This window comes from Alexandromys fortis, unplaced genomic scaffold (assembly GCF_014885135.2).
Source record: "Alexandromys fortis isolate MF-2015 unplaced genomic scaffold, M_Fortis_MF-2015_v1.1 scaffold_160, whole genome shotgun sequence".
Classification (NCBI taxonomy): Eukaryota; Metazoa; Chordata; class Mammalia; order Rodentia; family Cricetidae; genus Alexandromys; species Alexandromys fortis.
The window spans coordinates 3,318,589-3,390,677 of record NW_026068035.1 but is presented as its reverse complement, the minus strand read 5'-3'; the positions used below and the strand labels follow the sequence as shown (position 1 = coordinate 3,390,677).

General features: G+C 47.3%; 1 protein-coding gene across 7 annotated transcripts; it reads right to left on the bottom strand.

Moving 5' to 3' along the window:
- Window positions 1–14,753: 14,753 nt before the first annotated feature.
- Ctdp1 (CTD phosphatase subunit 1) lies at window positions 14,754–69,316 on the bottom strand. 7 transcript variants are annotated; one of them, XM_050165011.1, is made up of 13 exons: window positions 68,833–69,309; window positions 60,536–60,619; window positions 59,793–59,886; window positions 59,281–59,409; window positions 56,839–56,989; window positions 53,139–53,229; window positions 51,060–51,226; window positions 48,981–50,024; window positions 47,072–47,213; window positions 45,579–45,788; window positions 35,935–36,097; window positions 26,010–26,197; window positions 14,754–15,539 (listed from the first exon to the last, which is right to left on the bottom strand). In XM_050165011.1, exons 1-13 carry the CDS (start codon window positions 69,144–69,146, stop codon window positions 15,398–15,400), a joined length of 2,919 nt encoding a protein of 972 aa, XP_050020968.1. In that variant the 5' UTR covers window positions 69,147–69,309; the 3' UTR covers window positions 14,754–15,397. The 7 variants fall into 7 exon arrangements, with proteins under 7 accessions (XP_050020968.1, XP_050020969.1, XP_050020970.1 ...); XM_050165012.1 differs by having other exon boundaries at window positions 48,981–50,006; window positions 68,833–69,308; XM_050165013.1 differs by having other exon boundaries at window positions 48,981–50,003; window positions 68,833–69,308.
- Window positions 69,317–72,089: the final 2,773 nt, after the last annotated feature.

Here is a 72,089-nt window from a genome sequence, read left to right as displayed (position 1 = left end):
ACCAAAACTGAAATCCTGAGTGATTAAAGGAGACCAGCGCCTTTCCTTTAGGTGCAACAATCCTCATGGCGACATCCTGGTGGCTGATGGGGAATATAAGTTAAAAAAAAACTGTTGAGCTCTTGTTAAATTATCTGTCATCTTGACCTTTTAAATTATAAATAATTTTTTCACGATAGCCACAAAGAGCATAAAATATCTTGGGGTAACCCTGACCAAGGAAGTGAAAGATCTATTTGACAAGAACTTTAAGACTTTGAAGAACAAAATAGAAGAGGACACCAGAAAATGGAAGGATCTCCCTTGCTCTTGGATTGGGAGGATCAACATAGTAAAAATGGCAATTCTTCCAAAAGCAATATATAGATTCAATGCAATCCCCATCAAAATTCTTCACAGATCTGGAGAAGACAATAATCAACTTTATATGGAAAAACAAAAAACCCAGGATAGCCAAAACAATCTTATACAATAAAGGAACGTCTGGAGGCATTACCATCCCTGACTTCAAACTCTATTACAGAGCTACAGTATTAAAAACAGCTTGGTATTGGCATAAAAACAGAGAAGTCGACCAATGGAACCGTATAGAAGACCCTGACTTTAATCCACAAACCTATGAGCACCTGATTTTCGATAAAGGAGCTAAAAGTATACAATGGAAAAAAGAGAGCATCTTCAACAAATTGTGCTGGCAAAACTGGATTTCAGTCTGTAGAAAAATGAAAATAGATCCATGTCTGTCACCATGCACAAAACTCAAGTCCAAGTGGATTAAAGACCTCAATATCAGTCTGAACACACTGAACCTGGTAAGAGAGAAAGTGGGAAGTACACTACAACAAGTGGGCACAGGAGACCGCTTCCTACGTATAACCCCAGCAGCACAGACAGTAAGGGCCGCATTGAATAAATGGGACCTCATGAGACTGAGAAGCTTCTGTAAAGCAAAGGACACTGTCGCTAAGACAGAAAGGCAACCCACTGACTGGGAGAAGATCTTCACCAACCCCGCAACTGACAAAGGTCTGATCTCCAAAATATATAAAGAACTCAAGAAACTAGACTGTAAAAGGCTAATCAACCCAATTATAAAATGGGGCACTGAGTTGAACAGAGATCTCTCAACAGAAGAAGTTCAAATGGCCAAAAGACACCTAAGGTCATGCTCAACTTCCTTAGCGATCAGGGAAATGCAAATCAAGACAACTTTAAGATACCATCTTACACCTGTCAGAATGGCTAAAATCAAAAACACCAGTGATAGCCTATGCTGGAGAGGTTGTGGAGAAAGGGGTACACTTATCCATTGCTGGTGGGAATGCAAACTTGTACAACCACTCTGGAAAGCAGTGTGGCGGTTTCTCAGGAAATTCGGGATCAACTTACCCATGGACCCAGCAATACCACTCTTGGGAATATACCCAAGAGAGGCCTTATCATGCAACAAAAATATATGCTCTACTATGTTCATAGCAGCATTGTTTGTAATAGCCAGAACCTGGAAACAACCTAGATGCCTTTCAATTGAAGAATGGATGAAGAAAGTATGGAATATATACATATTAGAGTACTACTCAGCAGTAAAAAACAAGAACTTCTTGAAGTTTGCAGGCAAATGGATGGAAATAGAAAATACTATCCTGAGTGAGGTAAGCCAGACCCAAAAAGAGGAACATGGGATGTACTCACTCATATTTGGTTTCTAGCCATAAATAAGCCTATAATTCGGGTTCTTAGAGAAGCTAAATAAGGAGAACCCAAAGAAAATCATATAGGCATCCTCCTGAATATTAATCTTCATCAGGCGATGAAAGAAGACAGAGACAGAGACCCACATTGGAGCACCGGACTGAAATCTCAAGGTCCAAATCAGGAGCAGAAGGAGAGCGAACATGAGCAAGGAACTCAGGACCGCGAGGGGTGCATCCACACACTGAGACAATGGAGATGCTCTATCGGGAACTCACCAAGGCCAGCTGACCTGGGTCTGAAAAAGCCTGGGTTAAAACCGGTCTCACTGAACATAGTGGACAATGAGGACTACTGAGACATCAAGAACAATGGCAATGGGTTTTTGATCCTATTGCATGTATTGGCTTTGTGGGAGCCTAGGCTGTTTGGATGCTCACCTTACGAGACCTGGACGGAGGAGGGTTTTCCTTGGACTTCCCACGGGACGGAGAGCCCTGATTGCTCTTTGGGCTGACGAGGGAGGGGGACTTGATTGGGGGAGGGGGAGAGAAAGGGGAGGCGGAGGTGGGGAAGAGACAGAAATATTTAATAAATAAATAAAAAAAAACAAAAAAAATTATAAATAATTTGACCTTAGGACTCTCACCTGTAATGAATTGGAGTAGGTGCAATAATCATTACTGGCCAGTAGGTGTCACAGTTGTAGCTGCATGGCCAGCTTGAACAGTTTAAATTGTTTTTTATTGAAAAATATGCTCAAATTAAAAGCAGTTATTTAGTGTAAATCACAGACTGTGCACTCTGCAGAGGTCCCTGACTGGTCAGCAGCCGTGCAGGGACAGCAAGGCAGCAACACCAACAGATACTCAGAGAAGCCCATGTCCCACTTGAGCTTCTGGGGTGCGCCAGTAAAGCTGAACCCAGAAGCTGCCCTGCCACAGCCAGCCCCACAGTCTGCTGGTGGCATCCTGAGTGGTTCCAAGGTGCTACCGAGGCTAGTGGCTACTCAGAGCTGCCACGCTGGGATGCTATCCAAATACCCAAATGTACCATGCAGAGCCTGGTAGCAGCTGACTAGAGCTACAGGGGACCCAAACCCCATACTGGGCACCAACTGTTGAATTATCATGGATTGAGAAATACCAGGCTAACTACAAGATAGACCAATTATATTTTTCTTTATTATAAGGGGCAAACTCATGAAACAGGAACGAGAAGTCCAAGCTCAGCTATATAGCAGGGGGACCACAGAGAGAGAGCGCGCGCGCTAACCCTGGGTCACCCAGTGTTTTTCTCTGGGTACAGACCAGAGTCTGAGGAAAGAGAAGGCCGGGATGAGGTAGGGGAGGTCTTGGGCAGGCGAGGTGACATGGAGACCCTGCGTGTGATATTAGTGACAGTAGATGTGATTGAGAGAAGTGGGAGCAGGTAACAGATTTGAACACTCGTGAGAAATCAGTTTTGCCTCATTAGGACCCCAGAGTCATAGCTAGCTGGCCATTGACATGTTCTCACCTTGGTTCCTGTCATGACCCATATGATTTGGGTCTGAGAAGCTAATTGCGACTGTGAGGGAAGGAAGAAAGGACAGACGCCTGCATAGAAAAGCTGGGGTCAGCTGGGTTCTGTTAGAGAGACGCCAAGCCCCACCACAATCCAGAACTTCAGTGTGTTTATTGGAAGCAGCACAAGGGGAGGAGTCACCTGGTCTGTAGGCAAGCAGTCTCGAGCTGTAAGCATCACAGCAGAGGGAGTTGCAGCTGCTAGTACTTAACAAACTGGTCAGTCCTCACGTGGGCCCCAGAGGAAGGCTTGTTATCCTGGAGGCTCCCCTGGGGACGGCTTTGCCATGGGTCTGATGGATTGGAGTCCTCGACATGGTTTTATCATCACTGACTCAGGGCTTCTTCTGCTCCCTACTGGCCGTATGGATGGCCTCATTCCTGAACTTAGTGGACAGACCAACATTGCTGCTATGAGGTCCATTCTGTAGATGGGGAAGCTGCGATGCGCTTACCATCTTTAAGGAACAATTCCTTCCCCCACTGCTCTCACAGGGTGAGTTTCTCTGGGCACACTCCTCCTAGCACTAACCTGGCCTCAAGTGATCGGACTCCCCTCTGTCTTTCCCTGACCCATGGTTCCATCCACAGGGGTCATCTGGACGTTTGGACAAAGAAGACAACAGGAAGAGACTGTACCTTCCTGGATGCACTGTGGTTCAGGATCAGGTGGCTCTCTGTGATGGCGCTTTGTCCATTCGGGAAAGGCAGTTCTGCCATGTGTAGATGTGTCTGCCATAGATCAGCCTCAATGTGAACCTGACTTGCTGGATCAGATGTCCCCTCCCCCATCCCCTCCCACCCAAGAGAGTGGGACTTAGTTAACTGAAAACATCTAGCAGCACCCATAGTAACAAGACTCTGATTGTTACTGTGATTGTTCTGTGCATCTCAGGGAGTGGCGCATGGAGAAGGGGCCAGGGACAAGGTTCCCTGCACAGCAAGGTGCTAGAGGTAGTCACAGTAGTTTCATCAGGCCCCGTGAGAATGGCCAAGAGGGGGCACTGTAGAGGGAATGACATGATGGCTGTTGGTAGGGCCACAGAGCTGTGCTTCATTCAACACTGGGGTAGCATCCACCACACTTCCCCCAGTCTGTAGGACAATGGTCTGTACCCTGTCACTTGTATTATTTTTAATAAAATGCTGATTGGCCAGTATCCAGGCAGGAAGTATAGGTGAAGTGATGACGACCAGGCAGAAAGTAGAGGCAAGGCAATGAGAATTCTGGGAAGAGGAAAGTTTCAGTCTGCAGTTGTCACCCAGAGACAGAGGAAGCCAGACACAGAGCAAGCAAGATGTGACTGCCTCGCCGAAAAAGGTACCAAGTCATGTGACTAACACAGACAAGAATTATGGGCTAATATAAGTTATAAGAGTTAATAAGAAGCCCGAGATACTAGGCCAGTCAGTTTATAATTAATGTAGACTTCTGTGTGATTTCTTTGGGACTTAATGACTGCGGGAACCAGGCAGGACAGAAACATTGGTCAACACCCCAGTAGTTATGAATTAGTGGTACTGAGAATGTTCAGGAAAACTTTGATGTTCTAACATGTCTTTGATGCTCTGCCTGTCTCTATAGCAGGTGCCCATTGGAACTAAGTGCACATGACTCAGGGTGACATCAGCCTGTGAGGATTCTGAGCAGAGGAAGGAGGAAACCTTCACCAGCCTCGGTGTCTCTTGCATCCCTGAGAGCATGCTGATTGTAGAAGGTTGTACCTCTTAATTACTGCCCGTTCACCTTCTGAACACCATGCCACACTTGCCCGGCCTGCCAAGTTCCTAATGACCTGTTTATGCTCTCAAAAACATATGGGTGAACACTGGCTTATTGGTGCAGCTTTTAAATGCCAATGTATTTCACTGTTCTCAGGGGAGTGGGTGGAGGTGAAGTGGAAGAGGCCAGCGATTCTGCCCTGCAGACCAGCCACAGACCTCCACCGGCATGGGAGACTGGGCGTTCAGGCCAGGCCTGAGAGAAGAGTCCAAGGGGGCTGCTCCACTCTTTCTGGTATTGCATATTCCCTCAGGGTGGTGAGAAGGTTGCATGATTTTTTTTTTTTTTTTTGCAAGAAAAGCTGAAAGCTTATATTGAAGAAGTAGATGAAGAACACATGGACATGTCCAGCATGGTGCTGTTCTTCCTATGCCCCAGCCTGAGTCATTCAGCACCCAGTTCCTCCCCAGTACCAGGGGGGACCTTTGGCACAGACCCTGGGAGACGATATCCTTTTAGGACTTCTGGTGTCGAGAGAGATAGAAGCAAAGACTCCATTACCGGGGAGGGGGAAACAAACCAGTTAGGTAGCATAAGGGACGGGGCGGAGGAGCACCTCGTTACCCATGCTATGCTGAGGGAGGAAGCATAGCTTCGCCTCCCACTTGGCCCAGAGATGGAGGTTCCCAGGCTGCGTGGACAACTCTTCCTGCCCCAGAACAAACACTAGTGCTTGGGTACACCCAGGCTCTGGAGATAGCCTAGGAGCCCAGGGCCTAGGAGCATTCCCTGGGGGCCCAGCCTGGGTAGCATGAGCCCTCTGTGGAGGTCTGAGGCTTGTTTGCTGATCTTTACTGAGTATCCACTTGCATGTGTGCTATTGTTCTGGCTCTGGTGAATGCAGAGTGGATTGAGACAGCCTTTCTTTCTGATTAGACAGGCAGCTGAAAAGCCTCAGCTATCTGTGGTGGCTCAAAAGTGACGAGGCGACTGTCACCGGGACAGCAGCTGTGGATGATCAAGGTGTGTCTTCCGGAACCGTTCGCTAGGCGTAGAGACTGAAGCGGCATTCCCGCACCTTCTTCCTGCCTTGGGCTCGGGTTGGGAGTTATCACTTTCCCTTTCAGTGACTTGTAAAACGTCTGACATTCTCCGGAGAATTGAGCCTTTTAAGAAGGTAACTGTGAACAGTTCTTGGCAGACTCTATGGTAACCCTGAGGGTGTTTGCCTTTGCCCACTTTGGTGACACCCCCTCAAGGGAGCCCCTTTCTTCCCTGGGGCTCTGCAGCTCCTGTGAGGCTCCCAGCCATGCTGGCTGCAGACATCCGGGGCCTCCTGATTCAAGTGCCCACTGCCAGCTTTCCTGCTTTCTCCGTGGCAAAACACAAATGCTGCATTTTTAGAAACTAGTAACAACAAAACGGTCTTGGAGCTAAAATGTTGCCAGTGCCTGGTTCACATTACTGCAGAAGATCCTGATGTGGGAGAGCCACCCACGCCTGGGACACAGAGGCTGATAAGACACACCCTCTGCTCTCTGCCATCATTTTTGAAAAAAAAAAAAAAAAGGAACCTCAAGTGCACCATATATAATTTCATTTCTATGACTTTTGGAAAAATCAAAACAATAGAGACAGAAGCAGATGGTTACTGGAAGCTGGAAACTGGAAGAAAAAAAAAGAGTTGTACTTTGAAAAGAATTTTACTTAAATATCATCACTAACAAAACTTTAAAGTCTCTAGAATGAAGCCACCAGGCACGTAACGCTCTAATTAAAATTAAACAAAACAGCCTATTCTATTTCTCTGAAGTACGAGTGACTATTCATTATTCTTATTAGTACAAGTTCATTGTACAGTCATGGTTTCATCATCAATTAAATAGATCATTTACACTGATCAGTTCACCCCTTTCTGGTCCACTCTCCGCACTCCCCCTGGTCTCAGGTACTGTGATGTCATATGTATATGAGGGAAAAAGAGGAGACACTCGTAAGGCTGGTCTGTGTCATCCTACGATGGCTTCTACTTCCATCTGTTTCCAACTTTCGCGGAAACATTAATTCTCCCTTATGGTGAAATGACACACTATTGGGCACAACCACATTTCCTTTACCTGACTGTAGACACGGGGGCCATGGCACATGCTGGGCCTGTGTATCTGTTGACGGATAGCCAGGGTGACTGCCCTGCTCTGGTACTTTAGCGCTGCACTGAGCACGGAGGCGTGCGAGGATCTCCTGTGGTCTGCTTAGATTCCTTAGGGCTTCCGGTCAGGACTGGGAGAGCAGAAGCAGAGGAGAGTTCTACTGTAAGGGTTTCGAGGGACTTCCATGGTGACTGCCACAGCTGCCACACTCGTTCATATTCTCTAGTAATGGATTCTTGTTCCTTTTTCTCCACATGCTTTTCAGCTTTGTTTTTCCTTGGGCAAACAGCCACTGAGGCACAGTCCCAGCCCATATTTGTTCTCTTATCATTAGCCATCCTGATTGGGGTGACATGCAAAGTCTGTTGTTTCATTTGCACCAATCCAGATGCTTGAGACACGGCATGTTTTTCCATATACTTATTGGCCATCTGTACTCCATCTTTTGAGAACTGTCTATTCACTGGTATATATTTCTTTTGAGTTCTTTATATATTGTAGATACCAATTCTGTCAGATGTATGGTGGCCTTTCTTTGTTTCATTTGCGTGAGGGAGGGCTCTTCATTGTTTTCCATGTGTGATTCGATTTTCCCAGGATCATTTGTTAAAGACATTGTTCTTAGTGGTCTTGCTTTGTTGCCCAGGTTTTTCTGGGATTGATTACCCAGCTCAGACTGGCCTGAGTGTTGGGATTAGATGTGTGTCAGCTGCCTGCCACAGCCTGCTTCTGTGAACCTTGCTGAGCTTGCAGCCGACAGCATTGGAAGTTACTCAGGATTTCTCCTATACAGAAGTGTTAGCTGGGGAGGCAGTTTTATATACAGTCTGGAAGACTTTTCCTTCAGCAACTGCCCAGTCCCATCTACAAATGCTCCTTACCCCTCTCTACAACACAGAGAAAGCTGGAGTACCAATGCCAGCCCCTGGCAAGGTCTGAGAGACCCACTTACCTCAGGCTCTTGCTCCTCTGACTCTCACATGGGACAGACAATGGCATCTGCCAAGTGTCACCTTGGCTTGTGACTGGGGATGGAGAAGTAACTCAGAGCCCCAGCGCGAGGTGGGAAGGGAACTGATGGAGCAAGCTGTGGGTACCCGAACCACACCAGGCCACAAGCTTCTACCAGAAATGAGGTGTGTGGTGGGAACAGAAGTTGCAAAGCGACAACAGCCAAATTGCCACCCTTCTGCATGGAGCACAGCATGGGGATGTCAACCAAGAAAAGGGGTGGGGGCAAAGAGCCCAAAACAACCAATTAACAAAGACTAAATGAGGGGCGGAGACAGGTGGTAAGAGAAGCTCTCTTGGGGTGGAGGTGGGGGGAGCTTGGGGGTTGTGCTAAGACTTGGTTATAATAAGTCTTTTTCTTGTTATTGTCAGCTCTCAAATAATAACATGGGGATTTATAATTAATTATAAAAGCTTGGATTTAGCTTGGGCTTGGCCCGCCAGCTGTTATAACTTAATTCATCTCTTTTAATCTATAGTCTGTTGCGAGGCATGTTACCTCACCTCTCCACACTGCTCACCTGCTTTCTCGCATCTGGCTGGTGACCCTGCCTTTTTTCCTCCTAACCTCTCCCTGCTTAGCTTTCGGCCGTGCAGTTTTTTATTAAGGCAGTCACAGTGGCACATCTTCACACAGTGTACAGGGATTCCGCAACCCTTGGGGGACACCGTCTCAGGTGAGTTGTCGTTGCCCAAGAAGGGATCTGAGCAGGAAGCAGCTGCAAAGGCCCCGGCAGGGGAACAGGCCACCCTGTCAGTTAAGAGGCTGACAGAGTGGTTAGGGCTGTGTAAGGAACTGCCCCAGAGATTACAGCTAGGGCTGTGACTCTTTTTACCTACGGTGCGTGCATGTGTGCATGTTGTGGATCAAACACAGGGCCTTTTGCATGTCAGGCAAGTTGTCTACCACGAAGCCACCACTCCAGGTGTCAAAGCTAAGTCCTTGAAGCTGAGTGCACCTCCCTTCCTGAGGTTAAAAAAAAAAATCTAAGTGGAAGCCTTTGAAAACTAAACAAAAAGAAAATCAGATACCTGGGCGGTGGTGGTGCACACCTTTAATCCCAGCACTTGGGAGGAAGGGGCAGGTGGATCTCAGTGAGATCGAGGCCAGCCTGGTCTACAGAGTGAGCTCCAGGACAGCCAGGACTGTTACACAGAGAAACCTGTCTTGAAAAAAAAAAATGCTTTTGGAAAATCACTGACCTGAAGAAATTTCATTAGCATTTCACCTTCTACACAGGACACAGAGAAGCAGGAAGCTGCAGGAGCGTCATGAAGACAAGGGCGGAGGAGTCAGGCTGAGCAAGCGCCTGATCGAGCCTCACAGCTGTTGCCTGCCAGGAGCGCTCAAGGCAGTGCCATGAAGGGTGTGGAGAATGTCCTGGGAAGTCCTCCCAGGATCTGGGGGCAGATGCCAAGGAGATGAACATGTGAGAAGTGACAGACAGTGGGAACTGAGCTTCTCCCAGAAGTCCCAGGAAAACCCAAATGGAAGCAAAACCAAAGTCAATTTATGCTAAGAGGATTCATGTATGCAGGCTTATTCTCAAACAAAAATCAGCACAAAGACTTTATATCCAAAGAAACCCTGAAATAAAATCATAAAAACAATTCTAAAAATGTTCTAGACGTTCTGGAACAAGAACGTTTGTAGTAATCATGCTACTTGAGTTACAGTGGGGCCTGACTGGCTGATGGTTGGACCAGTCATTACTGACTTTGAGAAGATCCTCCACGAGGGCTCAAAACGACCAAACCATCCTCTCAAGACATGCAGATGAAGTGGAATTCCAAGAGCCAAGAAGTTGTAGATTAAAAGACCCACCAGAGAGTTTTCTCAGTTATGGGCAGAATTGTGACCCCCTACAGCAAGGCGAACTGCTGAGACCACCCTCATTTGCCCCTAGCACTGACACAGGGTCCCCAAGCCTGTCTGTATGGATCTTTCTACAAGTCTACCTCAAAGGGGCACTATGTGCTCTCAGTATTTACTCAATGTAGTTCCAATGACTTTCAAGGAAGACTTGGGATGCCACAGAGCAATTAAGTCATTTTGATTACAAAATATCCTGCATAATTTTATGTATTTAAAAATTCACATGAGTATTATGTTCTTACTACAGATCATTTCAAAGACAAAAACAGGTAGTGGGGCTGGCTCATGACCCAACTTTCCGAATGGAGATCTTAAAACACCACTGCTGAGCCATGTGTCTTAATGAAGACTCAAGATATTTTATCCAGAAATGTTTCAATATTTAAAATAATAACTTTCTTTTGGGGGAGATATCAAGACAGCCACACTGACAATGAAGATTAACCATTACAATAGCATCCCATAACGAAAGAGCAGTTTGTTGTTTGTAAGAAGAAAACCACTTCTGAGACCTGAGAATCTTCTGGAGGAAATTATGCTTCAAAGCCTCCTGCTGGGATTCTGAATGCATTGAGTTTGAACGTGTAACAGTGTGATTGATGGGCTAATTTTTAACTCCACCTAGACAAATAGTTGAGAATGAGGAGCTGTGGGGATGTAATTCCGTGGCAGGGCCCGTGCCTAGCACACACAAGGCCCTGGGTTTAAGTGCTAGTACAGAAATAAAAACAAGCAAACGTAACGACGACGACATGAGGACAAGTTTCTAGAGTTTCCGGGTGTGACAGATTTCACACCTGTGGGGAAGGTCTCCTTAACCCAGACAGCAGCTGACCTAGCCTCTGCTTACGTGCCTGGCCGGTCGGACACTGAAGTGGGAAGGTCACCATGGAGACAGGTGGAAGCGCAAAGACGGACGGACGGGGGGGGGGGGGGGGGGGGGGGGGGGGGGGGGGGGGGGGGGGGGAGCTGGGAAGATCTCCGAGCCACTCTCGGGACAGAGACCATATTAATGTAAAAATTAGAAATTTAGTGGCAAGGTAAGAGCCCTTGAAAACCAGAAAAACCGATAGATGATGTGCAGAAAACACAGAAAAAGACACAGCAGGAGATGGCGCTGGAGTCGGCAGCAGTCTCCTATTCCGAGCTGCAGGACACGATGGAGAGCGGTTCGTCACATCCCTACAAACCCAAGTTCTCTTGTGTGTGTGTGTGCGTGTGGTTCTTTTTTGTGGATGCTCACTGCCATGATGCAAAAAGCACATTTTTTATTGACTTTGGAGGACTTTTGTTTTTGTTCTTACTGAGCTATACAATTTCCTCTGCTCCCTTCCCTTCCTCCCCTCTCCCCTTCTACCTAGTAGTTTTACAGTGGTATCTAGCCACCCCACACTCAGGTGTTTACCACAGCTGTATTAATCGCGGTCCACATTTACAAGCAAATGTCCTTTGGTAGGGGAGCACCTAACCCAGCAGTGTTTCACCCAGAGAGACAAAAGGAATAAGCTAGGTAGCCATGAAGGGCTCAGAAGCCAGGAAGGTTGGGGAGGCCTTAGGCTAGGGCTGCATTCGCAACATGAAGAGAATGTACTCAAAGGTCAGTGCTTTATGGCCGCCTTGAAAATTTATAATAAACACCTCTGGATATGAACCACACTCAAAATGGCAACATTGTTTCTCTAAAAAGATCAGAAAGTAAACAGCATGGCGGCACACAGCTGCAATTCCAACACTCGTAACCCTCATCAGGAGCCTAAGCTAAATCTGTTTTATACATTAAGACATAGTCTTGGAAAAAAAGAAAACAAGGGGAAACCATTCTGTTCCAGTTGTTACAGATTTTCAAATATTGGAAGATAAGTCAGTTTATTGCCGACTTTTATTTTATGTGCATTGGTGTTCTGCCATGGGTGCCAGGTCCCCTGGAGCTGGAATTACAGTTGTGAGCTGCCATGTGGATGCTGGGAACTGAACCTAAGCCTTCTAGAAGATCAGTCAGTGCTCTTAGCCACTGAGCCATCTCTCAAGCCCTGTGACTCAGCTTCAGCTTCATGAATGCACAACCTCACTCAACTCTTGTCAAGCTCTAGGTAATAAAAAGGACTTCAGTCAGGCAGTGGTGCACGGTCTTTAATCCCAGCACTTGGGAGGCTGGGGCAGGCGGATCTCTTGAGTGTTAAAGGCTAGCCTGGTCTACAGAGTGAGTTCCGGGACAGCCAAGACTACAAAGAGAGACTGACTTTATTAGAAAACAAAAAACCTTCAGAGAAACAAGTTCAAGCTATTAAACTTACTAAGATATAATTTCAAATAGATGTACAAACTGTGAATGAATAGCTATGACCTGTGTCTGCAGAGGACCTGGGTTTACTGCAGGCTTTCATGGTCATTCCCGGCCACAGGTGTACAGCTAGCTCTAGACAGGTCTTCCAGACGGTTGCAGGTCAGGGGACTAGCAGGCAGGGCCTACCAGAGGATATGGCTAGTTCTGACAGGTGGGAGTCAGTATGGAATCTTGAAAAACCTTGTGGGAGGGCCTTCAACACCCACTTCCTGCTTGGCCCAGCCCTGGCATTGATGTGCAAAGGCAGCCAACACTGAGATGGGGAAGAAAGTCCATCTCAGGCATCTATGTGTGTGAGGGGGGGATGCTCTGGGACTAAGCCATACCTCAAACAGAACAGTAAAGTCCTGGGGACAGGTAGACAGACAGATGGTGGTGGTCTGAGAGGCGCCCTGCCTTGACCCAGTCTCTGCAGCAAGCCCGAGCTCCTCGGAGGCAGGTAAAGACTGGCCACCCCCTGCAGCCCTTTCCCACTCACCTTCCACGGGCGAGTGGGGGTGGGGCCAGGTTAGGAAGGATTTTGTTCATCTGGGCCGGGGAATGGGATGAAATGCATGTTTGATAGCAACATAAACATCAGTGATTGACAGCCATAAACATGGTCTGGGTACAGGAGCTGAATGGCAGCTGACAGCCCAGATGACCATGGCACCAGGACAGAACGATACTGTGAGCAGACGCTGACACTGACCAACGCTGCTCAGAAAACCAGGTGGAGGGCTGCTTTGCAATATTCCAAGCTGATCTTAATCGTCTGTTCTCACGTCCGTCCCAGCGCGGCTCTGCCAACTGACTGGAAGGCACAGAGATTTTGTTTCCTGCCGCTGGAGTAAACAAGTGCACTCAGGGACTCGGGTGAGCTTGGCTTTTGGGTGTTTGCCTGCTCAGCATTCATTTCTGGGCCCACAGTGGTCTTCCAATAACCTCATTCCTTGTCCACACCATTCAGGTAGAGTATAACCATGTTAACCAAGCAACGGGAAAGGCCCTAGCTCCTGCCCTGGCTCCTGATGATGTCCAAGCATTTAACACCTAGATGCAGCAGTACCTAGAGCACCATCCCTAAGTCTCTGAACATCAAGTCCATCCAATCACAAAGCTGAGCCCACTGGAGTATGTTCCTGAGGTATAGCTGGGCATGGATGACCCAGTCTTGATCCCAAAGTTCACTACCAATGTAGTGGTTAACCCAGGAAGGGGCATAAGGCATTGGTGTCTTTATGAACGAAACTCACCCTGGCTGCACCCCAGTCCTGGCATACTGGTAGAAGGGGCTCCAGCTTGCATGAAAGCAGTATGAAAATTCCCACTGGGAAACCAACAAAACCCCAGGTACCACCGCTAACCACATGCTGGACGGCCTCGAGTCAAAATTTAGGGCAACCTGAAATGGACTGCCCTGCTGTGACCTTTTAACCACCAGGTACCCGCTTTCCTAACACCACCAGGACGGGGTGGGTGGCTGACCTGACTGGGAAGCTTTGGGCAGGCTACTTCCCCCAGGGAGACAGCTCCCTAGACTGAGGTCTTCATTTATACTTATTTGCATTTGCATAGGTACGCCCAGCCAATCAGCGCACATGGAGTCTATAGAACAGAATTAAGAGAGGGAAGAATGCGTTGGGTTCTCACGACCCGAGGTTTTTGCCTTTCTGGCTGCAGCCTGGAGCTCACGCCTCCTAACTCATGCTGGCCAGCTCTCAGCCAGCACCTACACAACCAAGACTGCAGACCTCTCAAGTTCCATTCCATGGTCACGTCTGTGTGGTGACCAGGTTCCTTTTGGAACTGTCGATCCCATGTGAGCGGACTCTCCTCTTGCTCGCCTTCACTGGCTGCTCACGTCATTCTTGTAGGAGAGCGAGAACAGGCAGGAGACAGAATGAATTGTCTCAAGGACAGGTCTGCCGCACTGGAGGGACCGCATGGACCCAGCATGAGGTCCCTGCCCACGGCTTAGAAGAGGCTGCTGCAGAGAATGACTGGCTCTTACTGGCTGTGCCCCCCAGCTTTTTCTGAGGACACCTGAGTGACAGACCGACTAACCACACTGCTGGTCCTGGCAACAACGCAGTGAAGCGCAGTAGCTACATCTCACGATGAACCCTCTCCAGCCTGACTCCCCAGGCGTCCACTCCATGCGGGAACAAGTCTGCACTCTTCATGTGCTGGTACAAGCTCTGAAGTATCTTCCTGTCACTTTCCCCCAAGTAAGAGGAAGAGATGGGGGCAGCAACAGTGGGTGGGAGCCAGCTCCACCGTGCAGTCCCAGGGAATTACTTCTCTGTTAGCGTGGTGTTTGTCCTACAAGCTCTGACAGGAAACAGGGTCAGGAGCCGGGCTGAGGGAATCCCAAGAGGCCGTTTGCACTGCTGGCATGGACCAGAGGAGAGAACTTAGAAAAAGGATTTTATTAAATGGAAGAAGAATCTGGTGGGTGAAATATGAAATATACAAAAACTTTACATCAGCTCTCTTAGGGCGGCACAGACGAGCTCTCGTCACCCTGCCCACGCCGCTCCGGCCCAGGCAGCCCAGGCTGCAGCACCTGCATGGGAGCAGGTCATGGGGACGGAGGGTGGCTGGGCCCAGGCCTGCCTGAGTCTCGGTGTTCTGTGCACGTGGATGCATATTGCTGTTGCACTTAGAAATCCTTCAAAATTCTGATCGTGTCAGCTGTGAAAAAGCCCAAGATGCTAGGTTCTCGCTACATTTCTCTCTAAGTCTTACTGGGTCCCCAGGCCTCACACTAAATATGCTGTTATATTTGAAGGGAAGCCCCCAAGGCCTCTCACTACATGACCAGACATCACATAGCCACTCTCGCCATGAGAGGCCCTGCTGAGCTCTTTGGCATAGCAACCAACACCTCGTAACACTCTGTCGCTTAAAAAAGTAGACTTTCCTATAGTAAAACTTCTTACAAACACTTATTTCTGCAAAATAATGTGTTTCTGTATGTGGAGCTCTGCAAAATATATGTTTTTCTGGAGAAAGAGGACCCAAGCCAGAGGCTGGACTGGTGGCAGGTCCAGGTCACATGAGGTCATTCAGCTCGGCTTCCAGAGCAGCGGCCATCTCGTCTGCTTCCGAACTGCTGCCCTCCTCGTCATCGTTGCTGGACTCCCCGCTGGACTCGCTGGCAGCATCTTCCTCATTCAGCTTTCTCTTGTGGCCCCTGAAGACAGAAGAGAAGCAAGACCATTGAGAGACTGGCAGTGGGAAAGCATGCAGCCCTTGGTCATCTCGGCGTAGGAAACAAGCCTGTGGTCACTGTCTCAGGGAGGGCATGTGACGCAGCCCCACTCCACACATGGCTGCATCTGGACGGAAAGGGAGTGGACTGGTGGAGAACACCCCATCCTCGGGTGTCGATTGCGTTGGGTGGGTCACTGAGTCTAGGGGTTTGTAACCCACCCTGCAATCAGTTACTCCAGAGTCACGGAGAGGTGCTATCTGGAAGAGAATGAGCTAGAAAAGAAGGAGAAGGCCATGCTAAGTTTGTAACAGCCTCCGTTTATTGGGGACGGGTTACAGTTTATATAGGGTAAGGAATGGGGGGGGGCACAGGGGCCTGGACTCTTGTCACGTGGTCCAGGTCAGGTCGTGTAGGCCAAGGAGTCACGAGTTGCCACACCTAGTTCCCTGGATAGCTGGAATGTGAGGCGGGTTCCGCTAACAGATAGTTCTCCATCAACAGCTTAATTGGGTGTGGGGCAGGTTGTCAATAGAACAATTCTCAACATAATTATGGGTGTGGGGTTCTCTGCAGACTCCCCAGAGTGATGGTTCCTGTAATGATTTTTAGGAGGGAAATGCCAAGGAGGAATTTTACAGGTGTAGGGGACAGATCTGGAACAGGAGAGGCCACAATGAAGGAGAAGGCCGGAGAGTAAGAGGTGATGAGGTGGGTGATAGACAAGGTACTCACACCTGGGAGCTCCCAAGCTCACGGGAGCTGGTTCTAACCCGCACAAGGCACGTAGGGACGGCTCCCAGATAGTAAGCGGAGAGAGCATGGCCAACAGGAATGACCACCACAGTGACAAGAGCAGCTGCTATGGGTGCCATGCCACAGTCTACAAAGACTCAGTCACAGGAACTGTCTGAGCTGTGTGTGTGTGTGTGTGTGTGTGTGTGTGTGTGTGAGAAGCTTGTGATATGCACATTCCTTCCTTTTGTTATTCAAAGTTCCAAGTACTAGCATAAAGCAAAGGTAAGGTCCATAGAGAACAACTAAATAAAGACTCAGGAGGGGAGTCTTTTACCACAGCCACTCAAGGCTAAGTTCTGAAAAGAAATCCAGTCACTGGATGTACACTGGGTGTGGGTGTACCCTGAGCCCGTTTCCTCAGGCAGTCACTCTACTACACAAACTAAAACAAGCACCAGCACTTTGTACAAACAGCAAACACCACTGCATGCTTCTAATCACTAAACCTGTCGGCAGGGAATCTGTGGACCAGAACCAGAGTGGCACCAGACGGCTCATCGAGTTCCTTTCCATAGCCCCGAGGTTATAATGACCTTGATTGGTGAAATCTCTCTCTATAACCTTGTACCCTAACTGATCTAGAGGGTAACTGAGCAACATCAGCCCACAACTCCAATCCTGGGACAACTGAAAGAGAAATACATTGTAATCGTGGCCACAGAACAAGTTTCTTTGGCTAACACACACACACACACACACACACACCTAGAGCATTTACAGTGGAAACTAATATATCTAGATGTAGCAATAACGACGTCGAATGACCGATGCTAGTATTAGGAAAACTGTAGTTTTCACGTGAGGCAGGCAATGGGATGGAAGCATTAGACAAGATGCCCCTTGACTGTTTCCACGTAAAAAGTACCCATTCCAGGTGGTTCACTGCATCAGTGTTACAACAAAGGCAACACTAACAACCACAACAGTTCGGTGCACTGTAAACCTCCAAGGTCATCTGCCAGCTCAGCCCTATTCTGCACCCCTTTGAGGAGGACAGGAATGTGGTTTTTTTATCTATATGCTATGGCCCTTTGCATCAAAAGCTATGTATGCTATCAGCCTAAATTCAAAATCCATATATTATTTTTGAAATTTCAGGCAGAACAACTTTTCTACTAAGAAAAAACAGATTTTTTTTTTTAAAAAAAAAGATACAAAAAGGGTTGATCTTAAAACTGACGTAAAAGGCAGAATCCTCACATCGGAATAAGAAAATTAAAACTAAGAGGAACTATAGAAGAAGAAAAAGCAGATTTCTCCAGGAACATAGTGCAAAGGAGTCCTGACCACAGACAGACAGACATCTCGGAGGAAATGAGGACAAAGACGAAGTAGTCTGGTCCCATGCTACTGAGAGCCCGTGTACATGGAGTATACGCTCAGTGAGCGGTAGAGAGCCAGTTGTGTGGGCAGGACACCATGGAGGGGATGGGGTGTACGAGTTCCTTCTGTTTGTGTGTTGCTTTCATTGGTTAATGAATAAAGAAACTGCCTTGGTCTAGTTGATAGAGCAGAACTTAGGTAGGCAGGGAAGACAAAACTGAATGCTGGGAGGAAGAAAGGCGGAGTAAGGGAGAGACACCATGAAGCCGCCAGAGACAGACATGCTGAATCTTACCGGGTAAACCACTGCCATGTGGCCATACACAGATTAATAGAAATAGGTTAAATTAAGATGTAAGAGTTAGCCAATAAGAAGTTAGAGCTATCCCAGCACTCGGGAGGCAGAGGCAGGCGGATCTCTGGGAGTTCGAGGCCAGCCTGGTCTACAAGAGCTAGTTCCGGGACAGGCACCAAAGCTACAGAGAAACCCTGTCTCGGGGGGGGGGGGGGGAGTTAGAGCTAATGGGCCAAGCAGTGTTTTAATTAATACAGTTTCTGTGCAATTATTTCAGGGCTAAGCTAGCCAGGTGGCTGGGATGAACAAGCTGGCCCTCTCCTTACAACACCTTTGGAAACCAGTGAACTCTGTTACAAAGATGCTTGAGTTCTGTATATGGGGCACAGCCAAGAACACAGAACCCTCCCTCCCAGCTTCAAAGAGCATGCTTTCAGGTGGTTTCAGTGCAGCAGACATAAGAATATACTGCTGCCAGGTTATAACTCAAACTCTCCACAGGCAGGGAAAGGAAAGCTACCTGAAGTTCCCCTATAAAAATACACCAAACCACTTACTGTGGCCTAACCATGCTCTGCTGACAAATAGGTCCTTTTCTAGCCAGTGTGTACCAAGTTTCACTGTGGCTTTCCTGAAACTCCAGTGACTATGGGCACACCTTTATCTGCCATTACCAGGGTGAGTACAGCCTCACTGCTCAGGTCTGGGGGAGTCTCTGTAGGTGTGCACCCAAGCATCACTCTATCTGTAGCGATCTTCCTAAGTTTCCTTTACAAACACAAGTTACCTTCTGATTTATGGCCAGTACTTTCTGTATCATTGCTAACACTCACTGTGTGACACGTGGCCAAACTCGGAGTTAATTTCTGTGTTGGGTGTAAGGGTTGGGTTGAGATTTCTTTCCTTTGCAGTTGCACAGCCCACTGCTACAGCACCATTTGTGGGAAAGAGAATTTAAGAACTGCCTGAGGAAATATAAAGACCCACTATTCAAAGAAACCTTGAATTCTGAAGCAAAAGAAGAAACCTCCCCAAAATTGTATTTGGCTGCAGGAAAGCAAGTATTTAGCCAAACAGAGCACAAAGTTGCAAACACTGGATTTGCAAGACAGATGGCGCACACTTGGCCATGTATGTGATACAATGTATGAAAAGCTCTAAAAGTAGCAGGATAACAAATAACCTAGAGGAGAAATACTCCTCAAGTGAACAAGACCACCAAAATTCAAGCAGATAGTAAACAGAATGTTGGAAAATGTAAGTCAGGGTAAGGAGGGTACAGAACACTCCTCAGGTGGAATGCCCTCCTACAGCTGGGTGCAGGAACTTGACGCCTTAAGTTCTGGGAGCTGCACGAACTCAGGCTACCCGTAGGAAATGGGCCCACCAGCATGCTGACACTGAAACACACACTTCTGTTTTGGTCCACGATGAACATTACCTGCCAAAAAGGCAATGAGGCTGAAGGGTTAGGGGGAGACGAGAAGCTCAGTGGGGAACGAGCGGGAAGGAGGATCAGAGTTTGGACCCCTGGCACTCATGTAAAAGCTGGACACAATCGTGCATATCTATATTCCCAGGTAGGGGTGGGGTGGGGGTGGAGAAAACTGGATCCTGGGACACGCCTGCTGGCTGCCTGGCTGAAATTGCAAGCTCTATATTAGGTGGGAGACACACAGTGCTTGCCCCCACATGTGCATGCACAAGCTGATGCAGCTCCTGTGCATGTGTGCATGCTCATGCACACGGAAACAAGCCGAGAAAGAGGTCACTCAACCCCGTGGTGACAGGAGAAGGGGGTAAATAGATCCCAGGGTACTGAGGTTCAAAGCTGGCAGAAGCTGGGACAACGTTCACCAGATTCTGAAATGCATTTTCAAGTAGTGATTGCTATCCATACTCAAAGGGCTTTAAATAAATCTTGTCCACCCTCAAAATTCCCTTCCACTTATGCTTCTGTCTCCAACAGCATCTTCAAATAGAGCGAGCCCAAGGACAGTCGAGTGGCCAATGGATTAATACCACAGGACAGTCAGCCTCCCTACCCAAGAAGACTGGGCTCCACGTGGGCTCATTTTTTTATGGTGTGTTACAAGTGAGTGCCCAGTGGTTGGGCAGGAGAAGAAAATTCTGGGCAGACATGGAACCCAAGAAGCTCCGCTCTGGGAAAGCTGCTGCGTTCTGGAGTATGTAGGAGCACGTGCGCACACACTTGACTACACCAGTGGCGTAAAAGCGGCACAACTGCCTGCCTTGGACTAACACTGATGCCTCCCTCTTAGTATCACATGAAGTATTTATATTTTGTTCTCACAACCAGCTGCACAACTCCACAGAGAAATATTAGCATATTTAATTTTGGAAAATCTGAAAAAGCATATCAAATTCAATGTGGTAGAAGGATATAAACATGAATTATAGATGTAAATTTCCTCCCCAATATTTCAGATTTCTGAACTCACTGTTGTCACAGCATACATGGAACATTGCCTAAGGTTTATTATTCAAAAAGTGCAGAACTATTTTAATAAACAGAGTGCTGTTCTACACCAGCACCCAATCTAGTAAGAGCCAACAGGTCCCATGTGCACTGCTCACATGCTGATTACAGATGTGCGGCTTGTTTTGTAGAAAGGAGAGAAAAGACCAGCATTCTATGGGGCAACCCTGCTTTACTCCACTGCCTTTGCTGAACTCGGACGGGTCTGGGCAAGCTGCACAGACATGGAGAAATACTTCTCAAAAGACCCGTGTGTGTGGCTTTGCACACCAGTAAAACTATGCAGAAAAATGTGTGCCTCCCCTTACACACATGCACACATTTTGTGAGGTACATTCTTGTGTCCAGATCTGAACAGTCAGCAGCACAGAAAATACAGTCTCCCTCTTGAAGAGGCAGCTTCTGCCTCTCTCCACCTCTCCCCTGCCCTTCTGTCTCTCCCCCCTCCTCTCTTCTCTCTCTGCACTTCTCCTTCTCCCCTTTCCCTTCCATGCTTCCATAACGTACTAATAAATATCCAACCTCACTCTGCATGGTGTGCCTATCCATCTGTCTCTTGCCTGCCACCACCATGTGGCTCGCTGCCTGAGACCAGCCGCCTTTGGAGACCTGCGTGGTCTCGTGCAGCATCCCTGCCTGGAACTGGCTGCTCTCAGGACCAGCTGCCCTCTGCTTGCCACCACATGGCCCTTGCCTGCAGCCGCTCAGGGATCCACAGCATTTTAAATTAATCTATTACACTGGTGCCGTGACTCGGATGGCTCTTCCGCCCTGAACCCCTCTCCCAGGGTCAGGATCCAGAACCAGGTATTTTTTTCCACAAAACCACATGTTCCATATGCCTCAGTATGATTTCTACACCATGAGTTCTACGTACACCACTGGCTTCAATTGGTGAGTTTCCCCCATTCTGGTGAGCTCCCAGCAATCTTTTGGTGTTCCTAGAAACTGGGGGACAGCCCCCAACCATGGAGGGTTGAGCTCTTCGCTGACCTTCATCTCTGGATTGCTCCCTTAGTTAAAATTGTGACCAGACTGACCTGGGGTCAGTCCTCCTGCACTAGGACTACACACTCTGGTGCATTCGACTGGGGACCCAGGGTCCCTCAGTTTTTTCTTTCTCTTTTCTTTTTTATCCTCACTGTTAAAGGCCTTCCATAGTCTTAAAAATACTTTTCATTGTGCAAAAATATCTGTCACGGTCATTCTGACATAAATGTGCTACTGTTTATACAATGTACATGTCTAAAACTTCTGTTTCCACAAACCCAAAAAATTCTTGTGAGTTCCAGGGAGCCGAATCGAAGGATCCACCTTAAGCAGGTCAGATACACCTACACAGAGCACTCTTTCCCTCTGCTGCTGGACAGCTCCTCCTGCCTGTGGGGTTCGCAATGCTGCTCAAGCCGAGTGCATTCAGTACAAGTGTCAGGGCTCCTGGAAGGCGTCTTCTTCCACGTGTGAGGCACAGTTTTGTCGGTGCAGGAGTCCTGGCAGGTGACTGCTTTGTGAGCACCTGGATGGCTCTGCCACGGTGTCATGGGAACACTGGAAAGTAGGCTCACCTCACTGGAGAGCTTTCGGAAACACATCGAGCTTCTAACTTCCTGCTTTAAGTGTTCTCATCTTCCATGCCTGAGCTGCACTGGGTCTGGTGTGGATTTCTTCTTTGACATGGAGTGTGCTGAACTTTTGGGTCATAAAAATCAAGGCCATCAAATTTTGGAAGTATTTGGCCATTTGTCCCCCAGAATACTTTTTCTGCTTTCATTCTCCTAAAGTTAATTATCATGCCAAACCTAATTTCTATGTGAGGATCTCTGCAGTACTATTTAGTGAGGCCCCTAGATGTGAGAGCTGGGGCTAAAGTAAGCTTCCAGGGAAAGAATAGGATGGGGCAGGCTTGGGCAGAGCTACCCTGACTATCCCTGGTAACCATACTCTCACTCTCCATGCAGAGATACAACAGAACAGAACCTGGGGCCTGGAGAGGGAACTTGTATCAGGACATTATTCCTTTATAAAGTAGTGACATTTTCCTTGTTCACTCTTGTCCCCATACCCAGGACAGTGCTGACTAAGCAGGAGAGCCTGCATTGGGGCTTTGTGCCATCTAGCATGCCTTCAGGCTGCCACTCAGAGGGTGTGGAGTACCAATGGGGTAAAAGCAACACTGAGATCAACAGAGTGCCACCTAGTGCCATCGCAGTAAAGGAAGGACAGACACACCTCAGGCTCTCTGCCACCCAAGAGTCACAAGTATCAGCAAAATTGCTGTGGGCTTTGGCATTTCAATACTCTTGCTTTCACTTTTCCACTAACTCTAGGAACAGACTAAAGTCATGCTGTATTTCAAAGCTGACAGCTGTTGGCCGTGATACATACTCCCCCTCCCTCCCTATAAAAAGCTCTTGCTAGAAGGTAAGGTAAGCATGAAGGACCAAGTCTGATACAGCTGTGTACTCTACCTGGATGCCAGGCACTTTCCCATCTTGTGCTGGGTCTCTTATCTAAGGGATGTGTACAGAGAGTGCTGCTGTTGCTGAGAGGAGCCTGAATCACTTCTTGGTGGGAAAGTACAAATACAGTCGGGCTCCCTTCTCCTGTTAGTCACTTTCAAGTTCAAGTGTGCTAAGATTCTGAACAGCTTGGCCGTGTGAACCTGACAGGATGTGCTGCCAAGCAGAGCACCATGTGACAAACCAAGCCTGCACCTCAGCTGTTAAGCTTCATCACACTCAGGAACAGAACTAAGAAACTTGGCAGTTGTGAGACCTCCAAGTCTGAGAGGCACAGAGTTAATGGGAGCTGGGTCTACCCAGAATGTCTCCTTCCTATCCAGTTTCCAGAGGCTGTGCTGGCTGTTGGCTGGGACAGCTATCAGAGAACCTCATACATGTCATGAAAGGCCGCGGGAACTCACCAAGCTCTGGCGAGAACTGCTGAGGCTGTCGTGGGTCCTTAGGGGTGAAGAACAAATGTGAGGAGGGCGAGAACTGTGTTGTGTGTTTGCTAACAAGGCTCTCCAACAGCCTGACTAGGAGCCAGAGGATGGACAGGGCTGTTACCTAGAAATCCGGGTGGGCATATACCTGGCTACCCCATCTTGAATGTTCCCCCATTCTGCACCCAGGGCAGCTACACCCAAACTCTTCTGGCTAAGTCAGTTGCTTAGAGGACTCATCCCGACCACGGCACAGCTGCTGTGCTGGAGGCCAGCTTGCTTTCTCACTGAGTAATACTCAAATGGGGATGCAGAACAGATCTAATGGAGGCAGAGATATGTCCAAGAGCCCAACGGGCAAGGAACAAAGGAGGGCCCAGAACCTTGTCCACCCTACTCCCCTGCACATATTTATTAAAACACTGCTTGGCCATTAGCTCTAACTTCTTATTGGCTAACTCTTACATCTTGATTTAGACCATTTCTGTTAATCTATGTGTCGCCACGTGGCTGTCTCTTACCGACAAGATTCTAACCGGCATCTGTCTGAGGCAGGGGATCCATGGCTTCTCTGACCCTGCCCTTCTTCCCAGCATTCAGTTCTGTCTTCTCCACCGACCTAAGTTCTGCCCTATCAGGCCCAAAGCAGTTTCTTTATTCATTGACCAATGAAAGCAGCACATGAACAGAAGAACCTCCTACACCACTTAACTATGTGCAGAACTGAAATTCAGGAAGACTAGAGTGGGGGTGGGGGTGAGCTCTGCTCTTGGGCTGAAGGAGGCCACTGGATATGTGCAGGGGGGTGGGGTGGACAAGTTTCTGGGCCCTCTTCTGTTCCTTCTTGGGCCTATCTCTGCCTCCATTAGATCTGTTCTGCACCCCCATTTGAGTATTACTCAGGGTTTCCTTTGCCAGGAAGCAGCTGTGTTCATGTGGGCTCAATGGATTCCCACCCAAAGGCTGAGTACTAAGAGCAGTGGGGCTTTGTCTTATGTGCTTCTTAAGGTCGTTTGTCCCACTAATATGGTAACATCATCTTCATTGGAGGTTATTTTATTGCCATAGGGCTATGCCACTAAGGTTACATGGATCCAGTAAGGTTGCCTGACATTGAGGCCACAGGAATGCCATAAGGCTGTATATGTATGTACCAACACTGATTAAGCCACATTATTTCTGTTGTTTGTTCTACAAGGGCCCTTACACACTATCCCTGAGCTCTGCATCCTGCCCACTGCTGTGAGATCTGAGAGGACAAAGACATATTACTTCGTGTCCATATACCCTCTGTATACCACTGCACAGGCAGGCAGGCAGGCAGGCAGAAACACTAAGCAATAAAAGATGAGATAACTATCAAATCAAGAAAAGACCAAAGATGATTATGAAAGAAAATACAACCATATGGCCTTCTAGATTCAGTGAAACGACTTAAGTCACAAAAAATACTGCATAATCTAAACCCGAAAGGATCACACTGGCAGAATTGGCGCAAGGAAAAGGCTAAAGCACGGTAAAACAGGGTCTCTCTCTAACAGTGAATATGCAATAAAGGTGTGAGAACGTAGCTAGGGCAGGGCAGGGCTGGGGCAGAACACTGGAATTGGTTATCTTTGATTCCATGCCTTTTAGTGCTTTCTGGATTTTAAATAAATTCATGTCAATTTGATAAAACAAACTTTAAAGGCAAATCAGCTTGATATTATAATGCCATACCACTATTTAATAATAGCACATAGGGACCAACAGAGCAAAACAGCAAGCCCACCATATATCCAGAGAGAATATTATTGGATAAACTGTGACAGAACTATTAGGTTCCTTATTTGTTTTACTGACGATCCTGAGGCCAGGACACCTAGCTCCATAAGGATGCACAGAAGCACTTCAGCAGTGTGCAACACAACATCAAGGCACAAACAGACAAGAGGCTGGAAGAACATACAGTAGTGAGGAGAACCTTTGTCAACTGAAAAGTACTGACCAGTCATAAGAAAAGGGGAAAGATGCGCATGCTCGCCAACACTTGAAAAGGCCCCGCATGGCATGCCATTCTGATAGCAGCAGATGGAGCTGCATGAGTCTTGCTCCACCACTTGACTGCCCACCAGTGACAGGACACCCACTGCCGAGCTGGAAACTCAGCAGCACTGTGACCCCTGATACTTAGGAAGAATTCCCATGGCAACATCTCATCTGTATTTATACCTACCTATAGGAGAAGGTAGGGTAAGGTAGCTCCCCCAGGATGGAGCCTTTGAAAGTGCTATCAGAGTTAAGTATGCACCCACTGGCAACCACCGGCACAGGCAATGCCAAAGGCACACCTCAGGCCACTCCCTAACCCCCACAGAATGACCCGAGGTGTGACAGTCAGACCTTTCAATAGAGCTAGGACCACATGCAGTCAGAACAGTTTCCACAAATGATCTCACAATGCTCCGCCACCACCAAACAAGGAGGCCAAGCAGGGTTCTCTTCTTCCTCCCCACTGTTGTGAAAATGACATCAACACCCAGAACAGAACGCAGGCCTCAGTGACAGGCAGGTGTAGGCCTGGGACCACCTCCCTCAGGCGCCCATCCTTACCTGGGCCCTCGCATGCCAGCGGTGCTTCTTTCGCCAGATGGAGACAGCTCTAGGGGCTGCTCCCTTCGGATCCCTGGAGCTCTGGGCTTCTGGGGCTTGGATGCTCTCTCCTGCTCACTGTCTTGGTCTTCTGGCTTCTTCTTCTCACTGTCACTGTCATCACTGCCTTCTCCAAGGATGTCATCGACCTGACAAAAGAGGGAGAGTCAGTGGTCTTGCAAAGTTAGCTTTCTGTAAGAGTCACATGATCCACTTGCCCAGGAAGAACCACAATAGCTTCACAGCATCCCCACATAAGGGCATACTCAGTTCTATTCCTACTTGAATGCTGGGGTCTAAAGCTATGCTTAAATGACAGCAGAAGACCAGACACTCCCATGGAACATGCACGTGAGTCCCAAGGAAGGGATGGTGGTTTTCGTTATGGCTTAAGTTTTCACATATTGTACTGATGGACTTTCTGTGAGCTGGACATTCACTTAGCATCTTCTGGATCAGGAGACCCAGAGCCTGAGGATGTATGTCCCAGGAGAAACTGGGGTCTAGAGCGCAGTTGTTCAGCTGGCTTTTCTTTCCCATCTGCCTCACGAAGGTGATGCGAGAACAGTGAGAGGGAAGAGGTACAGGCCTGCCAACCTGGGATTCCTGCTCCTGAGATCTGAGGGTGGGCGGAGGGCAGAGAACAGGGTGGGGGAACACCGCAAACAGAATACAGGTGACAGGCTTCTGATAGGGGAACCTCACTGGGGTCCAACACTACACTGAGCTACCTTTTACCCGGGTAACAGAGAGCAGGAGCTGTTGTTACTCTTACTGCAAGTAGGAGCCACGCTGTGCAGAGGAGGCAAAGGCAACCCCAGGCTTTGGCATTCTGGCCCAAGAACTCGAGTTCTTAGCTTTTATCCTGCACTGCAGGGATGAGCAAAACAGGGCAGGGGGGCTACACCCAGCTGCTCACCAGTGCAGTGGTTACTGAGCTTCAGCAATGATAATGTGGTAGTCCTGATGGGCAACTCCAGTGAGGCTTCCACCCAAGCACAGCTTTGCCAGGCCAACAGGCAACTTGGGTGAGATCCACGGCTACCAGCGTCTCTGGGTGGCTGGCTGCATCTACATCCTGATCAGAAAAGCATTTCCTGTATCTGTGCCAGCCTTCTTGTGAGGCAGACAGCTGACTTGAGCATGTATTAGCTCTGCTGGCTGGCCAAAGACTTATAGAAACATCTTAAAAGCCAAAACAAAATGTGGGCATACACCAAGTCTGGCTTTGTTTCAATTAAGCTTCTGTTTGGAAATGACATGAATTTTCCAAAGGTTTTCTTGTGCAAATGTGTCAACTGCCTTTTGAAAACTACTTAACTGCAATGAACCTAATTTAAAAGACAAAACAGGAAAGTTGTTTTGTTAAATGTTAAAGAAAAACGTAAAAACAAGTGTGTGACATGGAAAAAATTCAGATACAAAATTAAATACTAAATCTTCACAAAAGGCCACACAGCACACCAAACACTCCTGTGTCTATCAATATACAGAACACAAGAGGGTCCCCCGGCCAGACAAGCTCTCTGAGAATCTGTCTCATCACAGCTTTAGAGCCACAAGGTGTGGCTAGAGGTAGACAGTACACCTGAACACACGGGACAGAATACGGTAGCTAGCCTACAAGCCGGAGTCCAATGTAGCCCCTCCTGCTCTTCTGTCATGGAAGCGCCTTGCAAGACACTGACAGCCTTGGAAGAAAATGACAGACAGCTCTCCCTAGCCTGGTGCAGAACATGCCAGGGAACTGGCCCCACACCCATATCACCAAACAGGACCAGCACTGCCTCAAAAGCACTACCATTCCTACAACTGACTATTGACTAGAGAACGAGGGCTTCAAGAACAAGTTTCTTAATCTTAAACTTGTACCAACTGATTTGGAGTTCAAATAAATGTACTTACTTCCTTGTCCCAAAGAACCAACATTCTGAACCAACTCAATGTATTTATAGGTGCATTAAGTCAGTCTTGCCTGCAAGTTTCCTGATGACGTTACCAAGGACAGAGGGGAGTCCACACAGAATTTCAGGGCCTCCGGGATACTGCTGACCCATGCTAACTTCCCGAGACTGTCCTGGTTTCCTCCTTACGTGAAAACTAATGTCCGTCAGTCAGTTCCTGACATATGCCTATGACCATGATCCAGCGGCACAGAACAGGCACCGCCTCACGGTGTTTTCAAAACCTGATTATATGCCATTCTTCTTTGTCTGTAACTAGGCTGGTTTTCTATTGTGGGACGAAGGCTTCTATTTTACACACAGGACACTCCTGGGACTCTTCAGTGGTAGGTATCTGAAAGTCGCTGGGAGTCAAGCACTCAACTAACTCACCCAAGGGCAAATGCAACAGGGGAGACTGCCATTCCCATGGTGGATACTCCCACACACGAGATTCCTATTGGGATCCAGTGGCCTAGTGGTCATGCCAAGGCCAGAGAGGCAGCCCATGACCTCAGGACCTCAGTCCTACAGCAATAGGAAATCAACCTGCAGCCACGAGGAGCTGGGAAGATGCAGGGCAGAAGGCTCTGGCCCAGCAGGGGACACTGCTCCCAGCACCTGATTCCTGACCCCGGGAACAGGACAAAGGAAAGGCAGAGCTTGCTCTAAGCTTCTGCGTCTGTGGTACTTGTTATGCGTCACAGAACTAATACAGCGGTGGGATGTATTTAAGGGGAATGTCGTCAATGGAGAAGCTATTTTCATGAACAGAAAACACTTTGAAGGCCAAAGAGAAACTTTAATGACATGTGAAAAACCCCAAACTTGGAAAACAAACTTGAGGCGTTCTGAAACTGCTCAAGAGGATTTAAAATTGCCACACAGACGCTGGCTGTAGGCAGCACATATGTTCTGAAAACGACTTATGCAAATTACACTCTAAAACCCCTAAGAAAGTTCCTTACACCAGGGAGATGAAAACAAAAGATAACCACAAACTCTTTCTCGCACATAGATTTTACATAGATTTTCACATGCAATGAACCTTATCTCACTAAAACTTCAGTGACCAACACTTCCAGGAAATAAAGGACCAGAGAGATAAGACTCATTGATTTAAAAAAAAAAAAAAAGCAAAAATGAACATATGATGTGGAACTTTTAAATCACCATCAAGCAACATTTTGTGTAGGATACATTGTTACCAAGTGGCTCAATATCCTCTACTGACTAAACAGCTTACCAAAGGGTGTGTTCTAGGATAACTGCCTAAGACCCAGTCACCAGCTGACAGAGGTAAAAATGACTGCGGCTTAGTCACAGAGCATTCCCAACACCTTCACAAGTCTGCTGCGCTGGGTCAAACATCTCAAATGTGTCAGCAGCGAACGATCCCAGCCAGGCTGTCTCCAGCTTCCTGCACGGGCTCTCATCCCACAGGAATTACTGCTACACACGCTAAGAGGGGACTAACTTCTGTTACAAAGATAATGGGAGCAGGCAGATGGGTGCTGAATTCAGCCAACAACAAACCCACTCTTACACTGAGGCAGAAGATAATTCACACATGGTGTGTGTAAAGCAACACACATGCAGCTCTCACCGCAAGCACTCATCACAAGGCTCTTAGGTTCCTGAAGTAGGAGGAGCAAGACGTCAAGGACAGAGGTGGGACTGAAGCTGGCCCCTGGGGCCCAGGAGAGCCCTGGGCAATGGTTCTCCACAGCCGGTGTAGGCTCTGCCCTGCTTCCTTAGTAACAACTTTCAAAGACTGAGAACAGCAGTGGGCAAGCAAGGAGATCCGATGTTGTACCTGTCTCTGCTTCATTATCACTATATAAAATCTTTTCAGGTATTATCATTCTGCTTAAAAAAAGGTAATATCTGCTAATCATCTGAGGATAAACAGAATGTCCACAATAGTAACAATAACTAGCTTCCTAAAATGGAAAGATGAGAGACATGGGAGACACAGAATCTCTAGCACCAATTTTTTTCTGAGAACATAGCTCTAGGAAGCCTGCAACTTGCGTAAATCAGTCAATCTCCTGGTTTTCATGGCTGACCAAATACATTCTGCCCAAGACAGTAAACAAGAGATAGGTAAACAACAGATAGGGCCACACGATGGAAGATGCGGGCCAGACACAGGATACAAACATAAAGCAGCAAAAAGAAGGTTGGGAATAATATACCTGCTCCCCACCCTCATGTACTAGTGATGGGATCATATACAGTGCCCTAAGAGAACCAGAGAATAGGACTTTTAAAAAGTGACGTCGCAGTAGTGTGGGTTAGTCCTAATACTACACAAAACATCTTTAAGCAATGCTGACTACACACACGCACGTGGGCATGAATCCATGCCTGCCCCCAGGGGCCTTCCTAGCTCAATTCTGTAACAGGGAGGGAAGAGAACAAACAGCTCAAGAATTAAAACCACGTCCTTGCCGTGTGGTGGTGGTGCACGCCTTTAATCCCAGGGAGGCAGAGGCAGGTGGATCTCTCTGAGTTCGAGGTCAGCTTGGTCTACAAGAGCTAGTTTTAGGACAGCTGGGGCTGTTAGAGAGAAACCCCGAGAACAGGCAGAAGATGAAGCAGTCCCAGCAGATGTCAGCATCATTTATCCTCTGTATGAAGGTCTAGAGCGGGACTGGGAAGCAGTTCCACAGAGAAGCACAATCAAGAGCTCTAGCTGACTGCTTCAGCTTGCCTGCTCACTGCTGCTGGATGCAGGAACTGCCTGGACTCATATCATGTACTGCTGCTTGCTATGTGCGCCCCTTGAAGCCTCACCCAAGGGGACCCTCTGCTCGCCTGGCTGCCTTCATGGGCCTCCCCAGATGATTTCTGCTACATTGTTGCATGCCCTTGCTTTGGTGACATTACCTCTTGTTTGTCCTCTCAACTGGGCTACTCCAGTCACCTCTACTAGATGGTTATCCATTTCTGTTCTCTATCTGCTATGAGATTTATTTTCCTTCTTTTGCTTGCTGTGTAATTAATAAACTCACCCATTTAAAACCAGAAGTATGGCTATCAACGATCATTCTCTGAACTGTACAGAATCATTAACTATCAGAGAAGTTTATTAGTGATAAGGCCTGGACAGTCTAGTTAACCTAGTTACCTTATCTACCCATGCTACTAGTGATGGAGCAGCCTACACCCTCCAAGCCCACTTGTTTCTTTGTAGAAAACCAGCCTGCAGGTAGTCCTGACCCTCTCCAGGCTGGTATTCTGCCTTGGGGATTCCACTAGAATCTTTGGCTTCGACATATTTCTAGAAACATACACAGGATTACAAAGCAGCTAAGACCAAAGCACACTGTTGATTTTTGTTAACTACGCATGTTTCTGCTGTACCTTTTTGGCCCACCCCAATCTCTAATTTGCTTCCTAGGCCATGAGGACCTGTGCTGTGGTTCTGAACAGGGAACGATACTGTCAGTGCTGTGCTCAGAAGAGCTCTGGCTTTCCCTGCTCACTGGAGCCTCCATTGGGTATCTGGGCTTTGGGCAGCAAGCCATCAAAACCGCTGTGAAGCAAGACAGGGATCTGCTCACCAGCTCAGGGAGCACAGACACGGTGGGGCGGAGGAGAAAGCACTGCTCTTCTGCGTCTTTCTCCTAAGCAGGACCTCCATAGGTACTGCGACCCTGCCACAAGGCACCCAGTCTCAGCTGCTCTCTACGGCTCTCTCAATCTTGCATCTTTTATGCCTTCAAAACAAGGACCATGTGGACAATGTTCACACACTGCCAAGATGCAGCCTGGCCTGGCAGCTTCTGTGTGCTGACTTTGAGGAAACATGTTTCTATTGTCCCAGTGAGGCATGGACGGTTTCCAATCAGTGGTGCTGAGCTCGGCCAATCACAGCCATTTCTTCAGCCCCAGGCACACAGATTCTTAGCAAAAACATCATCCACAAATAGGCCGGGCGATGGTGGCGCACACCTTTAATCCCAGCACTTCCTAAAATGGAAAGACGAAAGACAGAGGCAGGCGGATCTCTGTGAGTTCGAGGCCAGCCTGGTCTATAAGAGCTAGTTCCGGGATCGGCACCAAAGCTACAGAGAAACCTTGTCTCGAAAAACCAAAAAAAAAAAAAAAAAAAAAAAAAAAAAAAAATCCACAAATAGCCCCAACTGAGTTAAGACAAAAATTCTTGTTCCCCTCTGAACCATTCCTCCACTGTCTTCATTATTCTTAGCAATCTTCTCTTCTAAGCTCCTGCTGGAGGCCAGTAAGCTCTGAGCACTCAAAAGCTTTACTGGTCCAAAGTTCCGAAATCCTCCACAATCCTCCAATAAGAGTCCAATGCACAAGAAGGCACATGGTCAAGTTCATAGCAGCAACAAGCCCACTGTTCTCGTAACAACTTCTGTTCTAGTTTCATTTCTGTTCCCATGATAAAACAAACAAACAAACAACAACAAACAAACAAACAAAAAAACCCAAAACAAAACAAGCAAAAAACCCCATTCCAACCAAAGCAACACAAGAGAGAGAAAGGGCTTGTTTGGCTTACAATTCAGGTCAGTTCGTTTCTGAGGAAGGCAAGGTAGCAGACGGTGAAGCAGCTAGTCACACCACAGCCGGTAAGAGGCGCAGACGGTAAGAGGCCTATACTGCTTGCTTGCACTAAGCTCAGTCAGCTTCCTTCAGGGTGGGTCTTCCCACCAGTTAATAGTCAAGACAACCCCCCACAGACATGCCCACAGGCCAACCTGATGGAGGCCATTCCTCACTAAGATTCACTTTCTGAGTGATTCTGGGTTGTGTCAAGTTGACAGTTTAACTAGCAGAGTTATACATACAACTCCAACATCTGTACCCTGCCACAATACACCACGCCAATGAACGCTGCCTGAAACACCACAGCTCTGAACGGCAGTGCTGCTGTGTATACCAAGCGTTCTGCTCGTACACAGAGAGCTATTTTCAGAAAACAATATTTTTCAACCATTAGGAGACAGATATGAAATTAGTGTACCTTCAATTATATTGAATGCAATAGAATGTTTTTTATACATGGTGTTTGAATTGCTGACTTTTTAAAATTTTTAAAAAAATCATCAAATGAACTTTGGTTTGGGATTAGCACAAAACTTCCCCCAATTTTTTGAAATGGCCCTAAGCATACTACTGCCATTATATGATGTGTCCGTCCGTCCGTCCATCCACCCACCCATCCATCCATCCTTCCTCTTTCAGTCAGTCCTTTCTTTCATGAGCACATGTGTGTATGTGTGTGTGTGCTTGGTAAAACAGTATTATAAGAGTTGATGATTAAAAAATCAAAATATCAACTAATAGAAAAATGTAGAGGGTGCTCCATATTCTTCAGTATCAAATATTTAATCAAGAAAAACAGTGCTGGGGCTACAGTTTAATTGGTAAAATGTTTGCTATGAGCACGGAGACCTGAAGATCTGAATGAAATCCCTACAACTTAACAAAGAAGTCAGGCATAGCGATACACATTTATAATCCAGCTGTGTAGGCAGAGAGGTGGACCCACTGGGTTTGCTGGCCAGTCAGCCTAGCCTAGTGAGTGAGAGAGCCCGCCTCAAAACCAAGGTGGAGAGTACCTTAGGAACGATGTCCAAGGTTGTCCTCTGGCCTCCACAGGCATGGAAACATGTATTCATGAACACTTTAAATAAGTAAATTAACCTTAGTAGCATGCAAGTTTGCTTTCACCTTTAGTAAACGACAAGATTTCATATATATATATATATATATATGATTTTATATATACATAAAAAATCAAAGAAGTGGTTTTTTTTATTTTTATTTATTTATTTATTTATTTATTTATTTTTGAGGCAGCGTTTCTTCATAGCTTTTTTGGTTCCCGTCCTGGCACTAGCTCGTGTAGACCAGACTGGCTTTGAACTCACAGAGATCTGCCTGCCTCTGCCTCCTGGGATTAAAGGTGTGCGCCACCACCACCCGGCTTCAAAGAAGTGTTTTAAAATAAATTTCTTCATGATTTACTGCAAGTAAATATTTGATTTGTAGTATGGAAAAGACCCTTGCCAGCTCACCCATGGACGCACCCAGGTAGCCACAGGGAGGGATGTGAATCTGTGTTTCTGACAGAAAAAGAGGCCCAAGTTCTGACCCGCACCCCAAGTCCTGCTCTGGTCCTTGTGTCTATGGTTTCAATAGAGATAGGGTCTTTGTGGATGTGCTCGGTAAGATGAGGTCACCTGGGTCAGGGTGGTTTGCTGAGAGCACGAACCCTGACAAGAAGAGTGTTGAACCTAAGCACTATGTGCAAGCACATCGACACTGATCGGATGTAGACGGGTTCAGGGTTCAGGCAGATCCTAAGTGGCCAGAGGCATGTGAGGATAGCCTGGTGCTTACATCTTATGTGGCTGACTACCTGCCCTCTGCTTCTCCTGAAGACTGGAAAGAGTCTTCTCTTTCCATGGCACACAAAAGGCAAGAACACTTCCCTATGCCTATGTATGGGGAAGCCTGGCTGCTATCTTTGTTGGAGGACAGGATGTTTGCTTTTATGGGCCTGTGCAGGGTGCTGAGGGCTATGAAGCTTCCAGTTTTCTTCCTTCACCTGAGCAAGCACCCATGCATGTGACACCATAGCGCCAGCCCCTCCTTCTTAGGAGCACACGTCTGAGAAAGGAAGGCTCCTACTGCCGAAAGGGTAAGACTCTGGAGTAACTCTAAGTTGCTGTTTCACAGGATAATTTGAGGTCTTTTGACATTAAGTGAATAAAACCACAAGTGTGGTCAAGCTGTGCCCTCTGCGACAGGCCAGGAAGCCAGAAGGCAAACAGCAGCATGGAAACCATGCAGGGTGGAGAGCCAACTGCGCTTGCGGGGAGCAGGCACTGCTTTAGTAAGAGTCAGCTGACCTTGAGGACAAGGAAGCAGTGGTCGAGAAAAACCTTTTCATGAAACAAAACACTTAATGTTCAAGAACACAGACATGGTAAAGAGCTTAGAAGTAAGTTATCGTCTGAGAGAAAAATCTGAGCTGTTGATGGAATTCCACCCTGAAAATATTGTCTGCATTTTCTTGCTTTTGCTAAAAATAAATGAAAAACCATGTTTCTTCCTCGAGATCTCTCTGCTGCATGATCAATGGAAACAGAACTCTCCTGTCCCCACAGCACAGTGTGCCAGGTAACTGTGCTCAACTACGGTTGCAGGAAAAGTGTAGAGGCAGCTTTTGTCCACCTGACTGGGTCAACTCTTAGACCGGTCCCCTAAAGGCAGTCTGCAGAGCAATGACACTGCAGGAGACAACAAAACCCCTGGAGCAGAAGCTTCTGTAAGAAGGCTAGCCTGAGAGCTGGGGAAGAGGTCCCAGGAATGCCCAGGGCTGAGCCAGGGCTTGTATGAGAACTTGAGTCTAGCGTACAGGCTACTGACCTCTGAGACAGTTTGCTTTAGTTCTAAAGGATACGCACCCTGTAAACAAAACGCACCTGTAGTCCTGGTACTCAATTCCCCAAACAGAGCATTTGAAAGAGCTAACTACTTATGTACCTAAAGCTATTTAGTGGTGTAAAAATGACAGAAGAAACTGGTGTTAATTTGTCTGAATCCATGGTTTTAAAATCTATATTCAACTGAATGCAAACTAATTTAGGTTACCTCATCCTGAATTCCATCAACTTTCTGTCTGAACTGTTGTTCCCTAACAGGTTACCCTGAAAAGCACTGTGTCTCCTGTATCACAAAATGCCAGAAGTCCTCTCTTGTTGTGACAATTCAGAATCACGAAGCTCTGGGAGTGGGGCTTATATGTTCTTGTGTCCATCATTTCACATGGTTTCAAAATCCCTTTCAGCAGGAAAACATGTGCTGTCTCACAACACCTGATCTATTCTGCACAGACCCACTGATTCTGATGTGCGGGTGACAGCCTCTAGGACCTGGGGCCTGCATCACATTCTCACCTCTTTGTCCATACTCTCTAAGTCCTCCTTACAGAGAGTGTACAGCGGCATTGTCTCTGACATACTGGGTTGTCGCTTTCTTCTAGCAGGGCCAGGCTGCTCTCCATCCTGAGCTTCTGGCAGCTCTTCACCAAACATCTGCTGCTGATGTGGCTGAACAGCTCTGAAAGGAATTTTACAGTCCCGCGTGAGGAAAGCAGTTCCATAGCACCTTGCCAGCTCTGCAGCAGACCCCTGACTCTTGAACGAGGTGACACACACGGACAACATTTGGAGGGAAAGAAAAGGTGTTCTGACCACTGTGGCCACCTGCTATCTCTGCTTGTTTAGCAAACCCAGCAGCTCTTCTTCAGCCATGTTGTGGCCCTGTGGAGGCTCACACTCACCTGCTTTACAGAGAATCCACCCTGTCCACCTGACCTGACCTGAGCACAAAACTTAAAGACAAATGGTTTGCTAGAAATCATCAGAAAATGTCATTGACCCTTGAATAAAGTCACAGTCAAAAGAAACAAAGACAAAGAAAAACAAAAGTGACGTTTACAGGCTCTTGAGAGCACAAAGCAGAACCCAAACAGGATCAGTGAATTAAGAGATGGATGTCAACGGAGCGGAATTATCTGCTTACAAAGGCCAGGGAAGAAACATTAGATTACTTGTGCACAGCTTCATTAAGTACTGTAGTAACCAATCAGCTACAAGGACCAAGTTCAAGCTTCAAAGACACCGTAGTTGCTGAATATCCAATTGGAGGCCCCGCTGGGATATTCATTCCTACTTGTGACCCCCAACATGTCAACATGAAGCTGGTATTCTTAATGGCAAAAACTGCAGCTATGCTCAAACAGTGTCTGTGTGTAATGTGCACCTAGGTGTGCCGGACCTCACTGAATACATTTTATGCATGCTTAAGTTCAATGTCAAAATTTAAGGCGTACCAGGCACAGCGGCTCATATACACACTCTAGGACTTGGAAGGCTGAAGCAGGAAAACTACTGTGCGCCTGAGGCCAGCCTGTGCTAGAGAGTAAGACAGCTGTCTCTAGAACAGTTCCTTCCCCAGGCTGGCCGTCACAGACACTACAGGTAAGGTGGTAAGACCCCACTACCATGAAGAAAATGTGGGACCCGGTGAGATGGCACAGCTGATAAAGGTACTAGCAGCCAAGCCTGACCACTTGATTCGATGCCCAGGACCAGCTGACTCCTCAAGTCCTCTTACCTCCACAAGGACGCCATAGCATATGCAAACCTACACAAATACATGCATGGGCATATGCACACATACATAGAGATTAAATGTAAGGAAAAAGAATAACGGAGCATTAACTCAAAGTCACAAATTAAAAAGCAACTATATTAGGCTAACTAAATATTATCTAATGAGGGAAAAATATTTTCTATCTCGATACCTTTAAAAGTGCAATCTCTGCTTTTCCAAAGTTAAGACTCCATGTTTGTCACGTACACCCTCGTCCTGCAAGGAAGACGCGCGACACACCGGAGCTCTTCTCACTGCAGTTTATTCCAGGACTTTATTCACTCTCCCTCTCTCTCCTCTCTCCTCGGGCAAACCTCTCCCAGCCCTTAAGTAGGCATGGGCTGCCAATCCCGAACTGCCAGGTGGGCACTGCCCATAGGCCCATGCATATGCAGGCAGCTGATAATCATTGCGTGATAATAGCATAGGTCAGGCCTTAGCCATCTCAGGAGTTGATTATACATCTCCATCAGGTGTGACACCACGCAGCTCGCTACACATGTTAATACCTATTTTATTTATGTTTTAATAAATAAAGCTTGCCTAAAGATCAGAAGGGCAAAGCTAAGCCACTAGAGGTCAGGCACAGTGGCACACACCTTTAATCCCAGGATTTGGGAGACAGAGGCAGACAGGTCTCTGTGAGTGGAAGGCCACCCTGGGCTACACAAGATCAATGCCGAAACAAACCCAGGTGGTGGTGCCTCCCACCTGTAACCCAGCACTAGAGGGAATAAAATGGGAAGAGAGAATATTTGAGTGCAGCCACCCAGCCCAGAGTAAGACTTCTCTAGTGGCTTGGCTGCTTGCTTTCTGGTTTTCGGGTTGCTCTCCAATATCTGTCTCTGGATTTTTATTATTCATGTTATACATATTCTTGGTAAAATTCAGCTTGATCAAGTCAGACAGCCCAGCTGAAAGTACGATCAGGACGTGTGTGGCAAAGGCTCAATACTGCCTTTCTGAGACAGAGGAGGTGACTCTTAAATCAACAATGAAACACTACTATTAGTAAATGTGCTACAGTAAACACCCCTTCTGATGTTATTTTCTTATATATAAGCTAAGAACTTGGAGATGAGGCAAACGGACTTTCCTGCTGTCCTGGCTGCCTTAGACAGCTGGACTATCTTTCTTTATGCTGCACTGGCCATTCTTGAGCCCCATGGACACTGCGGGAAAGCTGCCTGCCTCAGGGCTGTTTCAAACTCCTGTACTAGAGTTTTTGCTATCATACACCAAGCCTTGTCAAGCTCCAGAAGATCCTAAAACAATTTCCACCTAGACTAAGGGACACCATTTCCCTGGGGGCCTACCAGAGACTCGCCTTTGACTGGCATCAAAGGGCAACGCTATGAGTACCATGAAAACTCCATCCTCCAGCTCTATAGGACAGGCTGATTGGCTCTCCTACCTAGTTCTGCAGCAGTAGGCTTCTCTTCAACCTTTATCTGCTTACTTTTAGTAGAGTGGGCTAGGTGGCAAGATGAGGAAAGCAGCAGAGTGGCAGTGAGCGTCGGCCAGTCGGCACAAAGATGCCAAAGCAGCAGGGTTGGTAACGGAAGAGCTCAGGACAGCTGGGATAAAACCAAGGGGAGACGGAGGTTGACGAACAGAAGACTGAAGGACTAGAAGAAAACCATGGACCTTGGTGCTGAAGCCTTCCATAGTGCTGCTTAGCCCTTAGAGTCTAAGCCACCCCAGGCTTGGACACTGCTAATACTAGGTGCTGTCAGGAGCTAGAAAATCATGGCATCTAGGCCTGGACAGAAGTTCCAATGCCAACTGATGCCAACATCTAAGGAATTCTAAATATCCTAGGCCTACAGGGAGCTGTTCACTTGTAGAACCTTTGTAAACACTTGGAGATCCGAAGACCCAGACACCCGAGGCTTGCCGGAGAACTGCTAACAGCAGGGCGCCACCTGCTGTCACAAGCTGCTGCCGTCCAATGCTGAGGAACAAGCACTCGAAGCCAGCATCTTCTTCCCTGGCCATGCTTCCTTTCCGGGGCAGCAACAGAACCCCAGATACCTGGCTGACCACATTTATAGCCACTGTTTGCTCCCAACACCCGCAGCTCCAAAGCTCTTGTGAGTTTCCCCTTTACTTAATTTACAAAATTAAGTCTACTATGCTTCCTTCTCTTTAAGGGTGTCTAATGTTTCTACCACGTTTGAAGTGTAAGGAAAGACCTCTCTACTAAAGCTGAGTGTGGATCTTCCGAGGACAACACTGCCAAAGTCATGCCCAGCTCACAGCCAGGGCAAGAGGCCAGTTACTCCCAGAAGCCACCAGGAGAAAAAGTGTGACAGAGTCCTAAGAAGAGCACTCCCCTTATATTCCTTCTCAATCAGAAGCAACTTTGTGTTTAAAATAAAACGTGTATTAACAATAACTTAATGTTCTTTTGAAAATGAGTTGATAAATCAATCTTTAGACAATAACTTTTCTACTCTAGCCAAACAAGGCAAAGACCCCGTATTGCTTGTGCCGCCTTAATGCAGACAGGAGACAGGTAAGGAAGCCTACAGTCCATGCTGAGCAGCAGAAGAAGCACAGGAGAGAGGAGACTTGGTATCATTTTCTAGAAACACTAACACCTGTCCCCCACTCCAATATCATCTGTCAGGTAAGACAGAGGATAAACCAGACCCAAACCTGATTGAAAACAGATCATATTTTAGTATATGAAATAGAATAAAACACCAGAGAAATCTGAAGGTTGGGCTATCAGTAATAAACTTAAAAATGAAAACACAATTCACAACAAGAAAAGCTGATAAGTAGACTTCACAAAATTCACAAAGTGAAAACACTTAGTGCTCTATCAAAGGCCCAGTTGAAAGGTACAAAGACAACCATGGTGGACGGAGAAAGTGCTCACATAAGAGAAAACATACAAAGACTTACACATCACAGCAACCACCACACAATTCAGAGAGGACGGCAACAGCACGGTCGTTTCACCGAAGGGCAAGCATATTCAATAAATGCTCATAGCTCAGTGTCCCTCAGAGAGCCATGCTTGGCTTCTCCCTGGGCTCATGCTTCCAGATGGGACCCCTGTCATCTTAGTAAGTTCAGTCAGGCTGAGGGGTCCGCCTCTTCACATGGCCAGAGGAGACCTGTACCTCACCCTGCTTCAGACATGGAGCTAGGTGGGGTCAGATGGACATCACCTACAACAGGACACAGCCTGCTCTCAAGCCCCACATTTACTATCTCGAGTGTCATCGAGAAGTGCCTGCAGTTGTCCCTGACTTCACTCAGTGACAAGTCTGGGAGACTCCACTGTACTCTTAGCCACCAAGTACCAAGCAAAACTTACAACTTCACAGCCTGGGCGACAATGATCATCAAGGATAGTGCTCGGTGCTGTTGCCAAGCACCCTGTCACAATGGGTCTGCATAGAGTTCCAGGCCCAGGATGAGGCTAACTGCCACTCTCACGGAGGTAGAAGTTCAGCAGGCACAGGAGCCCCATGACAGACAAAGCAGGAGCTACATAGGCTGTAGATGGCTGGAACAGTGGGCCATTCCACTATACTGAGATGGGTCAGAGGACTCTCTACAACCAAGGATGTACAGTACATGTCTGGAATTGTGGTGGGTATGACTAAAAATAAAATCACCAGGTGCCGACCCCAGCATGGAGAGCTGAAGCAGAGCACAATTACTTGGTCAAGGGCTCAGCATACGAGACTCAGCAGAAAGGAAGGCAAGTTCAACAAGGATGGAAGAAGTCAAAGGGGAGTACTCTACAAGGTGGGGCTAGGAAAACACACTAGATTTCTCCACTCAGCAAAGAAGAGCTCCCTGCAGAGTGGGTCTGATCAAAGTGGGACCAAGTCCCTCAGCTACATTCCTTAGTGGACACAAACACCACAAGGAGAGCACTCTTCTGTGTTTGGATGCTCCTGCCCCTCAGACATCTAGTTCTCTGGTGCAGGCATACAAGCAGGGAAGAAGAAGGGGCAGGGCCTCCATGTTTCCGTATGTACACTGGTCAGAATCATGAATAAGTATTTCCGACATCTGTTGACCTCGTGGCGCTTAAGGTTCCCTGTGCATTCAAGTGTGGACAGCAGGAGTATGGCACTTGCCTGGTTACCCGGCAGCCTCCAAAGTGAACTATGCTGAGAAGACGTGTCAGTGTGAGCATACAAAGCCACTTTCCATTAAGTTTCTACAACCAATACAGTTGATGACTCCTTACTACCCTCTAATGTACCAGGATAAGTTGGCACAGGGTACACAAGACACCTCCAGGTTCAAAAGAAGACATCACCAAAACAGTCACCTCCCAGGATGCACTGCCAGAGGCCAGCTCCTGGAGCTGTATGAGGGTGACTTCACATTTTAGAACTCGTTTTCTCTGTGGTCGTATTAAAAGCTTTATTGAGGCTCAGCCTACCATATTCAAATTATTTTTCAGACAACAATTACTTTTCACTTGTCTTGGATATCCCTAATCTACTGACACACAGTTCAAACAAAGCCAGATAATTTAAAAAACAATATTGTACCTAACACTGTACTCACCTTAAGACAAGGTGCCTTTGCTTTTTAGTTAAGGAAAACTAAATGAGAGGCTGAGTTGGTTTCCGCAGCGTGGAAAGCAGACTGCACAGGTGTTGCGCAGGTGCACACCAGCACATACTGACTTTGCGGCTGCTTTAAATTCTGGAAGCACTGCTGTCCAACTGCAATTTAGAAACTGAATTTCAGAAATAGCCTTCAATCACAGTTCCTTTTTGCCCCTTATCAGGTTATAATAATACTGCAGAACAGACAGCAACAGAAATGTGGACCCCTTGACCACCGAGACTTTGTGCTCAGGGGGAAATCTTAGGGTGTTCCCAGTTCCTGACACAAAAGTCAAAACCTTGGCGTGTCCATCAAGTGTGAGATAGCTTCAGAACAGGGCTGATCCCTAGAAAGATTGAGACCTGGAACTTCAAACCCAACCCCAACCTCTGACCTCCAGAGTCAATCACTTAGGACCAGTGATTAACCTTCTATATGATGTAAAGTGTCCTCTACAAAACCTCCAGAGGGTGGGTACATAGAGCTTTTCTGAATCTTGCCTGAGTTCTCCATCTTTTTAGCCCTTTCCTATACTCATATCTGCCTCTCTGGGCTGACCATGACATAATCCCACCCCAGCACAATCCCACCCCAGATATTGTTGGCGAGAGGATCTAGAAGGACTCAGAGCTCCAGAATAAAGAGGTAGTCTGTAGTCACCAGGCTCCTTCTGGGCCTCTCTCGGCATTGCTTCTCAAATCCTGGATGCTGTGGCGGCCTCAACTCTGCACTGTGTCTCTTCAGCTCAGAAGGGTACAGGCGCCCCTGAGAAGAACCCAGTGTGGATGCAGCCATAGCCCACCTGGTCACTGGGGCTGCTCTCAACACCATCGCTTGTTCCATGTGACAGCTTTAGATTATCAGCAAGAAAGAAATCTGAGTTCCAAGTCCTGTGTCCCACTCCATTGTCCTCAGCTACTGCTTTGACTTCTAGGACACAGTTCCTAAAGTAGAACCTGGGTCAAAGGGCACACACTCTTAGTAAACACTGCCAGAGCCCAGCCAAATACTGAGTACACTCAGACATCCTCAGCGAGACACAAGCACACTTCACGCTGGAGTGGACAGGCAGCACTGGAATGAAACCTTTGTACTTAGTGCTGTGTGGAGGCTAGTGTTCACTGTACACCCCCAACTCCTACAAGCTCAATGCTAATCTCTCTTCATTGCCACAGAGTATCCTCCTGAGATCACCTAGGTACACATGCACTGACCACCTGGGCTCCAGGTATCTAGCTCAGCCCTGAGACCACATCTGCCCTGACCTCCAACTGAGTGTACCTGTGTACCACGTAAAGGACGTGCACATTCCTACAGCCAACAAGTTCCACGCCACCTCACCTGGGGTTGAGCTTTTGGTTCCACGTGTCTTTCCTTTTTTTGTTCTTGTTTTGTACCATGTGATTTTACCTATTCTGTTCTAGTACACTTCCTGCCATGGAGCTTTACTAGAAGACTCTTTACAACATCCCACCTTCCACACGAGTGCCTGGTGCCTGTGCCCTCTGGCTTCTCCTCCACCATGCTGTGTCACAGAAGCAGAAAGCAGTGAGATGCAGATACGAGTGGGGAACAGAGGTATCGCTGCTGCCCATATGGGGTAACAGCATCCTTTCACGCTTTGATGTGATATATGTATGATGGGGGCCAGAGGTTGATATCATGTGTCTCCTCAATCACCCTCTACTTTACATATCTGAGATAAGGCCTCTACCTGATTCAGCTGGGCTGGGTCATGCCTGTCTCCACCTGCCCAGCAGCAGGACTGCAGATGCACACCACTGAGGCCAGCATTTATGTAGGTCCTAGGAGTACAAACCCCACACCAGCTGTGCCCTTGCACATTCATCCTCTTTATTCTTGAACCAAGACCTCAAGAATGAGGACAGCCTAAAGGACACTTTGGCAAGAGTAACTGTTTCACCTTAGGACAGTAAATACATGCAGTGCTCTGAACCAAATGCAGACTTCTCATACAAACAAATTATTCGGGATCATGTATGTGACTGCAACCTCATACCCGCTAGGCTCCGTATAACAGCCAAGCTTGGCTGTGGCTATGGCAGGAGATGCCGAAACTTCTGCTGTCCCTGTGTTCTGGAACCAGGTGACACTTCAGCATATGGAGAATTTGCCACATGGTATTAATCACAACAGAATCTGAAAGGAGGCTCAGACTGAACTGTGAAAATGTCAAGAAAAACAATGTATAGTGAATCTCCACTGAATTTAATTTCATAGACAGTGAATAAATGTCTGAGCCATAGGTGCCCGCTACAGAGGAAAATCCCTGGTACCACACCACACAAACAATGAGGTCATGCCCAGGGAGGGAAGCAGTAGCAGGACAGCAATAATCAAAGCAGCTCTCATGTAAGCACATAGGGGGCTTCCTAAGTTTTTACTTGACTAACCTTCTCAAGACAAACCAACCCTTTATACCCCTTCTCAAAGGAAGAATCCAGCACAGAAATGGAGGGAAAGGACATAAAAGGCCGTTGGTTGAAATGTACTCTACTAGTGAGCCCACACCCACAGAGAGGCTAGGCTCCCTTCACAAAGCTCCTGCTGGCCATTAGCATCCCAGGACAGCTAATGGATGTGTCCAGCACAAACATCTCACTAGAGCATACAAATCTACTCTTCTGGGTATCAGGGCAAACTGCAGCATGTTTTTGCAAAACAGCTGCTATGCTGTTCCACAGTTAAAAATATTCATAACCCTGAACTCAGACACCCGACTCTGGTAACGTGATGGTATAGACTAGAAGCAGCAGCAAGTGGACACATTCCAGCACGTAAGTAACTAATTAGAAGAAAACAAGTTTTAGTAATGATGACACTTTTTGCTTTGCAAAGCAGCAGGTGCATCAGAGGTGCACCGAGGAAGCGGAGAGTGCCACTGCACACCAGTCCTGAATGAGTATCTAGGCTTTTTTGTTTGTACCAATCCTGCTTCCTATTGCCGTGTGTCACTGAGGTTGGGCCACACAGGACTAAGTTCTTGCTCAGCCCTAAAACTACTCTGCTGAAAACGTGCAAACTGCTCAGGCCTTCAGGGCCCACTGCAATCAGAGCAGAACAAACACCATTATAGTTCTGGGCTGTTGATTGCATAGGGCAACTACCAGAGATGATCTCAGGGCTTCTGGAGAAGCACAAAGGAATGGGCAGGTGATGGCATACCTACTGCAAGCTGCACACTGTATCTACTGCCCCAAACCTCCAGGCTTCTTATTTAAACAAGCAGGATGTGCTTCAGCTATATGCGGGCAGCCTGAGGGGTTCACAAGGATGGAAGTGACTAAGAATGCACAGAGAAAGCAGAGGGTAATAAGGGTCTGTCATGTGTGGGGAACCACCAACCCAGCCAACACATGACATTTAGTCTGCTGAGTGTTCTCACACACCCTTCTGATGAAGTGTTTTCTCTCAGTATGTGGAAGAGTCCAGGCGTCCAAGACTGCCTGGCCACAGGACAGATCTGGGAGGGAGGTCAGAGCACCTGCTGGACCCTCCTCTGATTGGTACCCAGGATACTCTTGAGTTCCCTGCCAGCACTGAGCACTGTGTAGAGCCACATGACTCATAAAGGATAAAGGCGTTCTTTGCACTGGAAATTGCCATTGTCAGACAGGTAGCCCAACACAAACTCGGGACTGAACAAAGCCTCAAATGTCACTTGTCCGCACTGTGGTCCAGTATAACCATTGTAACAGGTTCAAAAACTAAAGCTTAACATTTTAGATACCTATGTTCTCAGCAAAGGAAGTTGACATGTGCCACAACATACCTGAAGGAGGAAGGCTCTCCGTGGATTAGAGGGGCACTAGAGGGAGCTGGTGCAGGACCCTGGGTGCCCATTCGAATGAGCTTGCCTGTGCTGGAGTCATAGATCCGAACTTCAGGGCCAGGATGGGCCTTGGAATGGATGGGTGTTGGGTGGAACAAGGCTGTGGGGAGCACATTCTGCCTGTCTGGAAAGGCTGCAGGGCTGTTATCCCTGTGGGTGAGAGCAAGGGCCATCAACAGTATTGTCAATAATACATGGCCCAGGGACATAGATCAAAGAGAGGCACAATGATTGTAAGGATGTGGCTACGAGAATGTAGCAATATGTACCACAGACAACCAGAAACTACTGACTAGGCTCCAGATGAAATGCCTCTTCAATTCTCAACTGAATGCTTAAGATGGAAGATCTGCAACTCAAAATTCTAGAACATAACTATGTGTAAAAAACAACGAGCAGGACCCGCCTGGAAGCTTTACCTCAGCAAGACAACGTCAGTTCTTTGTGCTTCACGCTTGATATTTGCTCGAGCTGATAATGACCAGGATACTCTCAAAGGAAACTGACTGCCACGTGCCTCCAACAACCAAGTTTCTCATTACAAATACATTTGTTCCATTTTCCATATACCTCCCTCTTGGAGTAATTCTGCAGACTGGCTCCATGGCCCTCATGCACCACCCTTCCTCTGGTTTCTTTATGTAACTGTTTGACAATATCAACCCTGCAGAAATCTCTGCAAACCAGAATATACTCCTGAATCCCACACTGAATTGTACTAAAAGAAAACCCAGATGTGAAGCGTCTCTGGATGGTTACAGCTGCTCATCTTTGAGTTCACAGAGGAAGAAGGAGTTGAAAGTCACACTGCAGAGGTCAAGGCCAGGGTGGACAGAACAGACACCTCTCAGGAGCACTGCAGCCTTGGAAGTTGGGTGGCATTTGTAACGGTTAATAATGCCTACTTTGACAGGTCTACAACCATCAAGAAGACTCTTGCCATGCCTGCGAAGGATTATTCTGATTAAGTTAACCAAGGAGAAGACTCACCCTAAAAGAATGTGGGGCGCCATCTCGGGATTCTCTGGGCTTAGGTCCTATCTGAATGGGAAAGGAGAAAGCTAGCTGAGCGCCAACATCTACCATCCTTTCTTTCTAAATGCTCAAACAGCATGGCTAGCTGCCTCAAGCTCCTGCACCCAGATCCTGCCTTTAAACTGTTTGTCAGGGTTCTGTGTCACAGCAGCGGGACAGTAACCAGCATGTCCTGTGAATCTGGAAACCCTGCAGCACCAAGGCTCTCCTCACTGTCTCCAGCCAGAACTCACTTTCCACCTCAAACACTGCTGGATATGAAGTAGAATGGAGTCCACAGAACCTCCTGACCCCGCTTGGGAAGATCATGGGGCCACACGTAGATGTCTGTTTGTGGCTGGATACTTCGGGAAGAAAGGCAGTGTGGAACACGGTGATATGGATGGGAAGGAACCTACCTGTGGGCTCGGGCATCGTCGTCTGTGAGTGGGAAGAGCTGCTCCTCAACCTTGTCCCAGCGCTCCAGGCAGCTCCAAAGCCAGTCAGGGTTGACCACATGGAGGTGCTTACACTCCTGTGCCTGGCGCACCTTCTCTGTGCCTGCAGAGACAACATGTCAGACTGCCTGCCCTGGTATACCAGTGTGGGGGTTACATATCCTTAAAATGGAGCTGAATACCAGGCTTACAAGTATCCTCACCACTGGGAATTAGAACCTCTGCCAACAGGATTTTTGTACCTAAACTTTCTACTCCTCAAGTTATCCTTGCAGACAGCCAGGGCCCTGCCCTCCAGGCCTGTCTATTACCTGGGCTCTGGTACCACCCACGACAAGAGATCTATCAGGAGGCCATGCCAACTCTCCCTACACCAAGGCATCCTACCACTTCAACTCGAAGGCTTCCTTAACCAGCCTGGCGCCGGCATGTCCCCTGCCTATTTATTTATTTTTTTGGTCCTTCCTGTGCCAAGGGCCCCCTGCAGGCTCCTGATCACCCACCTAGTGCTTCCTCATTCTGTCTCCAGCTGATCCTGCCCTGTCCTGGTATATTACAGCTGTTCTGTACACAGCTCAGTGACCCTATGCTGTAAGGTGGTCAACTGAGCCTCTGGCTAACTGTGTCTTCAAGAAAGCCATTCTCTTCAAAGGAAAAGGTAGGATAAGGACATGTCTGTCACATCTCACATTGCCCCTATGGCTGAAGTCTCCACAGAGAAGAGAGCTTCAGAATCAGGCAAAACAGAGATGTAAACCAAGTACTGGACAGTCCCTACACAAGCAGGTGCACACACAGACACAACCCAAGGAGGGACCTGACTTCTGCTCTCAATACTTTGGAAGAATGACCCTTTTTGTTCCTGAGGAAGGCTGATGGCGACATTCTTTCCTCAGAAGATGTTGCTGGGGCCAGAAAGCTTGTCTGATCCCCACTAATCTGTGGTAACTGCTCTACAGAGCAAATGACAGCATGGTCAGAAGCCAGAGGCAAATGAGACTGTAAGCTTCAGGGAGACTCTGGGAATGAGCCACCTTGACAGCCATGCGGAACACGCCCTAACTCACCGACTGTTGTTGAACATGGAGTGCTTAGAGAATGTGGGCAATCTTAAGTAAGGAAAAGTCAAGCTGCTTATGAAGACTATTTAAAATAGTAATTGGTTGTTTTTCTTTAAGCTTTTCTCAGATCAACATCCATTACCGTGTTATACAAAGCACATTACGTGACTACGATTCTAGGGACTCACGACAGGTGAAATGTGCACAGGGAAAAAAACAAACAAAAACCCACCCTTTACCCAAGTCGATTATCAACCTTGCACGTGTGTTTTTAAGTGTGTCTCTGTGTGTGCAGGTGCCACACACAAATGCAGAGGTCAGAGGACATCTTTGGAAATTTTACCCAAATTCGATTATCAACCCTGAGTGTTTGTGTAAGTGTGTCTGTGTAATGTGGAGGCTAGAGGACAACCTTGGATGTTGTTTTTTTTTTTGCCCTGAGATAGAGTCTTCGTTGTCTGCTTACACCAGGGTATTTTACTCACAAGCTTCTGGGATTCTCTTGTGTCTGTCACTATATCATACTGTATCATACATACATGATACATAAACATATACACTGAGCCTGGCTTTACATGGCTTCTGGATATCCCAACTCAGATCCTAATACCTGTGTGACAAACACTTCATCTACTCATTTGTCCCCCTAGCCGGTCACCTTGTCTTTAAAATGTCATGATTATAAAGAGCATTCCATTATGATCTAGTCTCGAAAAGAGAACACGCCAAAGCACAGAAGGTGTATGCCCACCCGGGAGCACTGTTGGTTGTATGGTCCTACCCATAGGATCAGGGATGGTGACACATACCAGCTCGCGCTGCAATGAGGTGAGTGGCCCTGTCTGGGGAATCAGGGCTTAGCACCAGTTGAGTGAGGACCTTGGCTCCCAGGGCTGTGGCATGATAGTGCTCACGAGTCTTCTCCACAGGGAAGTTTGTTGGGTGCAGCCCACTGAAGATCACAGTCACATCTGCCAGCACCTTGCTCTTGAGCTCTGGCACAATTTTCCGTATATCTGGAGCTTCCTCAAGCTCCTTCTTGAGGTATCTGTCATACTTTGTGTAATAGTCAGTGTGGACTCGGACCAGGATCTCCTCAAGGTGTATCAAATGGTCATCATCATCTGTGTCCTCTTCCTCCTCCTCCCCCACACTCTGGTCCAGGGACTCGCCCGCAGTCACACCTGACTGCTCACTGTTCTGTGACTCTGTTTCAGCCTCCTTCCGGTCCACACAGCCATTCCCCAGGCCACAGAGACTGTCCCGTTCACCCTCCTCCTGTGTATCCAGGTCTGATGCTTTGTCATGTGGATGAGTGCTAGGCCCAGACTCTCCCAAAGGGCTTGCTGCAGGTCTCCCCCCACTTGTCCCAGGGGGACCCCCTTGCAGTGGAACTTTGGTTCTGTCCTGGGTGGCTGGAGACTTCCGGCCGCTTTTCTCCTCACTCTCCCCGTCGGAAGCAGAGGACTTCCGGCCGTCTGACTTGCTGCTCTCGCTGCTCTCACTGTCACTGGACAGGTCAAAGTCCAAGTCCTGGGCGGAGTCTCCCTGAGTGGGCTGCGCCCCTGGTGTGGTCCGACTATCCCATTCACAAGACATGGGGAGCTCTGACGCTTCTGTCAGCTCCTGGCCACCAGGGCTGCTGGCAGGAGAGGACCGGGTGAGGGACCAGGTATCCTTCTCATCCGCTTTACTGGGAAAAGCTCCTGGTACAACCTCGCCACCGTTGAGCTCCCGGGAGGCCTTCCCAAGGCCATTGCTCTGCTCCAGCCCAGGAGCAGGTTTACCTTCCTCAGGACCCTTCACCGACAGAGCTTGTTCCAAGAAGCCAGCTCCTTTAGAAGAATGATTTACTAAGTATGCACACAAAAGGAAAAGCCGCTGCTACTTAATGGTAATGACTTTCAAAACTGAACCATACCTTCTCCAGGACAGTCTAGATTGCCCACCCTCTAGCTGAGGTCTCAGAAGTTTCTGATCCAACAACTGGACAAAATCAGTAGCTCAGGTCTGTGGCCATGCACAAACCTTCTGACTTTATAGCCCATGTGGGCGTGGTCTTCCAAATCAATGCCCTCCTCTACAAGGCCCTAAAACAGAATTTTTACCTTCTTTTTCTATTTCAGAGACTATAAAAGTAATGGCATGCCTTTAAACATTTTGTTTCAAAACTGAAATTCATCATAAAAATTTAAAACCAAACTTTTAAATTGAGTTTGGTGATGCACACCTGTAATCCCTATATTCGGTTTGAGGGAGAGGGTCTGAGCTACATAAAAAGACTATGTCCCAAAAAAAAAAAAAAAGGAAGGAAGGCTAATGTAAATTTCCTTTGGACACGCTGGTTTACATGTGCCTAACAGTTTCTACGCAGGAAACCAACCAAGCAATACAGCGAGTCAAGTCCCGGCTTGGGCCTGTCTTACAAGGGGAACAACTGTATCCCACAAGAGGTGCGGGGCATTTCCTCTGTGAGATATATAACCCACAGGTTGTGTTGTTCAAGGAAACCTGGGATGAAGCACGGCAGCACCACAGCTGGATACTCAGACAGCATCTTTAATTTTACTCAGTCAGCAAAAACTTAGAACAGTGCGTATGGTACCTCCTGCTGCGCCTCCACTTCCTCCTCCAGAACTGGGGGCTGAACCCAGGGCCTTGTGGAAGGAAGCAGTATACCATGGAACTGTATCATCAGCCCTACTGTGATTTTTAAATATCCCACTTTTCATTACATAAATCCAATTGCCACAGGAAAATTGAAATACAAATAAAAAGCAAAAAAAGAATAAAGTAAATACTGAATGTGTAAGTCTTTATAGAAATAAAAAGTAAGAGATAAACATTTATCAAAATACTAATTTCACACTGAGAAGAAGAGCACCCACCTTTTTTTCTTGTCTGAGATTCCCGGGCCCCAGGGGGTGCATTCACATCTCCTGTGCCAGGAAAGTAGACATACTTCTTCACAGTTATGAGGTTAGGGGCAAACTTCCAGACATCTTCCCGGTCATCGATAATGCAAACCATTGAGTCTCCACAGGGAAAGAGGTTTCTACAAGCAAAACCACAGTTTACAATAATCTTTTGTTCTGCTAAAAAGAACAGTTTACGACTCTTGACTATATTAACAGCAGACAGCAGACGCCTTAAGAAGCAAGCTATAACAGGGTCTTTTGCTTATGTCACAATTTAAACTTTTCTTCTGTCCAGAGAAGGTAACATTAAAATATTTTTTCTTTCACTGTTAGGGCTCCTCCATAAAAAAAACTTTAAAAAATGGTAAATTCTTCAGTCACAGGTCAGAACACAATTCTGAAAAATCAGTTCTTGTAAGCCAGTAGGTCAGACCACATTCACAAACACAGCCAGGGTATAGAGCCAACAGTTCACCTGGCACCCCTAGAGTGGCCCTCCAGCTGTCGCTGAGCACAGCACAGATGGCAGCGTGCTGTCCAGGTGATGCACTGGAGTCTAGCAACCGTCCCTGCAGAAGCTTTGCAGGCTGATGAGTCACCAATGATAGCCCCTGTTTTCAGCTTGCTCCCTGTATGCTAGCAAAAGGGAGGTCTTGTTCCACCTAAACACCCCACATTCTCTTCCAGCTAATAACAACTCGCAGGGCTTTCTCTCTGGACATCTCCATGTGAAAATGAAACTTTAGAAGAGGATGCCTGCATCAGCCACACCCCTTCACCTGGCACACAAAACTGTCATGGCCCAGGTGGAAAGAAACCCACTACAGAAACAAACGCCACCTGATACATAAGAATGGCAGACACAGCCCTTTCTTGGTAGAAATGGGAAATTATCTTGAGCAAAGTGAAAATTTCATATATAACACTGCTTTCTAAGGAGGACTGAGGTGGTGCTAGCCCTGTCACAAAAGCTTAGAGATGACAGGAAACAAGTAAAGAGAACACAAAAGGAAACAGGGAAGACACCACACTTCGGCTATTTAACTTGGGTTCTGCATACTAGTGGAATGAATAACCAGGCAAATTCCTATGAAATTATAACTCTGAGATGCTGGTACTGGTGTCCTCATCCTTCAACTCAGAAAGCCATGTGAAAAAACTGTGACATTCTAACAGCTGCTGGGGTCACACTGCTGCTTCCTGTAGGCCCCTCACTTTTTCTAGGCTACTTTGCCTTATTTCCAAACCTGCACCTTTGCGGTCACTGCTTCCTGTCTTTGCAATACTGAGCTCTAGCCAGGCCTCTACATAGGCCCGAAATTCAAGGTCTATTCTCCTAGGCCAGTGGTGAAGGGAGACATGGAAGGCAGAGAGACGGGTGAGAGGCCAAGAGCAAGCCAACACGCAGGGGAAGATGGCCACCACACCACTTCTGACAGCAACAAAAGCCACCAGAGTAATTGCGTAACTATGGTGCAGAGGAGGGAATAGGACTGGAGGGTTCGGGACTGGGTACCGTACGGGTCTATGGTAGTTTGAATGAGAAGACTCCATAAAATCACATATTATATTTGAATGTTTAGGTCCTAGTTGGTGAACTGTCTGGGGGAGGATTAGAAAGTATGGCCTTATTGGAGGAGGTATGTCACTGGGGGTGGGCTTTGAGGATTCAAAAATCCAGACCCAGGCCCAGCTTCACTGTGGATCAGATGTGAGTTCTCAGCTAGTACTCCAACACCATGCCACCTGCTGTCATGTTCCCCACAATATGATCAGGGACTAATCCTCTGAAGCTGAGTCCCAAAGTTTAATTTTCCTTCCTTTCCTTCTTTCTTTCTCTTCCCCAAGACAGAATTTCTCTGTGTACACCTGGCTGTACTCCAGCTAGCTCTGTAGACCAGGCTGGCCTCAACTAAGAGATCCACCTGCCTCTGCCACCTGAGGGTTGGGATTAAAGGCGTGCACCACCACTGCCTAGCTCAAAATTCAAATTTTAAAGAGGAAGCCGAATAGTAAACTGTCCCCATAGTAATTCAGCCAAATACGTACCTAAGGTTTCCTGTTTTAGAAAACGGGTCAATACATTCATCTCTAGACAATATTCGATGAGAAAAAAGCTTCTTCTCAGGGTCCAAAAAACCTGTAAATAGAAAGGACAAAGATCATGCTGTGCACACAGCACTCCACACTGTGACCAGTACAGCTGAGACCTGCTCTTCTCTTACACACACATTTGCTGTCTACAGTAACATTAACTTGAAGCAATCTGTAATGCGCAATTGTGCTACATTCAGCACAGGAGAAGCACGATCCCAGTATTCCCTTAAAGATACTGCCCTAATGATCTCATTGCTTCTCACTAGACCCCACTTCCTACAGGCTGAACTACCTCCCACTAATGTCGCTAGTGTTCACAGTCACACCGATGTGCACCGTGCAGCACACTAAAGACTTAGGACCCGCAGGTATAACCGCCATTAGAGTTCATACCCTGTGCACAGTTGTGCTCAGGCTCTGGCTTGCAGTGTTCCTGGGAGAATTTGACACTTGTGTTTTCAAAGATACTGTCTACAATTTTATTTGATATTGCTGTGTGATTCTGTCCAACATGCTTCAGGTGTACTAGATACTGGACTTCTTCCCTAGAGTCACCGCTAGAAATAGGATAGTTGCCTAAGGCTTCAAGCGCTTGCCCAGCACAGGAAGACTCACAGTAGCAGGCTTGGTTTTTGGCAGCCCTAGAGGCCAGGGCTGTTAGCTGGCTCCTATGTGTGGCACTGTCAATAGCACCATCAGTACAGACACCATCAAAGCAGCAGGCAGCCACACTCTCCTGCTTCATTCTGCTCTTAGCTTCATCACTGGGGCTTTATTGATAGTATCACAGTGACTGAGTGTCAAAAGGACTAATGAGCATGTGACCCAGGTGAAACCCAGGATGTGACTTTGCTTAAGCAAATGTCCTCTTCCTCAGTACTGACATAGTCAGTCTCTAATCCTCCTTCATTCTGGTCCTTGCTGTGTCCATATGGTCTGATCAATAAAACATCTACAAGGAGTGGCTCTAGCCCAGTGGTTCTCAACCTTCCGAATGCTGTGACCTTTTAATAAGGTTCCTTAGGTTGTGGTGATCCCCAACTATAAACTGGTTACATGGCTACTTCATAACTGTAATTTTGCTACTGTTATGAACAGTGATGTAAATATCTGATATGCAGGATATCTAAGATGTGACCCCTGTGAAAGGTTCTTCCACCCCCAAAGGGGTTTCGACCCTCAGGTTGAGAACCACTGCTCTACTGTCCTAAATAACTATGATGAGATCTAAAAGAGCCCTGAATAAGAAATACTGACGTTGCTACTATTTAGACAGGAGGCACAGCTGCTGAGGTGCTCACCCACAGGAGCCAATCCAGAGCAAGAAAAGTTTATTCATGTTGAATGCTCAGTGGACATTTTTCTTATGAAGAAAGAGCAAAATGAATGCAACTATTCAAAAAGAAATAGATTACTAGGTAGTTATGTGATACAGATTTATTAACAACCACAAGGATGTAAGAATCTTATGTGAGAAGAACATGGCCTGAATGTGTTTGTAAACTTAGACAAATTATGTAAGACTTATGCAAAGACACCCACACCCACATCCAGCAAGAGAAGGGAATACATGTGGGCATGATGATAGTGACGAATATTTTTCTAATTTTTAACTTTTCTAATAGCTTTAACTTAAAAATTAAGAGTACCAAAGTGCTTGTTTAACTGGGATGTTTTCTTCATTAAACTCTGCTGTGTCTCTCCAAGTCACCTGCCTACAGCTTGCACCATTATCACTATTACCCATGAGTCACTAATTACCACCTAGAGAAGCAAAGTTTCAATGGGAAAGCCAAAACTTGGGTGTGGATCTACTTTTATATAGGGATGCCTTAGCTGTCGGGGCTGCTACAGCCGACTACTGCAGGCTGGGTAATTTATAGCCAACAGGTATCTACACATCACAGTTTTGGAGGCTGTAAACCAAGATGAAGGCATCAGCAGCTCCAGGGACAGGTGGTAGTTGTTCTGCTGATGGTACCATCTTATTATACCTTTTTGAAGGGTGGAAAGGACAAGCTAGTGCCCTGAGGTCACTTTCATGGCCTCCCAAGGCCACCTCCTAATAACCACCTTGCTGATTAAAGGTTAGAATATGCAGGCAGAGCACAGGGTTCTTTATTGGTCTGAGATGGCTTACCTTCCTATTACACAATCATACAAATCTTTAAATCCTATGTCCTAGGTACACAGGAGTAACAACTGTAAAACCCTGACGTGGACAACAGGAATCAGCTTTAACATTTGGGTTCAATGTTTGTGACAAACACAGTATCGGTGCAGACTGTCAAAGCACACATTCTGGTGTGAGCTGCTGACCATGGGGAGACAAGATGTGTTTAAGGTAGGGTGTGTGCAGTAGGGGCAGAGTCTGTGGAGGGAGAGTGGACATGGAAATCTCTGTAATTCGGCTGCGAACCTGAAGCTGACTGAAAAACAAAGCCTATTTAAAAACACAGGCTACAAAGAAACTAGAGACTAAGAGGAGATTATAAACTAACAACTCCATCAACAAAGACAGATCAGTCTGTATCTTTGAAGTGTGTGTGTGCACGTGTGGTGGATGTACTCACCCATGCACACGTGTACGAAGACCAGTAGTCAACACTGGGTTTCTTCCTTGTAGAAGGAGTGGTGGGCTGCGTTCCCGCCCAGCTCTGCACAGCTAGCTTTACCCGAAATAATTACACAGAAACTGTATTCTTTTAAACACAGCCTGGCCCATTAGTTTTAGCCTCTTATTGGCTAATTCTCACATCCTGATTAAACCATTTCTAATAATCTGTGTAGCACCACGAAGTGGTAGTTTACCAGGAAAGATCTTTAACCTGCGTCTGTCTCGGAGAGGAGAACCATGGCGACTGCCTGACTCGGCTTCTTTCTCCCAGAATTCTGTTTTGTCTACTCCGCCTACCTAATTTTCTGTCCTATTAAAGGGCCAGGGCAGTTTCTTTATTTAACCAATGAAATCAACACAAAACAGAAGACTCCCACATCACTTCCTGTATCACTTTTTGCCTTGTTGTTTTCTGTTTTGTTTTGAAACAGGGTATCTGATCCTACTGGTTCAGAAACCAGCTGGCCATTTTGATTTTTAGTGGGTGATGGGGATCTGCCCTTGGGTCTTCATGCTAGCTCAAGAAGAGTTGTACCCATGAGATCATCTCCCTAGCCCCAAGACTCTGAATTTTAAGGTGCTCACTTGAACAAGTTCTGCAACTGCTGTGGGTCTGCTGGCATGGGATTCAGGAAGTGACTAATGTACAGTTCTGGCAATAGCTAGGACTCGTTCCCCAGACAGTGCTGCCACCTGGTGGCCACAGCACACTAAGAGCCCATGGACAAGACTGCCAGCAGCTCATGTCCAACCAGGACAAGCAAAGGTCACTCAGTTCTTAAGTAACTCATGATGGCATTTGGCACACATGTGGGACAGCAGAGCTCCAAAGCCATCTTTAGTCAGCTAAAGGAACTACCTTTAAAAACAGACCCATGGAAGTTTTCCCTTTTCATTCTCCTATGGTCCCAGTCAACTTTCCCACCGCAACAGCCAGTCTCATGCCTGAGTTTCTGCACCTTTCCTTGTGCACTTGAAAACAGGAAACAACTTGCCATCTATTCGTTTATGGACCGTATACTGTGCCTGACTGACCTGCAATGGTGTGGGCGTACAAACGGCTGCCAAAAGTGAAAACATGCAACTCATACAGCTTGGCGATCTTCTCCAAAAAGTCTCTGCAGTGAGGCCGCAGGCGGGTGTGCAGCATTGGCTCACCTCGGCCCAGCTGGAAGTGAAAGATGCCCTGTGGAGAACAGGCAAGAGTGAGAAGAGGACGAGGGAGAACTGCCCAGCTGGCATCTGAGACCTTGCAAGGGTCTGCAGACATACAAGCCAGGTGAGGGTCTGTACAGGGCACATGAGATCCAGATTCTGCAGGAGGAAGGCATGGGAAGGTCCACGATGATGAATGCCACTATGACAACTAGCCACTGTAATAACAAGCTGCAATAACTACCTCTCATAATTATTACTGTCCATGACACTCCTTACTATATACACCATCTGCCAACTAGTAATCACTATAACCACTTCTGACTCTTCAGGATCAACCACCATGCTAACTCCCTGTGATAACCACAACCAGGATAGCCTGATGAGGGCTGTTGGTGAGAACCCAGTCAACTCAGGGTAGTCTGTATGTTATCTGTGGGATTATCTTACCTCGTTACAGCCTATTTCTTTGCTGCTTCACGTATTCTTATGGGTCAAACAACAGAGCTGCAGCCACCGTTCTGAACATAGCCATGTGGTTCCTGAGCTGCTGCTAAAGGCTTCACACACAGCTTCACTCAGATACATGAGTGATGAATTAGTGTTCTAGATCACCTTGCAGGCAGGTTATTATTTTGTAGATAAGCATGTTTTCCTTAGGAAACGAAGCTATGATCCATTTACTTCTATTTACCATTATTTTCTCAGCAAAATTATTACTTCCTTAACAATTAAAAAGGTAAATTACTTAGGACAGACACTCACTAGCTCTAATATAAACACACCAGGATGGACACAGTGAGAGATTCTATAATCAGCTTTTCCCCGTCTCAACAGAAAGAAGTCCCACAGCTATAATGTCAGTCTCCATAACGGTACAGGCAAGAATAAATAGCCCTTCCCCAAGTGTCCAGACATCCGAAACTGAACTCAGAGACTGAGTCCCAAGGCCTACAATTGTTTTCAGTAGTGGCCCAGGCCCTGGCCAGAGGTGACCTTAGATACAGACTAGAGGCATCTTGGCAGTACTGGTATTAGTAGAGGGCTAGTTCTGCCTAAATCATCCTGTACCCCTGTTGGCAGCCTTTACTAGAGTTCTCCATGTTGTGCTGACTCCCAACCATAAAATTATTTTTGCTACTTCATAACTACAATTTTGCTACTGCTGTGAATCATACTGTAAATATCCATGTCTTAGGCAACCCCCAAAGGGACTGTGACCCACAGGGTGAGAACCATTTCCCTATACAAATGTGAGACACCATAGTTCTCCAGATCCCTACAAGTGAGAACTGGTTCAAGCTGCCTTACTAAGCTAATTTAAATGTGTAACTCCAAAGGAACAATACAAGAAACAGCCACAGCAACACAAGCCGAGATGCACAAGAGCAAAGCCCCTCCCACCTGTGTGCCCTGACTGAAATGATATACTATCCAGTAAGAACTTGTATCACAGCAAATACTGTGCACAGGACAGTGTAAATGTCCTGTAAGATCCCCCCTACACACACAGATAACTAACATAACCCTTGTAGAAGCTGTGCCGTGGAGGCTAATCTTCACAAAACTACCCACACTCTTGTCTGGCCACTACTCCTGTCACCATTATATCCACAGAGTGCACTCATGTAAAGGAATTTGGCTCTATGGCGACCCATACCCTAGGCTCTGGTCAGCTTCTAGTACCTTCTCACACCTAGGCCTGGCACGGCAGGACACTTAAAAAGCTGCAGTGGTACCCAAAGTCTACGTGTCGCATGCCCAACAGCTAGTATTTTAAAAACTAGCAGCCTGACACTAGCTAGGACTTCCTTGTTCATAGTATGCATGACTACAGGCTTTATGCCATCTTTCTCTAGTAAACCCTAAAAGCTTTCCATTGCTGAACCTGAACTTCCCAGCAAGTGACTGCTTTCCTACTCAGGCTTAACCTGAATGCGACTCCACACCTAGCCACTTCCCTTGTCACCTTGGAGAACTCAATTTCCTCATGGTGACTCCTAGGTTCTCTTCAACACAAACCCAGACGTCCTCTTCTTCTAGACACACAGATATGAGGAAGTCCACATAACAGCTCTTCCCAAGACCATGTCCCTAACAGCATTCTCCTTGTGTCTCTACTCACTGTCTTTACAGGTCTCGGAACTCTATAGCCTGGATGACCACAGCAAGTGAAAGCCTCACACAATGTGACGAGCCTGTCTCCCATATCTAGGAGATCACAGGAATTCACTTAAAACAAGATAATGTACTTTAAAATAGAATCGTGGAGTCTAGGCTGCTGTGAGAGCAGCTACCATGGGAAAAGCGGGCATCGCTCACTTTGTTGGACATCTGGGGACAGTGCTGCTCAGTCGTATGAATCAGGGTCTGATCCAAATCAACCATGAGGACCAGTTTTCTGTTTCGATGTAGTCGTTGCTGATCTTCCCTTCCTAGTTTTTCAGCTTGCTAAAGACAAAAAGGAAGAGAGAAAAATGACAAAAGTATGTATATTTGGATTAAAAACAAAATTCAGTTTTATTAAGAAAAGCACATAGACAAGTTCCCAGCAACCACGACTGCTTCCACATTAGCAGCCTACCAGCACATTTCTAAGGAAAAAGTCTGGCAAGGGGACTGAAGCCACCCTGCTGCCGTGTTGGCAGACCAAGGTCACTGGCACACAGAACTAAGAGCTGTGGGGCTTGAAAGCATCCACATAGACACAGCTGTTAATGAAAGAAAAGAAAAATAGCAGCTTCCAAGTCTTAGGAAGCAGTATTCCAGACGGGGGTGCCTATAAAATGCTCCAGGGCTCCCCTAAAGAGCCCAGCAGCTGCCCTTCTTCTCACCTCAGAGCTCACCATCAACTCCGGCACACTGTGAACCATGGAGACAGTAGCTGTAGAAAGTGGTACCTGTTGCTTTCCATTTTGACTCTGCAACCTGGAAATGTGGAAAGAGCATTTGGTTAACTGTATGAAGGGCACATGTGGCTGGGAGTGGCATGCCTTCAGCAGGAGGTGACCAACACTCCTACCCTAGCACACTCTTGTGCATACAGTAAGTGAATGTTGCCTGTCTTTAAAAATAGGAAACCATGAGAAACCATGCTCTAGATCACACCTGCAGCCAGATATGCCAATCACAGGCTCAGTGCAAGAGTCAAGTCTCCATGTAAACCAACCACAGTTACATGAAAACAAGTAATAATAGTGACAGCCACCCACAACCTATACTGTTGAATGACTAGAGATCACTTAGCATCAGTGGTCAGCTATACAGAGCACTAGAAAAGCAGGTTCGGTGTCAAAGCTGTGTCCCCGAATGGGGGAGGGGGTGTGCTCCAGATGTAGAAAGCATATGCCTTTCAGAAACACTGGAGAAGTACCCTGCAGAATCTAGGGAGTCAGGCAGCGAAGGCTGAAAACAAAAAGGATTCTTTCCTGGGAAACTGGCCATGGTCCTGGGCCCAATTCTGGGCAAAGGCAGCAGGACCCTATATTCTGCCTTACACACCACTGCCCTCAGTACCCATGGGCTCACCCACCTGAGAACCAAAGACTCTGGAGCCTCCCTCCCCATGTGTACTCACTGGGTCAGGTCCTGGCCACATTCGGCACACAGGCCCTTCATGACAACAGGATGGCTGCATCCTTCCAATCTCACCAGAAGTGCTCTGCAAGATAGAGGCAAACATTAACAAATGCATGTTTAAAAATCTCTCGGTGTATCACATGGTTTGAGAAAGGGCACCTGAATGGGAACAAGTCTTCAGGCTGGCTCCAGCTGACTCTCCAATTACTCTAGCCAGGACACAGCAAGAGCAAGAGTGAGCTTCAGCGGTGTAATCAAAAGACGACATGACAGACAGATGGTCTCAATAACTATCCGCAAACGATCCTCTCATGTATCTGGGAGGGAGCACATCAAAAGCTCAACATGCTGGTATAATTCCAAAATTAATTCCTGTTCCCTTCCACAGATGATTCCCAGTCTAGACCGGCTCATAGTCATCTCATATTTTTCTGACAGAATTATCACAATGTCCCCAGTTGTTTGTTTCCCTTTAAAACAGTATTTGATCATGTACCCCATGCTGACCTTGAACTCTCCATTCTCTTACAGCAGCCTCTCAAGTACTGGGATATGCTACCACGCCCACTTCCTAATTTCATGTAAACAGAAACTGTTTTTCTTGTTCTCTCCACACACACAACTGTCTCAGGGAGGGATTCCTATAGACAAATCTCAGGACTGTAAGAGCAGAGGCTGTACTCTAATAACCCAGCAAATTCACATCTCTCAAATATGGCTCAGTAGGGTGCTTGGCAGGCCCATGCTTCTTCTTGTCATGAAATTAACAGTTTCCAGAAGCAGGGTCACCTTCCAGAAACCAAAACTGGTCCCACCCTGCTCTACACTCAAGAGCACTCTGCTTCTTGCTTGTCACTAGCAGAAGCTCCCAAGGGCCTGATCTATCACACTGTAAGCCAGAGACCTTGGCCCTCCCAGAGACCTGGCCAGAGAAGACTTTCCACTGCCCCCTCACAGCACTCAGAAAGAGAAGAGCAGGACAAATGTTAGACCAAAGCTCGGCCACGCAGGAACAACAAAGGACACTTCCCTGGTACTTCACAAGATGTAGAAGGCCAAGACCCAAGACACACAGTTACAGGTTCAGACTCACTGGTCAGGGTCTCTGCACCCATCCCTGTCCTTGTGCATGAGGTTTGAAAGAGGGGCTCCCCTGAGCTGGGTATAGGCCCAGAGATCTACACCATAACCCAGTGGAGACAGTAGAGTCTTTTCCACTGCGCTGTGGGATACCATATGCAAGAAAAAGCAAGACAAAGAGGATCTTTGATTTAAGGCTCATTCCCTTATACCAAACCTGACTTATTAAAACAGCTAAACACAAAGCCCAGTGGTAGGTGCAGGATCTCTCTGAGTTTTTGGTCAGGGAGGCCCCAAAAGTTAACCACAGTCTGAACAAAGAGCTACTATCTAGCACGAAGAATCCTCACAACTCAACAGTAAAATTAAACGGGACCTTGATTATTGTAGCTCTAAAATAAGTCTCCAAACCAGTTAACAAAAGCTCTCAACTATTCTTTCTCCAAGTGGTTGTTTGAGGTTCCCTGTATTTTTCTGTACAAACATCAGGACCAGCTCAGCATTTTCCATAAGCACAGCTGCTAAATTCTACTTGGGTAAGAAGTTAGTATCTTCCACATGGCACACAGGTAGCACAAGGAAGCCTCCCCCCACCAGCAGCAGATCACCCAAGTCCTACCTTACTAATACCAGTTCAGACACAGGGCACCTGCGCTCCAGCCTATGTGCAGTCAGCCTGGTTCTCTGCCTCCTGTGCCTGTCTAGAAACTATGTGACATTTTACATGGCACACTGAGCTACCATCAAGGACAGGAGTAAAGTTACAGTGAAGTCTGCTGTGAGGACAGAACTGATAACAAAGCCAACCACCTTGGTGGGGAACCTGTTCAGTTTGGTCTTCTCTGGAGCATGGGCCCAACATCAAAGCCATTGGCAAAGATTCCTCTGGGAATAGGCTCAGCTTCATACACAAAAGGAACATGGCCATAATCTAAACAGTGGGCTACACAGCCTTGTTCTCAAGGACCTGATGAGAAGGGAAGCTTACAGTCAAACTGCTATGAGTTAAAGACAGTAAGCACTGGAAGAAAGAATTCCACCAACACAGACGGTGAACTCTCGTGGAAGAGAAGAGTGCTTCTGCAGACACTCTGCAAGAGAGGAGAGAGGCAGGAAAGACAAAAGCAGACAAGCAAGGCTGTGAAGCTAGAGTGAGGGTACAGTGCGTGTAGTGCACAGTCTGGCCTCCTATACTTGAGGCACTGTGAACCTAACACCCTCACTGTATGAGTAGATCATGTAACATTTTGTACTAGAATCAAAAGGCTTTGCCCATCTTATTCTAGAAGGCAGCTTTTGCCTTGGGATACACGACCATGTTTACAGACACTCCAGATAATACATATATCACTGCTCAATCGTTTCACAGGGCACAGAACACCTGTAGCACAGTCACAGGATCCAGAATGTCCCAGGGCTCAGACTGGAAGCCAAGACACAGACATGAGACCAATGTCACCAGAGTCTACACTATCTGGGCTCATCTAGTTTACTTGTGCTCTCAGTGTTCCAGAGACACCCACCCCTAATGAATAGTTGCCAGCCCACACTTCTTACTCTATAGTCATTCCGTAGGGGTGGAGGTGCCACATGGGGAATATGTGGCCAACTTGCAGCCAGAGCTGTGCTGGGCCTTAGGAGACATAGGGCCAGGACAAAGTCTGGAGCAACTCGACAGGTCAGGCTTTGGCAGCAGTTATAAAAAACAGTCTAAAACATTTGGAGAAAGACTAAATTAAGAAGTCCAATTTTCCAAACCATCTAAGAATCTCCTAAGGGTCAGCTAAGGCTCAAAACGTCTCTATTGACTTCTGACGACACAAAGACACCCCTCCTTGGTCCAGAACTGCTAGTCTTGAAAAGCACAGAAGCTGCATCCATTTGCCACTCGTCCTATGACCTCTGCAGGAACACAGACCTCCAAGGACGGATGTACCAGCAAACTTGTCTCAAAATTTCATCAGCCAAGGGTTAAATGCTTGCAGCTGCACAAAGCCACCGATGCTCCTTAAGCTCCAAAGCTGCAGGGTGCACCTGCCACCAGTTCACAGTTAACGCACACATGGACACAGTGCGTAAATGAGATCAACATTATCCACAATTATTCACAAAAAGCCATGTGAAAATGGACTTTTAAAACCTACTATGATGCACAAATTATTAAACAAATTTAAAAGTAACTCAAGTTTGGAGGACGAGTGGATGGGGAAGGGGTATGGATGAATGGGAGGGGACGAAAGGAGAAGAGGGAGAGGAACCTAAGGTCCGTATATAAAATAAGTGAAAAAAAAAGTTAAATAAAATAAATAAGTAGTTCAAGTTTTTTAATTAAATAAAATTATGTGTATATATAACACTTAAAAATCCATTAAGATCTCAGTTTATAAACTTTAAGATGTGTATCTTTAAAGTATTTCTAAACATTTCAAAATTGATTTGTTCTATTTGTCTTCCCTCAAATTAAATGAACTTTTCCTGAGACAATGGATATACATCACTTGTTATGTTTGGCAATGACATAAGTATTTATGCATAATTTTAAAATATATATGAAAATGACTTATCTATTCCTCCACATCACTATGAGGATTTCATTTAATCATTTTTAAAAAGATTTATTGTGTATGGGGATTTTGCCTGCATGTATGTTTGTATATTATATATATGCCTGGTGCTGGCAGAGGCCAGAGAAGGTGTTGGGTTCCCTAGAACTGGAGTCACAGGTTGCGAGCTACTATGAGGGTGCTGGAAATGAAACTCAGATCCTCTGTGCTCTTAACCTCTGAAGCCCCTTGTTTAATCTCTTCTAAAATGAAATAAAGAAAGCACAGGGCTAGCGATTCACTTCACGGTGCACATACAAGTCTTAGAGCCAATGTGTTGGTCCTAAGTAGGCACACTTCAAAGCCTACCCACCTCAGAGACCTCTGTTAATGATCAGGTCAAGCTACTTAAAAGCCTGCACACAAAACTCAGGAGCCAAAAAGACCTGATGAGTTCCTTCAAAACCAGGAACACAACATAATATGATATAGATAATGTCTGCAATGGTTTCGCTCTACTGCAAAGTAAAGTCAACTTGATCAGGGTTCTTATCGCCCTCTTCCAACCCACTCTCCCACTCTGCTCAAACCTCTTTGGGAACTTTAAAAAGTCCTGCAGCCAGTAATCCCAGCACTTGGGAAGGCAGAGGCAGGCCAATCTCTGGGAGTTCCAGGCCAGCCAGGTCAACAGCTTGGTCTAGGACAGCCAAGGTTACACAGAGAAACCCTGTCCAAAAAAAAAAAAAAAAAACCAGAAACAAGCAAACAAGTCCTGCAGAGAGGATCAGGGCAATTCAGAGGTTTTCTCTGACAGATGGTGAATGACCAGTGCTTTCAACCACACTGACTGTAATCCAGGTAAACACCAAGAAGTGGCAAACCGATAGAGAATCCCTCTCCCTATAAACTGCTACCAAGTATCATTCTCCGGGTTCCTACTGAGCTCTAGCGCCATGAGAAGGCCTAGGGAGTAGACTAAGTGGCCTCTCACTGACAACACCTTATACACGGCGGCTTACCAAGCAGTGTGAACTGTACACCTTCAGTTTCCTCCCTTCATCTGCCCGGCAGAGCTCCTCTTCCACCCGAGAGGATGAAATGCTGTGAACACGGTCCCAGCACTTCCACTTCAACCAGACACAGATCTTTGGGAACAAACTCAGATGTTGCATGACTGGAAGCTGCTAATGGCCAAAACAACTGTGACAACTACAACCACAGGTGTCTCATTTTTCTTAGTCTTTATTAAACACACAAGCCACCTTCTCTGCCTAGCTTCATGGTCTCAGCAAAAACAAGCTAGTGTCAAGCACCCGGTCAATGATGTCTGCTCTCACCAAGTGCACATATCAGGGCTCAGCTGTGCCATACCACCCAGGCAGTGGGTGATCTTCTCTTCCCTCATTCTTCAAAAGTATGGTGCCAGCCAACCCTGGGAGAAATCATGACAATAATGGGCAGGAAAACCATGAAGATGTCTGGCTTAGAACCTCTTCATGCCGCCTTCAGGGGCTTAGAGTGGCCTGATGTCAAAAGAAACACCAGTAAGGACCAATCTGTGGCATACAGATGAGGACTAGGGTCTAGTTTGGCTCAGAAGCAATGTTTATGTCTTGGCAGACTACACAGCTGTGTACTGTTTAGCAGCTGTATAAGACTGACACTCTAACACCAAGTTTCTCAGCCGTGTGCGGAGCTTGCTGATCAACTGGAGGCACAGATTCAAGCCGAGGAGAGGAAAGTTCATCAACAGATGTCTCTTCTGCTAACAGGCACGCTGAAGATGGGCAAGAGTAGCCTCAAATCAGTTCTGAAATCACCAATCCTAAGTCTATATAAGTGGCTGTGACATCAGTATGTGTGTGGGGTGGCTCTGAGGACCACCATCCAATAATCACTCTACAAAGGTTTAATGCAAATGTCAGGAAATGCTGGCTCGTCCATGTGATTTTAAGACTATGTAGTGAGACTCAGTGGTACACAGCTGTAATCCCAGCACTGAGGAAGAGGCAGGAGGTTCTGCTGGATGACCAGAACTTGAGATCATAAGCAAACTTCCAGTACTGCTCTGATAAACCCGTTGTAGTCTTAAAGAAGTAAGCATCTAGTTAGGGTTATCAGGCACAGCTACTTCTTCCTGATATCCCTCCCCCCCCTTCCAGGGTCCCCACCTGGGGTGAAGCCAGTGCTGAGATGGAACTGCTCCTGGATGAGGCTGCACCCAAACCAGAGACAGACACCCTTCTAAAAACAGAGGGCTTTGACTCTGGGAACCTGATGTGAGCTAAACAGTTCTTTGTTGTCCAAGGTCTGACAGTCCTGGCAAGTATCATTCAATACCAGATAAAATGCTATCTATTATTCTGTTTTCTCAAACAGGGAAATGTGCATGCCCTTCAGAAAGACTTCCTAACATGAGACTCTCTCGTTCAAAATTCCAGAGACCAGAAATGCTGCAGTTCTGGGGGCCATTTGGAGTTTGGTAGGTTTGCATAGGCCTCACGTGTGTTGAGCACTGGGAACTCAAAAGTAAATAGGCCCTAGTTTTGGATCTCGGAATATTTTATACTTTGGATTTTAGAATTAAAGATACTCAATCTGTACAACTAAAATGTGGGGCAAAGGCCCACTTAGCCGAGTCTGTGCTACCAAAGCCTGTCCAGACGGTGAGTGCCGCCCACAGCATCCTCCGCACAGACAGCCACTCTCAGTGGATCCCGCTTCTGCCAGGCTGATGCCTGATGAAGACAATTCTCTACCGAGTGGTCTTTGTACAAAGTGACTTAACGCAGCAATTTTTTTTTAAGACTCTGTTCCACAAAAGTATATTTTGGGGGAGTCTTAAATGGTGTCCTCAAGATTCAGTAGTTCCAAAAGTACTGCACACCTATCAATCCCAGCTCCATGAATTCAACTGGGAAAGGCAACCCGGTACCATGAAATTTACTCCAAAGAAACCATAAGGACTGACACAGGGAAGGAATAAAGGGATCTTTAAATAAAGGTGTTGTTAACTGCTTTTCCCTGGTCCTTTCACATTGTTCACCCACGTACATGCAGGTATACAGACAGGAATACTATGGGAAACATGCATGTCACCTTGCTGCAGTACTCCCCAGAACACTGACAAAATGCTGTCTACAATAGGAAACGGAAGGAAACATTTTAAATGAAAGGGATGTTGCTAGCGATTTTCCCAGAACTAGGAATTCATCTGACATCACTGAACTGGTGGTACAGGTACCCTGAGCAGTTCAGGATTCTGAGAGTCATTTCAAGGACACCTAGAAGTGACACAACTCATCAGTTCCAGAGTCCTGCTACAAACCACTGGCTTTAAGCTCCAATATCTCAAACATCAAAGAGAAGAAGCAAATACCAGCTGGAAACTCATCACAGTTACCATTCTGCTGACTCCTTGGGTCAATGACCCGAGTAGGTGGATCTGAGCCTGAGTATGTATACTAGCTACTTATGAGACTGATGGTACCTGTTTAGGCCTCAGTGATTCTGTAATAGGGGACCAAAATGAAAGGAGACATTCACTGTGGGCATTTTCTACCAGTCAACTCAAAAGCAGGCTACCACCACAGGAGAAATTGCTAGGGAGGGTCCAGGTGAAGCTGAGGGAGCAGCTTCTCTGATGTAGGAACAGTGCCTACCAAGCCCACAGCCTCGTCCTTCCAGAAGTCAAGCAGACAGCTCCCTCGGGGTGGTCAGCCCCAAAGAAGCAAGTTCCAGCTGGCTGTGCAACCTCACCCTCCAGCATACAGTGGGCAGGAGTAGGTGCACGGTCCACAGGCAAAGACCCCATGCAACATCTCCAAAGAGGCACTAGGGAGTGACCAGAAAGACAGCTAGGCAGGGTTCTCTGTCTGTGACAAGACCGGTGGAAAATGGAAATTTCCTTAGGGAGAATGGTGGACAGCAAATACTCAATAAAGGCAGGACTGGTACAAGTCAAAGAGGTGAGCACTGGACACCAGAAAAGGAACAGAAAGGATGTTTTCTGAGGGAAGCTCACAGCCCAACCCACTGTGGGCAGGAGCACTTACCTCCCCCAGTAGTTTCTGTTCTTTACAATCAAAACAATCACGGCCATGTGACACACATGCCCACGTGTTAGATCAGGTTCAACACACAACACTGGTAAAGTCAGACATAAAGCCAGACAGTGGCAGATCAAACCAATTCAAGATCCTGCAGAATGACAAGAATGACAACTAAAGGGTCCTCGCATGACTTGAGTACCCATCACCGATGCAGCCTGGGTTCTGCCTTTTCCGTGGCTATGATGCAGAACCACCGGGTTTTACAGCCGCGTTTCACAGAGTTTTATAAGCGTTTAAAGAAACACACGCCTGACAGCTTCTATTTCAATAACGAGCCTGGAACCTGCCTGAGTAGTCCTGCGGCCACAGCCACCCAAGTTGCCTTCACTTACAAAGGTGGAGTCCATCAATTATAGAAGAGGGACGAATGCAAAACATTTCCCAAAGGGGTAACCCTGGGTCACTGAGAACTTTTCAAACACAAAGTATCTCGGGTCTGATACGATCACAAACGGCGACCATTCTTCCTACATTCTCACCCTGCACGCCCGATCGCAGCTGTAGCCCAGACACCCCCCGACATCCCGAGAGCCCTGGGAACCGGGTCCTCGCACACTCACCCAGGGGCCACCACCTGGCCTGGCTGCGCACACAGTTCACGGACCACGCCGGCGCGCTCCGACCTGAGCCTGCGCTCGGCCCGCGCAGCGCGCACGCAGCCCCCAGAAGCGGTGCGAGTCGGGGCTGGCCCGGAGGGCTCCGCAGAAGCAGCGGCCTCACACACTGCCAGCACCGAGCCGATGCGCACGGTCGCGCCGGCCGTCACCTTCCACTCGAGCAGACGCAGCGGCGTGGGGCCCGGGCAGCGCACCTCTGCCCCGGCGGCCGCCGAAGCGTCCTCGGTGGGAACGTCGGCTGGGGGCGGCGTTTCCATCGCGACCCGGCGAGCGGCAAGGGCAGTCAGGACAACGGAGGTAAGGAACGAAAACACAGGCGGTCAGAGCGCGGCGCCCACCGCGGGCGACCGCGACGCTGCGGTTCCCGCTCCGACACCGGCTTCACCCGCCGCTCGCTGCGCACTCACTTCCGGGAGGCGTGCTGCGTCACGGGGGCGGGGCCGGCGACGTGCAGCCGCGTGATTGCGTGTTCTCAGGCCGCGGGTAAACAGCCGGCCCACGCGAAGCCGGGTGGTGCCGGTCCACACCCATTGGCCGCTGGTCCGCGGTACTGAGACTACAGACACGCCGCGCGGATCGCTGTCACAAGACTTCTGTCACACGCTGCAAAGCCCGACGCATCAAAACTACCGGTCCCGGCATGCAGCGCGAGCCTTGTGCCTACTCCCGGCATACACTGCGAGTTCCGACTACGGGAGACTTCAGATACTAGTATTAGCGCGGACGGCTGTGCTATATAGCACACGGTAGTCCCGATGGAACGAGAGACTACCAGTCCCAACATGCAATGCGAACCTGTCCCACCACTCCCGTCGTGCACTGCGAGTGGGAGGTGGAGAAACTCAGTGTTGCTCTCGGCCGTGCGACCTGCACGCTCCCCTAGTTCTAGCCCACTCCCCTCGTCATGCACCGAGGTTGCTGGGGTGGCGAGCCTGAGTTTCTGCTGGCGGTGCGGCGGCGGGCCTGGCTTCTCGGTTCCGCCCTCGTCTGGTGCGCGGCGGCGGAGCGTGCGCAGTGGTCGCTAGCATCTGGCGCTCTTTTCAGAGTGGAGGTCTAGCGTGGGGCTGCGGTTGGTGTAGGGTGTCCACCTCGCCTGCTCGCCCTTCCCGGGCTGCGGTGTGCTAATTACTCATCAGGCCTGCAAGTGGGAGCCGGGAGGCTTTCTGACTGTTGAGTTCACATTTTCTGAATCCTATCAAATAGCATGCTCGTAAAGCTTGAGTAGGTGTTCTGAGCTATGAGCACGCTTGTCCCAAAGATGCCTACACCTTGTTACCGCATCTTATGCAAAACTACTGGGCCTTTGTTCCTACAGGCCGTGTTCCAACGAATTGCCCTAAGTGTGGCGAATAGCGTCCCAGGAGATCGTTGTTTTAGATAAAACCCAAGAGAATAAAAAATGTGTATATTGCTTAAAACTGCTTGCTAAGTTGAATAGGTTTTTTGAGGGATGGCATAGTTCATACCGACATTATATATTGCGGTTATAAATTAGAGTTGTTTGAGAAGAAGAGTTCTTCGGTTGAGCAAATGGCCTCTATAAGATTTGCTCATAGGAAAGTCTATGACATTTTCATAATTAGTGATTGATGTGGAAGGGCTCTGCCCATTGTGGGTGGTGTCACCTCTGGATAGGTAGTACTGGAGTGTATAAGAAAATTTGCTGAGCAAGTCAATAAGCAGCACCCCTCCATGGTCTCTGCATCAGTTCCTGCCCTGACTGAGTTCCTTCCTGGACTCTCTTTTGTTGAAATAGGAGAGGCGGCGGGGCTGCGTCCCCAACACCCCGGCCGCTTGGCTAGCTCATGCCCGAAAGAACAACACACAAACTGTATTCATTTAAAGAACTGCTTGGCCCATGAACTCTAGCCCTTACAGGCTAATTCTCGCACCTGGACTAGCCCATTTCTAATGATGTGTGTAAGCACCCCAAGGTGCGCTTACCGGGAAGATTCTAGCCTAAGTCCATCGTGGGTTGCAGCTGCCTAGGAGAGCAGAGCATGGCGGCTGTCCGGTCCCTCTGGAAGCAGCGCAGAGTCTGACCTCACTTCCTCTTCCGCCCAGCATCCTATTCTGTTTATTCCACCCACCTATGTTCTAAGCTATGAGGCCAAGCAGTTGGTTTATTATAATTAACCAATTACCTTCCCCCATCACTCTTTGATAGATGTACTGGCAACTTGAGTTGTCAGAGGAAGACGCTCCAGAGGATCGCACAGTAGGCAAGTCTGTAGGGCATTTTTTAAATTAGTGATTAATATGGGTGAGCTCAGCCCATTTTGAATGGAGCCACCTCTGGGCTGGTTCTAAAAGAAAACAGGCAGAGCAAACCAGTAAACAGCACTCCTCCATGGCCTCTGTATCAGCTCCTGTCTCCAGGTTCCTGCTCTGTTTGAGTGCCTGCCTGGCTCCCTTCAGTGATGAACTGGGAAGTGGAAGCACAAGCCAAATAAACCATTTTCCTCCTCACCTTGCTTTTGGTCAAACTGTTTCATCATAGCAATAGTGAGCCAAATTAAGACAATGATGTGAAAGTGTAAGCAAAATCACTTTCCCTCCGGCGTTTCTTTTGGACACAATGTTTCCTCGAAGCAATAGCATCCCTAAAACACCAAGTAAGGATTGCAGTGTGCAGAAGCAAAAAGATCTTCAAGTTACTCATTACTGGTCCACCAGTAAATGTACAAGGAAGTAAATTGAAGTAGTGTAGCCAGATTATGAGACTTGAGGTCCCTAGGGATGTGAGTTTTGTCCTACAGCCCAAACCTACCCAACAGGTATTTGTTTATACAAGCTTGAGACAAATGGTGAGTAGTGAGAATTGCTACTCACTAGAAAGAAAGGTAATGTGTTTGCAGAAGGGGAGGCCACAGCCAGGAAAGTTTATCATGAGCTACAACCCTCTATCCTAAAATCTTAGGAATGGGTGGGTTTCCAAGTACATGACTTTTCAGATTTTTAAGAAATTGATGTTTACATGTAATCATCTGCAGGTAGAGACAGCACCGTCATGAAACGTTGAGTAAATGTAAGCGGAAGGAAACGCAAATCATGTCAGATTCTGCCATCAAGTAAGGCACACTAGAGTTACTGTGTTGTAAACTATGAATTTGAGGTCTATAGAGAAAGTCATGAGTACCATGAATGAAAAGAAGAAAAAGGCATGACTGCCCCTCGGTATGGTGGAGAAAGTTTACGAT

Excerpts from the sequence above, each read along its gene's own strand:
- Ctdp1 (XM_050165011.1), bottom strand. The coding sequence starts at position 69,146 with ATGGAAACGCCGCCCCCAGCCGACGTTCCCACCGAGGACGCTTCGGCG. Across the intron at positions 51,227-53,138 it reads TCTAAAACAGGAAACCTTAG|AAACCTCTTTCCCTGTGGAG; the intron begins GTACGTATTTGG and ends TTTTGCTTGTAG. Across the intron at positions 50,025-51,059 it reads ATCTCAGACAAGAAAAAAAG|TAAATCATTCTTCTAAAGGA; the intron begins GTGGGTGCTCTT and ends GTGCATACTTAG.